At 37.6% G+C, this 72,089-nt stretch overlaps 2 protein-coding genes and 1 pseudogene across 2 annotated transcripts; all 3 read right to left on the bottom strand.

Moving 5' to 3' along the window:
• Positions 1–24,942: 24,942 nt before the first annotated feature.
• LOC145640278 (uncharacterized) lies at positions 24,943–25,404 on the bottom strand. The gene has a single exon (XM_081691578.1). It carries the CDS (start codon positions 25,402–25,404, stop codon positions 24,943–24,945), a length of 462 nt encoding a protein of 153 aa, XP_081547704.1.
• A 5,825-nt stretch (positions 25,405–31,229) lies between these two features.
• Positions 31,230–33,089, bottom strand: LOC145637890 (uncharacterized). Its single transcript, XM_081688894.1, has one exon. It carries the CDS (start codon positions 32,624–32,626, stop codon positions 31,295–31,297), a length of 1,332 nt encoding a protein of 443 aa, XP_081545020.1. The 5' UTR covers positions 32,627–33,089; the 3' UTR covers positions 31,230–31,294.
• Positions 33,090–45,673: 12,584 nt separating this feature from the next.
• LOC145640277 (heat shock 70 kDa protein 1 pseudogene) lies at positions 45,674–46,579 on the bottom strand (annotated as a pseudogene).
• Between the last annotated feature and the right edge of the window lie 25,510 nt (positions 46,580–72,089).

The following is a 72,089-nucleotide window of genomic DNA, read 5'->3' as shown; positions in this document are numbered from 1 at the left end:
CGATAACTGTACATGGCGGTTTATTTCTTTCCTTGGTATTTATTGGGTGTGCAGGCTCTTGTCTAATCACTTCATTGCTTTGCCCCAATTTCAATTTTCACCAGGTATTTTCTCTCTCTTCTCTGTTTCCTGTGTTTCTTTACTTCGTTGTTTTCTTTTTTGTTTTGTGATGGGTGATCATGTAAAAGTGATGTTTGCTGGGGTGGATGAGGGTGTGAAAAAGCCGTCTTTGGTGGCGCAGAACGTCTTCCCTGCTAAGGATGTTTATCCTTCCACCATAACGAAAGAGGAAGTTCAGAACATCGATGTTGTTGCGCGATTCCCTGATGGGGTTGTGGTGAAAATCCCGTCTTCTAGGGAGAGGGCTGACTGGACTGCCCCTGGTTGGGTGTGCTTCTTTGAGTATCCCATTGTAATTGGGCATACTTTCCCTTTTTCTTCTCTTGTTCGTCAATTTCTCTCTAGGGTTAGGGTTTCACCTTGTTAGTTATTGCCCTAAACTTGAAGGGTTTTGAGAATTTTGGATTTTCTGAGTGCGAAATTGGGTTTAGAACTTGATGTGAGGGATTTTTGTTATCCTTATACTATTAGGACCTGTGGTAAGGGTCGGGTTGGTCTTCGTTTGAAAGATGGTGTTGGTCCTTTGGTGACTGACTTGGAGAAGGCGTTTGACAAGAAGTGGTATCACAAGTTCTTCTTTGTGAGGATTGATTCGTTGGGTGGTGATTGTGACTTTTTTATTGACACTGTTAAGGTTGAAGGTATTTTGTTTTCTTATTTTCTTGTGTTTTGCTCTCCTTCTTTGTTGATTTGGGCTTATTTGCTTGATGGTTGCAGTGAGTAAATTGAAGCAGCGTTCTCAGTCTCCGTCCCTAATAGACAAGTTGTACGATTTGAGTGCAGACGAGAGATCTTTCATCAAATTAACGCAGTCAGAAGCGGTTATCCAGATCAAGTCCTTGGACGATTCTGATTCTGAGCAGAAAGTTGCCCCAACTATGTCTCAAGGTATGTTCTTCTCTTTTCTGATGTGCTTGCGATTTTTGTTGTGTCGTTCCTTGTAGATGTATCCTGTTGCAAGTCTGTTTCGCCCTTGTTAATGATTTACTTGGTTCTCAATTTGTTTGTCCTTTCTGAGGTGGCTATGTACCTTGCTGAATATGTTTGTTATGTTCCTTGTTGAGTATGTTTGTTATGTTCCTTGTTGAGTATGTTTGTTATGTTCCTTGTTGTATCCCCTATTGAATTCTGCCATGTTCCTTGTAGATACTTCAAGGTCACTAAGGTCTCATGACCTTCTTAGCTCGTCCTCTCTCTTAGGTCGCCTTAAACATCGCTTCTCTCCTCAAACTACTGAGATCGTTCCTCTCAAAACGGTTGCTCCAAAGAGCAGTCCTCCTCCATCTCCACCTCGCACTGGCTTTAAGAGGAAGTTGGAGGTACCTATTGATGTTGATGCTGCTGATTTCTCTTTTGATTCCTTGGCTCCGCACGTGGATACCCTACTGTTTTCGTCCTTCAAGGATCGTCATTCCTCGCAGAACTTTGCTGACCTTTCTCAAGAGGCTGCTGTGCAGTCTTTCCAGGTATGGTATACTCCCAAACAAAAAACAAAAATTTAATAAACATGGTTATATCGGATTGCGCATCTCTTACTTGATTCCGTATTCTGCAGAGCCTTCAGTCTTGTTTGGGCGTACTGGGCAAAGTGTCAGAGTTTACTCGAGTGTATGAGGCTATGAAGAAGGAGCGTGATGCTCTTTCTGACAAGTACAAGGCTGCTACTGATGCTCTGAAGACTGAACGTGCTAGGCATAGGGAATGCATTACTGAACGTGATGGGCTGAAGAGAACCTCGAAGGAGGCTGGAAACGAGGTTGTTGATGCTGCAGCGTATTACTTTGGGAAAGCTCCTCTTGAAATTATGGAGGAGTTTCAGCAAGGAAAGCATGAGGCCTAGGATTATGACGCTGATAAGGCTGCTTTTGAGGTTGCATTTCCTGCAGGGACTGCTGCTCCTGGAACATTGTTGCTGAGCTATGCTGATGAGGAAGTGAATTCTCCTCACAGCGCCGAGGTAAGGGATGTCCCGGAGAGTACGAAGCCTGTTGCTGAGGAAGTGGTCCCTGCTAATAACATGGATGAGAATTAGTTTCAATGGTGCTGTGTCACCTTAAAAAAAATTGTTAACTTTGAAGGATGTTTATTTTTACTGCCTTAGTGAAGTTGGATAATTTTTATTTTGACTTTGTGCTACAGTTTTGTAGCTGGATAATTTGTCTGTTTTGTTGCTTTGCAACTAAGTAATTCTGTCTCTTTTGCTATGTTGATCAGTATTTATGTTTCTTACTGTATCATTGTTGTCTTTCGGTCTGTAGACACCCATTTGTGTCTCCCCAAAACCAAACCCAGTGATGATTACCTTTCACGTTGAATCATAATCGAATGAAACGAAAGTGTGGAAAGGTCTAGTGTTGAGGAAAGTTTTAATTTCTTTTCTCTTCTTTCTGTTTTGAAAACTTTATTTTAAGAAAGCAGCCAATCCAGTTTGGTTGGTCCATGATATGGGTCCAATATTAGTGTATTTGGATGGGGCTTGCAAAGACCTTTCCAACGATATATTATAAGCCCAATTCCGATGAATATTGAGGAAATTATGGCCAAATTACCAAACTGGGCCCGGTTTGAGCTTTATGTACGGCCCAATGATCTTGGGGAGGGCCTAATATGATTTATCATTCCTAATGAAATTAGGAATGGTTTTAGTCTTCTAGAATCTTCTAGAAGGTTCTTTTCATTCCTAATTCAATTAGCATTGATAAGTTGAGTTTTTTACTTTTCAGAGTTTTAATCAAAATCAAATAGCATTTTCGAAGAAATTATATTATTTTATCCTCCAGTACGGTAAACTTATCGGATTTTCGAAAACGCGTTAAAATCAAGCTTGGCGTCCAACCCTAGGCCTTGGCGCCTGGAACCAGGCCTGGCGCTTGGCGCTAGCCATTGGCGCCTGGCGCTAAGGCTGGTGCCTGGCGCCAGCTCTGTTTCCTGAGCGTCAGACTCTGTTTTGTTAATTTATCTTTTTTGGCTGATTTTCTCTATAAATATCGTATTAAAAACTCCGTTTTCATTCACCAATCATCATCTACATCTATCATACACCATTCATTCACCAATTCTCCTCATTCACATGTTTTCCTCAACAATTAGTTTTAATTAGCATTCTTTCATTCATCTTTCCTCTAAACTTTGCTTTTTTAATACAAAATTCCGCATTCGCAAGATCTAGAAACGCCTAGCCATATTCGAAGTTGCCTTCGCCCTAGACGTGAAAGGTTTTAATTTCTGAGGGCTTGGTCCCAAATCTCTCTTTCAATTATTTAATTTGATTGTTGTTTTTATTATTTTCCTTGAAGTTACTAACGTGTGTATTTTGTTATTAGAAAGAGGTAAGAGGCATCAAAGTAAGTAATTTAATTGATTTTATTGATGTTATGATGTAGAAATCATGTTTACATTGTTATTATGATATTCCTAGTATCATGTCTAGGGTATTTTTAATATTAAATATGATTGTTACGATGCTTCCTATATTCTTCCTAATATTTATGATTGCTAGTATCATGTTAGGGCTAAAGATTTGATTTTTATTGCTTAGTGACATGCTAGGGTTTGTTATTAATCTTGTTAGTATCATGCCTAGGATCTTGCTATTATTATTATGCTTTAATATTAACATGAACATGATTATGATTATAATTGTTATAATTCATGATGATTATTATTCATTATTATTATTTTGATGATGATTATTTTATTGTTATGATTATAATTATTATTCATGATATTGATTATTTATTATGTTGCTTGATATTTATATTTATTGCTTGATCACGTCTTTTAGGCATGTTTAAAGGGAATTTGTACTTGTAATCACGCTTAATAAGATAATTAATAATCTTGTTAGGGTTAATGTGATTATATTTCAAGTGATCGCCAATAATAGTTTATTTGTGCATTAATATTCAACCAACATAGATTAAAAAGGTTTAGGGTTAATCCTATTGATTGCATGTTAATTAGAAAGCGCACATGAATACGATCAGAATAAAGTAGAGGCCTATTATTAGGGCAGGTTCAATCTCTTTTAGGTTGGATTTGTACCTTCATCCTCAAACCCTTATTTGGTTCTAGACCTTATGGAGTTGACGATCTCTTGGATCGTTAAGGGGTGTAACCTTCACCTCGTGAACGGTTTACAAGTTCCTAAAAAACTTGTTGGTGACTCTTTTTCTCTATCTTCTTCCCTTTTGGACGCCACCGTACTTTAGTGTATGATCACAGTGGGGTTCAATCTAGTGGGATTTTAAAGGCTTGAAATTATTCCCTACAGATTTTGGCGACTCCACTAGGGAGGATTTCTATTTTAATTCCTGAATTTGTTTCGGCAATGATTTAGAATGAGTGGATGAGACTCGAAAAGTTCTAAGTATTTCATGTGCGTAATTTTGATTAACATTATTGTCATATGCATAAAAAGGATCTCATTGGAAAGACCATCCGTAATGAGTCAAAAACAAAGAATTTTACACGTAGGAAATTTAAGGAATGTCTTTCACAACTAGGACTGAAATAACACCGCGCGAAACTGGAAAATTTTATCGAGCACAGAAAGCTGCTGAGGCATGTGGGAAGTAGCGTCAAGGGCCAGAGCTTGGCGCCACACCTTTAGCCGTAGCGCCAGATGCCAGTATTGGCGCCAGACGCTACAGTTAAAAGTTGGCGCCAGTCTCTGATTGCTGGCGCCAATTTCCCCCAATACCGAGCCAGAAATATGCGTTCTAATTTCGACCGGTTTTTCGTATTGTTTGCTCGATCCTACTTCCTGATTGAATTTTTTCTCACTTTTTTGAAACCCATATGTGTTCTACATATGGACATAACCCTCTGGGAATTCATGCTCCATCTACCCGATTGAACGCTCCGTGCAACAAAGGGTACATCCGAGATGTTGAATTCACCAAACCATGGAAGCGAGTTTTTTTCTAAAGCTCGCGGTGTCCCATCCACTCACGCCAACCCTTCACGGTTAGGCTTCCGCGCGGTGCATCTGGGCAATTAACCATGGACCCTCCTTGACTAAACCATATCCTGAACTTTAGAGAACTAGAGCCATGGTTAGGTTGCAAACTCATTGCATCATATTGTGCCTACTTGACTAATTGTGCATTATTTGTTGTGCATATATATTCTATGTTTCTCTTAACCGTTTGTTGACTTGTGTTGAAATTAAATAAATTAATGACTTAAAGAACTTTGCCTAATTAATTAATTAATTAATTATTTAATTTGAGTCAATAAAGTCTAATTTTTTCTTTAATCGAAATTGACCTAGTACGACTTTAGGCATACCCCAGTTGACTAATAACATCGAAAACAGTCCCAGACCGAAGCTCCACTATTGGCGCCAAGGTCTGAGCTGTAGCGCCACACTATGGTGTGTAGCGCTTGATGACAGCTATGTTGTCTGGCGCCAACCTCCACAATGTGACGCTAGTCCTGTCGCTTGGCCGACAGTTCGGATTAATTGTCGAGTCATCACCCAAGGTCTAATTAATCAATTTTCTGTTTAATTCGGTTAGTTTTGCTGTCAATAATGTTTATTTGAATCAATGATCGAGTTTAGGCACTAAGTCCCATGGTCTTACACAAGAGTCCAAGCATGTCACTTACACTCAATACACACACCAATACACATACTTTGACCATGTTTAAGAGAGTCTTGCGTGCGCGTTTTTTCGTCATTTTTTTTTAGGGGGGTAAGTCGGATATTAATCCTCCAACCTAAAAACATGCTCCAACCTAAAAACATGTACATTATTTTATATGCACCCTTTTTTTTTTTCCTTTTTTCCCTTAAAATAAACCATAAAGTCAAGTTGATTCGAGTCAAGTAATTAAAACGCAAAATCGTTTAATTTACAGCGCGTGGTCAAGAAAAGAAGGACGATTAATCAAAGATAACCTCTTCGTACAAGTCCAACTTTTCGACAAACCTATAGCTCTCAAGAGGAAAGCAAGGGTTATAATGGCAACTCAAGAAGAAGTCAATGATCTTAAGAACCAACTGGCTACTGTGACTGAGACACTAAAGCTTCTCGCACTTAGGATCGACGATCCCGTGAAACAACAACAAATGGACCTCATGCAAGAGAGCCTAAGCAAGTTGTCTAGTGACTACAAGTTTCAAGAGCATACATCACAAGGGGTCTCGGTGGACAAAGATCTTCTTCCGCAGAAGTTCAACGCCAACGACATCCCAAAATTTAGAGCAATTGACAACCCTTACTTCCATTTAAGAGCATTCGAAACAATAATGAGTATCAAGGGTATTGATAAGAAGGTCTTCCCTTCTCTTTTCTCACTATCTCTCGAGACCGTTTGCCAACAATGGTTCTATTCTCTCGAAAAAGAAAAGACCTCTACCTAGGAGTCTATAGCAAACGCTTTCGTCGATAGGTACAAGTGCAACATTCAAATCGAGACTGACCATAGAGAACTTGAAATCCTCAAACAGAAAGAGAATGAAGGCTTCACCTCTTTCTTCAACAAGTGGAGAGAAACCTCTGCTAAAATGATTGAGGTACCAAGCGAAAAAGAGTCTGTGAGACTGTTTATCAAGAATCTCCAAGAAAAATATTCCAAGCATCTTAAATATCAAAATAACCTCCATACCTTTAAGGCTGTTTATGACATTGGGATCAATATTGAAGATGACTTGGCTAAGTCAAAAGCTGCCAACAATAACTCCAACAGTGGCTGGAAAGGAAAGAAGAACGACAATCCTTCTTCTTCCAAAACCGCCCACTCAAATAATGTTAGCACCTTTAATTTAGGAGAAGTTCTCACCATGAACAACCAAGGACAGAAGAAACCATTTAGGAGGAACTTCACTCCTATTGGCATGAGTTATGACACCGCATTTGATCGATTAAATGCAAAAGGTCTTATAACTCCCATTGGACCATTTGGGGACCCACCAGTCGAGAAGAGGTCGGTTAACTGAAACCCCAATGCACACTGCAAGTATCACCAAGGTAGGGGCCATTCTATTGAAAGCTGTTGGAAGCTTAAGGAAGCTATCCAAGACCTAATTGACAATAACAAACTGCCGTTGCCCCCTGCCATTAAGAAGCCAAGCATCGACAATGCACCTCTAGCTCATACTCTGGCTATCTCCGATGAAGAAAACGAGGTTGATCCCTCATCTCTCATTAAACCTGTCGAAGAAATCAATACCATAGAAAAAGAAGAGGAGATTTTTTTTGATGTCAAAGATAGCCTTCCAGAACCGGCAAATAAGGAAGACATACAATTGCTCACACTGTCTATGAAGGAGGCATCACAACTACTACGTGAAGCTCTTAAGGTTATGAACGAACTCCATAAGAAATATGATGAGCTTCCATGTCCAAAGGAAGAACCTAAAAGAGAATTCACACCAGTGAGAACGACTTATGAGGCAAAGTATTTTCCCTTACAAGTCACTGAAAAACCCAAGAAGAGCAATAAAATCTACACTCCAATTGGGATCCCATATGCGCAAATGTTCGAAATGCTCTCCGAGAGTGGCGAGGTCAAACCTCTCGAACCGAGACCATTTGAGTCGTTAAAAAGGACAGATAGATATTACTATCAGTACCATCAATCAGGGGGGCACACTATAGAAAACTGTTTCAAGTTCAAGGATTTGGTACAGAAAATGATTGATGAAAAGAAATTAGTCCAAGTTCAACAAGAAGAGGATATAACCGTTAATGGAGTTTGGGACAGTGATGAAGAAGACGTCTACCTAAAGGATATAGTAGGACCTTCACCTTCTGTATCATACACCACAGATGACATTTGGGCTGAAGAAGATTCATCAATAGATGTCCTCACAAGATCTGGGAGAATGCAACCTCCCGTTTCAGCGCAACCTATGCCCACCATACAACAAGTTCCCATACCTATCATCGAAGACAATGATATTGTTAAACAGTTTAAGAAGACAAAAGTTGAGATGAATGTGTGGAAGCTCCTGGCAACATCTCGAGAGCATAGGTTGGCTGTAATTAATGCCTTGGGTAAAATCGGGATAGATTCTGACACTACTCCTGAGGGACTAGCTTCCTCACAAGTGATCTTCCTAGTCTGATTAACTTAATCACCTTCTCTGACAAAGATTTACCCCCTAAAGGTGACAGACATTACAAGGCATTAAATCTCACGGTAGTCTGCAAAAGGATGAATGTTCCCATGACTCTTGTAGACAATGGATCGGATATCAATGTCTGTCCACTTAGAACTGCGAGGATGCTCGACATAAGGGATGAAGACTTAACTCCGTCCACACAAGGAATAAGAGCCTACGATAATACTCCTCGTCAAGCTCTTGGAAAAATAACCCTAAATGTAACGGCAGGAGCAATAGAACATGATACTACTTTTCAAGTAGTAGACATCAAAGCCTCATTCAATTTGTTGTTGGACGCCCTTGGCTTCAAGATCTAAAGGCCGTCCCTTCATCTCTCCATCAACAAGTGAAAGCCATAGTTGGAGGAATCCCAATCACTATTGATGCTTCGCTTATGAGAATTAAATCCATAGAGAATCCAATCATCAATGTGGAGCACGACGAAGATGATGAAGACCTATGGGGCTTTAACGAAGAAGTATCCTTAATCCAGGAGGATGAAAGGACATCTCTTTGCCATGACCCCCATTCCAACATGATTGTCAACACCATGCTGAAGAAACAAGGACACTTCCCTAGGATGACCCTAGGAAAGAAGAAAGGGAAAGCAAAATCGCTGGAGTCACCTGGCCTTCCTAAGCTATATACTTTCGGACTTGGTTTCGAACCGACTCGAAAAGATCTCAAGCGAGCCCAGGAAAAGTTGAAGGCGCGTAGGGACGCTCGCATTCAAAAGAAAGCAATTCCAATGGATCAGTACCCTCTTACGCTTAATGGTCAGTTCATAAAAGAAGGAGAGGACTATCCATGCCATGAATTTCCCGAGCCATTTGTTGTAAACGGCATACAACAACCAGGATTCGAGATTTTCTTGGATTGCTACTTCACTGATGAAGTCCCAACTCCCGTCCACAAGGAGAAAGCACCCCCATGCTTTGACTTTAACGTCATGGGATTATTGTTTGGGAGAGAAAAGAATGAGCCAACTTACGAAGAAGATAACTCCTCGCTCATTCAAACAGTCCTACAAAGTGAAAGCTTCGACCCCTCGAAGCTAATTACTCCAGCCGAAGGATCACTACAAGGGTGGCGCAAGACTATCAAAGTGACTACTCCAAGCGGAAGGAAGATATCAATCACGACAGGGCAAGGACCGATGTTCGAAGAGTCGTCTGAGTCAGAGTCTGAGTCAGAGTCAGAGTCTTTCCCTTTAGAGTCTTTTAAGTCTTTAGTAGTAACACCTCCCCCTCCTATTTCTTCTCCTAGGATAGTTAGTGATCCAGTCCATGAGGACATATCACTCTTTGATGTAATGATCTCAGAGTATAATAATATTTCTCATTCTCCTTACTTCTTGTGTTCTTCCCTAACCCAAGATGACGAGCATTGCTTAGCTAACGATGAAAAAGACAAAGAAATTATTAAAGCAATGGAAACACTCGAAAAGAAAACACCGATAATTGAAGAAACTGAGACAGTTAACATTTCAAATGATTCAACTCATAAAAGAGAAGTTAAAATCGGACTAACATTGAATAAACAAGAAAGAACCGATTTAATTAACTTACTTAAAGAATTTATCGATGTATTTGCTTGGTCATATGAAGATATGCCAGGCATTAATAGAGAAATAGCTCAACACACTATACCACTAATTCCAGGAATGAAACCCATAAAACAAAAGTTGCGTCGAATGAAACCCGACGTAGCACTTAAAATAAAAGAAGAAGTTCAAAAACAAATAATTGCAGGTTTCATCAAGGTATCCAAATACCCCGAATGGGTCGCCAACGTCGTCCCAATTCCAAAGAAAGACGGAAGGGTAAGGATGTGTGTCGACTATCGAGATCTAAATAAGGCAAGTCCAAAGGACGACTTCCCTTTGCCACACATCGATATTCTGGTAGACAACACGGCAAATCACGCGCTTCTCTCATTCATGGATGGATACGCAGGGTACAATCAGATTCTCATGGCCGAAGAAGACATGGAGAAAACAACCTTTATAACACCATGGGGCAGTAACTGCTACACGATAATGCCATTTGGGTTGAAAAACGCGGGTGCTACTTACCAACGTGCAGCAACTGCCTTACTTCATGACATGATGCACAAAGAAGTCGAGGTATATGTCGACGACATGATTGTGAAATCAAAGGACCGTCCAGGCCATCAAGTAGCCTTAAGGAAATTTTTCGAAAGGCTAAGAAAATATAACATGAGGTTGAATCCATTGAAATGTGTTTTTGGAGTCACCTTAGGCAAGCTCTTGGGATACGTCATAAGCTCTAGAGGAATAGAGGTAGATCCAACCAAGATTAAAGCAATCATGTCAATGCCACTGCCCAAGACTGAGAAACAGATTCGAGGATTTATTGGCCGGTTGCAATACATAAGTAGGTTCATATCAAAACTGACAACGATATGTGAACCAATCTTCAAGAAGCTCAAGAAGAATGTACCAGTAATATGGGATGACGAGTGTCAAAAAGCCTTTGAAAAGATCAAAGCCTATCTCGCAAATCCTCCCGTATTAGCACCAGCGCTCCCCGGAATACCTCTTAGGTTATATTTGACGGTTACCAAAGAGACAATGGGAGCCATGCTAGCACAAGAGGTAGAAGGCAAAGAGAACGCAATTTATTACCTAAGTAAAAAGATGCTCGAATACGAAACACGCTATACACCGCTCGAGAAATTGTGCCTCGCCTTGGTGTGGGCCACAACTAAATTAAGACATTACATGTTGGTGCATACCGTTTTCGTAGTCTCCCGATTAGATCTACTCAAGTATCTGTTCGAGAAATCTACACTAAATGGACGTATTTCAAGATGGATAGTCAATCTAGCCCAGTTTGATGTACGGTTTATGCCTCAAAAAGCTATTAAAGGATCCGTGGTGTCAGACTTTCTAGCAGATTTTCCAATAGAGGACTCGACACCAATACAAGACAATGAATTTCCAGATGAAGACTTAATGGTCACTGAAGATGATACTTGGACCTTGTATTTCGACGGAGCCTCAAACCAAAAGGGATGTGGCGTCGGAGTGCTACTAGTATCACCTAAAGAAGAGCACGTTCCAATCTCAATAAAGCTTGATTTCGACGTTACCAACAATGCTACTGAATATGAAGCATGCGTGGTACGCCTTGAAACAGCCTTGGCATTGGGAGTAAAGAAGTTAAGGATATTCGGAGACTCTTCTTTGATCATCAATCAGATATCTAAAAGGTGGAAAGTAAGGAGCGAAAGCCTAGCCCCTTATCAAACTTATCTGGAAACTCTTACCGATCAGTTAGAGAAGGTAGAATACACATATCTACCTAGAGAAGAAAACCAATTTGCTGATGCCTTGGCAAGATTAGCCTCAATGGTTAGGATTCCCACGGAATTCGAGCAAATGCCTCTAACTATCGAAATAAGGCACAAACCAGCATATATCCAGGCTATAGAAGACGACGACTTAGTCCAAGGCAAAGAAGAAGAAGAAGAAGAACCGTGGTACACAGACATACTCAACTATGTCACCAATGGTGAATACCCTCCTCATGCTGACAAAAGAGCAAAGAGAGCCTTAAGGCTTTTGGCTTCTCAATATGTACTCATAGACAACGAGCTACATAAAAGGGTACCTAAAGGTCGAGCCCTCCTATGTGTAGGAAAAGTGGATGCACAAAGAGTAATGAGAATAGTTCACGAAGGAATCTGTGGCACTCATGTAAATGGCAAAATGCTAGTCCAGAAAATAATGCGAGAAGGATATTATTGGAATACAATGAATAGGGATTGCCATCAATATGTAAAAAGATGCCCTAAGTGCCAAATTTATGCCAATTTACAACATGTCCCTCCATCTTTGCTCTACACCTACACATCGCCATGGCCATTCTCTACATGGGGAATTGACATAATTGGCAAAATCACTCCCCCAGGAACAGGAGGCCACGAATTTATTCTAGTAGCAATCGATTACTTTACGAAGTGGGTCGAAGCGCAATCATACGCTAAACTCACTGCAAAACATGTAGCACTCTTTATCGAAAGAAATATTATTTGTCGATACGGAGTCCCACATGAAATGATAAGTGACAATGGAACTCACTTTCAAGCCGAATGTGAAGAATTGCTACAAAAATATGGCATCCAACATCATCATTCTTCCCCTTATAGACCTCAAGCAAACGGAGCAGTCGAGGCAGCCAATAAAAATTTAAAGACTATCATCCAGAAAATGACAGAAAATTATAAGGATTGGCCTGACAAGCTTCACTTCGCATTGTGGGGTTATCGCACGTCAATTCATACATCAACAGGAAATACGCCATTTTCCTTAGTATATGGAATGGATGCCGTACAACCTGTCGAACTAGAAATACCATCTCTACGCATTGCACTAGAGAGTAAACTCGATGAAGTTGAATGGACTAGGGCAAGATATGAAGAATTGATTCTACTCGACGAAAAACGACTAGAAGCTCTACATCACACTCAGTGTTACCAAACTCGTATGGCTAGGCATTTTAATAAGAAGGTCAAGACAAGAAATATCAAAGTAGGAGATTTGGTATTAAAAGCACTAAGGAAAAATGTTTTAGACCCAAGGGGAAAATTTAGACCTAACTGGTCTGGCCCCTACATTGTCAAAACAATCCAAAGAAAGTGCAGCAAAACTAACTGATATGGACGGCAATGAATTCTCAAACATGACCAATCTTGACCAACTTAAGAAATACTACCCATAATTACTTGAGTAGAATACTCAAGAGAGCTACGTTCGACCTGATTCCTTAAGAAAGGATACGTAGGCAACCCGTTACGGGTGCGACCACTTTATTTTTCGACATCTCCGCGATCCAGAATCAATTAAAAAGTCAATAGAAAATCGGCAAATTATTGGCGTCACAGAACAGATCCTAGCGCCAGCCATAAGTCATCAGCGCCAGCCGATGGAATTGGCGCCTGGCGCCAGACCTCAATAGCTAGCGCTAAACGCCAATTACTGGCGCCAATTTGGGAATAAAATCTGGGCGAATTTCGGTGTTTTTCGGAAAATTTTCGACTTCCGTACTCGAAGAATTTCTGGAAAATTAATTTTTTCGAATTTCATTGCTTTAATAAAATAAATTTAAAGTAAACAATTTAATTGAAAGCTAAAATTTCATTAATAAAATAAAATTACATTATTGATGGAATTTAAATAAGGCTGAAATAAATTAACTTTAAATAAAAATAACCGTCTAAGTCTAATAAATCTAAAGCTAAGCAATGTTTATAATCTTTCTTTTCCTTTCTAGCTCTTTTCCAATTCTTTTCTGCTTCCTCCTCTTCATCCATTACTTTAGCTAGGAGGCATCCTTTAGAGGACCTACATTCAATTTTGGAGTAGATGGTCTCCCCCTCAGCTAGCACTCCATGCTTCTTCTCCACCCAAACTTTTTTGTCTGTGGTGTTAGCTTTCCTTTTTCCTTTGTCTTTGGTAGTATTTTTCTTCCTAGGCATTGTAGGTGTTTTGAATTCAATTTTTGCACCTAAGCGTTCTTTGGCAGGAATCACCCTGTCACCTAGACGATTCTTCACATCGGTTCTACCCTTATCAATGGAAGATTTCTTCAGCAACCATTTCTTTACATCATTAGGCAAAGAAGGAGGAACCTTTTGGGTAATCACTTCCCATAAAGGTCTAGCGCTCCAATAAGCATCGAATCTATCTATTTCATGAGATACAGGGTACTCATAGGGAGGACGAAGATCCCCGGAAGGAATATTCTGAAGCAAGCCGTATTGTCTTTTCACCCTGCAGGGATAATAATAGGTTACACGAGACAAGCTTGGAAGACGGCAGAAAGGTTGCTTGTTAACACCAACCATCCTTTCTATTTTCCACCATGGGATGACCCACTTGATGGCAAAATCACGTGATTCAAATACTTTTCTCCACCCATGACGCCCAATTTTAGGGATGCGCTTCTTCCTTCTCACGAAGCAATTGGGAGTATACTTTTCAATGTCATCCGGAGGGCTAATTAATCCTAGCCTCTCCATTAGCCACATCTGTAAAAAAAATTGCAATGCAAATAAATTATTATTACAATACAAAAATATATTTTTTGATTTCTGTAATTAAAAATATTATTTTTCTACCTGTAATAAAATTGGAGAACCGCGAAGAGGCGCTTTTGGGTCCCTTTTCAAGTCATCTAGACTAATCATAGTCTCTCCAACTATTAATGGCATTGGATTCCTCCCTGATTCAATCTGTTCTAGTACAATGGTGATAATTGATTGACCCTCATTATTTTTACCATTACTAAGAAAAAATTGATTGAGCATGCAAAATAAGAACGCCCTTCTTCTATATATATGTAAAGATTCAAAAAGAGGTTTATCAAAATAATGGCGTGCGAATTCTTTCAAATTAACTATGTTGCCATCCACTATTTTTGATAAATCCCTTTCCTTCAAATTAAAGAAACGGTCAAAATCCTTATAGTAGTATGCGTCTACTCTAGGGATTACTACGAGGTCTATTTCAGGGAAGCCTAAGATAGCACCAAATTTCTCTGGCAAAGGGCTAATCTCATCATACCCTATTCTGAAACAATGCGTATCAACATTCCAAAATTCTAAAGCGGTATGTATGAAGTCTAGGTCTAGATCTACCCCTTTGATGCCATAAATTCCCCCCAAGTGAAATAAATCTAATTCTTTTCTGTCTCTAGCATTAAGAGATCGACACCATTCATGAGTGTATTGGGTGAAGGTTTTAGTGGCTAAAGACATAATTATTATTTTTTCTAAAGAAGAGAATAATTTTATTCGCTGGAATTATGAGAAGAATCGGCTGGGCAAGGGGCTATTTATGCACAAATTGCGAAGAGTTTTAATCAGAATGAAACACGGAGTCAGCGTCAATTGGCGTCAAACCCCCGAGCTTGGCGCCACACGCTAAGCTTAGCGTCTGGCGCCACGCGCCATATTGTGGCGCCAGCTGGCGCCAAGTCACCAAGATAGCCGCGCGTGCTCAGCTTGCGTTTTTAATATTAAACTCGAGTCGGTTAATGACTTTATGGCTCTGTTTAATTCTCATAAACATCTTTTTTTTTATCCTTTTCTTAATTACTTAAATATAGATATTATTTTTTTAATTTATATTATTCTTTTTGGACTTTATTCTAAATTCCAAACACCCGACATTCTATTTAATTTTTTCCTTTTTATTCTTTCTTTTTGGGGGAGAGAGTCGGATAATATCCTCCATCAATAATAAAAATGACGGAATTTTTGCGCAAAATTGTTGTCACACTTCTTTTGCACACACTAACATACACATAATCATAAATTTATGATAACATAAAAATACAAAATGTGTCTCTAAATCATGAGTCAAAGGCAAAGTTCTATAAAAAAAAAGTCAAAATAAAATATACACAGGAACGAACTACGGCGCCGGAGGACGTAGGCCTATCATGTCATAAAATTGCGTCGTACGAGGAGTCACCTCTCCACCGGCTCCAGCTGCAGCGCCAGCTCTAATCTTCGTGGGAGGAGGGAGACTCAAGAGAGGACCACTCCAGCCAGGATCAACCTGAGGCTGAGACCGCGGAGGCTGCTGCGATGACGAGCCAACCTCATACATCCTGCCACCTCTGAAAGCCGAGGTAGCCTCTCCTACCGGTGCAGCAGGAGCACCCTCAGAAGAAGATCCCGAGCCCTCAGCAACGTCGGCTCGAGCAGCCTCAGAGCGACCGCCTCTACCCCCTGACGAAGTGCGACGACGTCTCGAGTTAGACCTCGCCGGATCTCTCCGCCCCTCATGTCTCGTGCGGGTGTGAGAAGCGATAGGCTGGCCCTGCAAGAATAATTAAATCAGAAACAAGGTAAAATTGAAGCAGTAATGCAAAAATAATAAGTAAAGAAAGGTTACCTCTCGGACAACGTCATCCCGACAACAGGTGGCCACATTTCTCATCCGGATAAGCTGGCTCCGGAAGGCATCTATGCATCGTGCCATAGCCGAAACCACCTCGCGTTAAAACTGTCAGAAAAATAAGTCAGTAAAAAATGCATGATATATGAACACAAAATTCTGAAAAAAACTACGCTTACTCTAGTCTGGTGGCGAGGAATCGACCGCTCTACAAAGCGCTCACCCTCGAGAGCCGGAGAAATCATCTCCTCGATCGGCCCGTACATCCCCTGGTAGTGGATGGACATACGGGGTGGCACGAACTCAGCAGCACCGTCCTGATAAAACGGAAAAAATCAGTAAAGTATTACTTGGGGGCTACTTAGCGAAAAATAAAAAGCTAAAGAATCTTACCCTCACATCCTCAGCCGGTACAGGGGCTGGAGCTAACAAAGGTAGTAGCTCCTCAGAATAACACCGCCCGAAGATCGCATGGGACCGCCAAGGGGTACCAGCTCCCTCAGACATGCTCGACAACCGCGCCTCGTCGAGCATATGATGTGGTGGAGCGGCAGGAACGACGAAAACATCAGAAGAGTGTTGTCTAGTGACCCTCTCTCCTAAGTACGCGACCGCTCCATAGGTCCCCAGAAAGTAGCGACGCTCAGCAGAGTACTGTGCGGCTAATCCAGGGACTGTCCAACCGCCCCACGGTCGGTATACCACCTCAGGTCCCTATAAAAAGCATCAATCAGGCAGGAATATATCTAAGGCACCGCGGAACAGCAAGACAAACGATAAAAGTCGTACCGAGATGATCCAGCTCCGAACACATTCAGTAGGCATGTCCACATGGTGGCCGCCCCAAGAGGCGCTCACCGGAAATCCCTTCGGCGATGGTCTCGCCGGCGCAATGGAAGGAAAGTACTCGTAGAACCAGATCTACAAGGAGTTAAAAGTATGAATAAATGCTAACTAATATGTAGGGCTAAAACTTTATAGGGAATAATGTTTACCTCTACGACCTTCCAAAAAGCAGACAAAGCGACGTTTGTCCTAAAGGACCGGTGACGACACGAGTCCCTCAGTGCACGAACAAAGTCAGCATAGGCCAAGCTGGCCCAGTCATAAGTCCCGATCCGCTGAAGATCACGGACAGCAGGAAGGTAGTAAAGCAATGCCCTACTACCCTTGTCGGGAGAGAATGTCCCTGACAACAACATCAGCACAAAGATGCGCACCCGCTGCTCTCGGGAGGTCGCATCGTCATCAAGAGTCGCTGCCAGCGTCGAACGGCGAATCCCTCTAGCACTGAACTGAGTCGTCTCGACCTCAGCTCGGGCCCGAATAGCGATCGGCCCCAACAACTCCTCGACCTCTGAAGAAAAGACGTCAATCCCACCGTCAAACGGCAGTGGCACAGAAGTGAACTCCAGTCCTGTGATGAGACTGAAGTCCGTAGGGGTGACCATCATCTCGCCCCAAGGAAAATGAAAGGTGTTGGTGGTGTCCCAGAAGAACTCCACCAAAGCGCGCACTACGTGATGATCCCCGCTGGAGGCGACCATAGCCTCGGAGGTCTCAAACAGAGTAGCTAGCCCGCAAGACTCCCATAGGAGCCTCGTCTCAAGATCCCTAGCGATGTGCATCCTGTACAAATCGCCTAAACCGTCACAGCCAGAGCCGTGATGTCGTGTCCTCCCGGGCTCGGTACCGTGTCTCACCCTCTCGGAGATGTGGTGGACAGGGGCGAAGAACAGAGTCCGCTCGTCCCACTCCGGAAGTCGACTAAGCGAAGTGGACGACGTGGCGTCGTCCTCTACGGGCTCATGCTCCCGTCTAATGTTTCGGGACCGTGAACCCGAGCCTCGTTGTCTAGCCATGCTACATTGTGCGGAATCATAATAAATTAAGGTTCTATAGTATCTAAGGTTCGCCTAGCCGTATGATACTATGTTCGCAAAAACAGAGTACGTAGTACTAAAACAGAGCACAAATTCAAATTGAGCATAACAACATTTTTCAAGCAAACAAACAATTTCTTGCAACACTATAGTGATTATTGTGACAAATTGGACAAGAATTGCTAGCAAAAATGTCAAGAACGAGTCACATTGTTCTTCACGACCTTAAGTGGTCCAACAATGGAAAATTGCTTATTTCTTCACCAAATTGAGTCAAACAAGTCTCAAATTACTCCCAAGGCAATATACAAACATAATCAAGCAATTTCATGGCATAAAACTTGACAAACAAAGCAAATTGAGCATCATAAAATTCGAATTTTCATGAAATTCGTGAATATGCATGTCAAGAATTCATAAAAACTGATGTGGGTTTGAGGAAAACTTACATAGATCGGGAAAATAGATGAAAAGAGCTTTGATTTGCAACAAATTTGAGCGAATTCGGTTGAGAAACAAGCAAGCAATGAGCAATTGAAGCTTTCGGTTTCCTCGAGCAGTTTCGCGACGAACAGAGCAGCGAAATGAAGAGAAAATGGGAATTTAAAGAGATTCCCGTGCTGGCGCCAGTCCCTAGGCATTGGCGTCACAAGTTGGGCTTGGCACCTGGCGCCAACGTCAGCGCCTGGCGCTAACGTCTAATAGCTGGCGCTGATGGTCTTTCAGCAACGCCAAAGCATCTAGCCACCTGATGAGGTTGTGCTAACCTTCTGAAACATATTTTTGGGTTCCTTGGTACGCCAGTTAGCCCCTCTAAGCAATTTGACATGATTTAGTAATCGGCTTGATTACATAAAGTGATCGACCTGATAAGAGATCGTCTCACTTAGCTTAAAGCGCCTAAGCATTGGCTCATTAGAAAAAAAGGCACCGACATACAGGTTCAAAGCAACAAGAATGCCGACGTATAGGCATAGCGGAAGCAAAGTTCGGGCGAACTTTAAAAGATCGACAAACGTGGATCTTCGGTAATTTCCTTTGGAAAATTATCGCATCAAATGAGGATAACTTTAAGAGAGGATATCTTCGACAACGTTCCCTAGCTTGCGGATAGCTGTCACGAGCAACTGAGGATTATTTCAAGCGAAATAATCTTCGATGATATTCCCTAGGATGTGGAATATTTTCAATGCGATTGAGGATTATTTCAAGCGAAATAATCTTCGATGATATTCCCTAGGATGTGGAATATTGTCAATGCGACTGAGGATTATTTCAAGAGAAATAATCTTCGATAGTATTCCCTAGGATGTGGAATATTATCATTGCGGAGAGGATAGTTTCAGGCAAAGAAATCTTCTAATTTGGAAGCAGTTACGGGCATAGCAGTTTTCAAGCGAGATGGCATTCTCTAGCTTGCCGGAGGTCATCAAAACAATCGGTTACTTTCGAAGACGTGTGCTCGACGGTGCAAGATACGCGTTTCTTAACTCTTTTATTTGTTTAACTAATGCTAGTTTTGCAGGTATCGGCGTTACAAGATTTATTTAGGATCGCATAACGTTCTGAATCATTCTCCGTACCTATCGATACTTTGACTTTTGTTTTCGAAACTTGCGTTTCTCCAAACTCAGTCAAAGTGGGGGCTTCTGTAGACACCCATTTGTGTCTCCCCAAAACCAAACCCAGTGATGAGTACCTTTCACGTCGAATCATAATCGAATGAAACGAAAGTGTGGAAAGGTCTAGTGTTGCGGAAAGTTTTAATTTCTTTTCTCTTCTTTCTGTTTTTGAAAACTTTATTTTAAGAAAACAGCCAATCCGGTTTGGTTGGTCCATGATATGGGTCCAATAGTAGTGTAGTTGGATGGGCTTGCAAAGACCTTTCCAACGATATATTATAAGCTCAATTCCGATGAATATTGAGGAAATTATGGCCAAATTACCAAACTGGGCCCGGTTTGAGCTTTATGTACGGCCCAATGATCTTGGGGAGGGCCTAATATGATTTATCATTCCTAATGCAATTAGGAATGGTTTTAGTCTTCTAGAATCTTCTAGAAGGTTCTTTTCATTCCTAATTCAATTAGCATTGATAAGTTGACTTTGTTGACTTTTCAGAGTTTTAATCAAAATCAAATAACATTTTCGAAGAAATTATATTATTTTATCCTTCAGTACGGTAAACTTATCGAATTTTCGAAAACGCGTTAAAATCAAGCTTGGCGTCCAACCCCAGGCCTTGGCGCCTGGAACCAGGCCTGGCGCCTGGCGCTAGCCATTGGTGCCTGGCGCCAGCTAGCCAGGGTTGGCGCCAGCTCTGTTTCCTAAGCGTCAGACTCTGTTTTGTTAATTTATCTTTTTTGGCTGATTTTCTCTATAAATATCGTATTAAAAACTCCGTTTTCATTCACCAATCATCATCAATCATCATCTACATCTATCATTCACCATTCATTCACCAATTCTCCTCATTCACATGTTTTCCTCAACAATTAGTTCTAATTAGCATTCTTTCATTCATCTTTCTTCTAAACTTTGCTTTTTTAATACAAAATTCCGCATTCGCAAGATCTAGAAACACCTAGCCATATTCGAAGTTGCCTTCGCCCTAGACGTGAAAGGTTTTAATTTCTGAGGGTTTGGTCCCAAATCTCTCTTTCAATTATTTAATTTGATTGTTGTTTTTTGATGTGTTCGTTTTATATAGTATTTTACCCCCGTCCCTTGGTCATAATTAGTAGTGTTTTTGGCTCTTTAGAGCCACTTTTATTACTAATTGGTGTTTTCTAGTGTTTTCGTAGATTTGGTTGACTTTTGCAGGGATTTATGCTTTTGGAGTATTTTCCCGAGATATTTTGGAGCAATCACGAACATTGGAGAAGCACGACCAGAGTTTATAGCCCAGGGCCGGTTAGAGACATCGAACCGGTGATTAAGGGCTCGGTATAGGTGATACCGGGGCATTTGAACCGAGTATTCAAGACCCAAAGAGGAAACCCAGATTGGCCCGAAGAATTGGAGCCCAATCGAAGTCCAAATAGTGGCCCAAATGATCCGCCCGGCCAAAAAAGCTGGCGCCCGGAGGCGCGCCCGGCCGGGCGGGAGAAGCGCCCGGTGACGCGCCCGGCCGGGCGCGAGATTGCTATTAGAGATAAAAAAAGGCGCGCCCGATCGGGCGCGTGTATTTTTAGGGGACGATTAGCGTCGTTTTAATTTGTTTTAGTTTAGGATTTTTGTACGAAGTATAAATACTCCTCCGTAATACGTTTTTAGATCGTCTCTTCTTTTGGGGAGATCTTCTTCTCTCTTCTTCTTCTCTTCCTCTTCTCTTAACCTTTTCTCTTAGACTTTCTCTCTCTACTAGTTTTCTCTCTCTTAATCTCTCTCTAAACCTTTGTTCTTAATTCTTTCTTTAATTCCAGATTTATTTTGGTAACGATTTCTCTTCCCTTAATCTTAGTTATTTATTTTATTCCTTTCACCATGATTTATTTTATTGTTTTGATTAGTTTAGTTTTTAATATATGTGAGTAGTTTAATTTCTAGGGTTTATGGAGATCTAATAAATAATATGAAGGGGTAAATTATTGTTGTTAATTATCAATGCTAGATTAATTTCCTATTGATTGATTTAATGCTCTGTGACTAGATTAGGCCTATCTTTTATGCATGAGTTTGACAATATTGATTCAAGAGTCGAGAGATGAGAATTGATGTTTAGGTCTAATTTCAATAGGAAAGTTAATTTATAAATGGTTAAGTCAAGATTCGAGAGATGAGATTTAATACCGGTAAATTAATTGTGTGATTGTAATAAGTAGCGTGAGCCCTTTACAATCTGGTTAATTGATGCGTTGATGATTGACTATTATTGATTATTGGTATTGCATGATAATTTCTTATTGGATTGTTTTAATGTTTTACAATTGCGGCTTGTAAAAGTATAGCAATATTAAATTGATGAATCGAGCAGATGTTAATTTGATATTAAAGGCTATTTTCAATAAGAGCTTAGATCTAGTAAATTGCGAGAGCCTGTTAGATCTATGTTGATTAATAAATTGCGAGAGCCTATTAATCATGTTACTTATGCCATGTCAATGATTGATTACTATGTTTTACCCTGGAGTATTGTTTATTGGTGAACCTATGCCCTAGATTCCTTTATATAGTGTTTTCTCCCTACTCTTATTCTTTGTAGTTTAGTTCCATACTTAATTATAAATATTGGTTACTCAAATAATTTAGATTATAATAATTAATTAGGAGTAAAAAGACTTGTTTCCCTGTGGAGATCGACCCTACTTCCCTATCTACCTTAGCTAGTGATTTAGGTAATTATTTTTTATTAGGGGATACGACTTTACCCTGTCATTTTTATTATTTTCCTTGAAGTTACTAACGTGTGTATTTTGTTATTAGAAAGAGGTACGAGGCATCAAAGTAAGTACTTTAATTGATTTTATTGATATTATGATGTAGAAATCATGTTTACATTGTTATTATGATATTCCTAGTATCATGTCTAGGGTATTTTTAATATTAAATATGATTGTTACGATGCTTTCTATATTCTTCCTAATATTTTTGATTGCTAGTATCATGTTAGGGCTAAAGATTTGATTTTTATTGCTTAGTGACATGCTAGGGTTTGTTATTAATCTTGTTAGTATCATGCCTAGGATCTTGCTATTATTATTATGCTTTAATATTAACATGAACATGATTATGATTATAATTGTTATAATTCATGATGATTATGAATATTATTATTATTTTGATGATGATTATTTTATTGTTATGATTATAATTATTATTCATGATATTGATTATTTAGTATGTTGCTTGATATTTATATTTATTGCTTGATCACGTCTTTTATGCATGTTTAAAGGGAATTTGTACTTGTAATCACGCTTAATAAGATAATTAATAATCTTGTTAGGGTTAATGTGATTATATTTCAAGTGATCGCCAATAATAGTTTATTTGTGCATTAATATTCAACCAACATAGATTAAACAGGTTTACGATTAATCCTATTGATTGCATGTTAATTAGAAAGCGCACATGAATACGATCAGAATAAAGTAGAGGCCTATTATTAGGTCAGGTTCAATCTCTTTTAGGTTGGATTTGTACCTTCATCCCCGAACCCTTATTTGGTTCTAGACCTTATGGAGTTGACGATCTCTTGGATCGTTAAGGGGTGTAACCTTCACCTCGTGAACGGTTTACAAGTTCCTAAAAAAACTTGTTGGCGACTCTTTTGCTCTATCTTCTTCCCTTTTGGACGCCACCGTACTTTAGTGTATGATCACAGTGGGGTTCAAGCTAGTGGGATTTTAAAGGCTTGAAATTATTCCCTACACGGTCGTATTGCAGTTGTATTACAGTTGTATTACAGTTGTATTGCAGTTGTAATATGAATGTAGTGTTTCTTACATGTGTTTGTTTGTTCTGTGAGGACAGTTGGTTTGTTCCTTGCAAGGATGATTAACCCTAGCTCTGTGATGACCTGTTGTGCTCTTGCCTAGTAGTGTAGGTGTTGCTCCTTGCAAAACAGAATAATGTGAGGGGTGGCCGTGGGTTTCCCCAACGGCCCTCCGATGCCAAAGTCAGTGCTCGTAATGATCATAAATTGAATTGACAAAGTGTGAGTAGAGAGGAGTACCTTTCGTGCTTATTTTGGTTGTTGGAGATTTTTGTGCTTTTCTGTTTTCCTTCTTTTTTTTTTCTTTTTTTTGGTTTTTTGCTTGTTTTTCTGTTTTTTTTTTTTTTTTTTTTTTTAGTAAAAAGATAAGATCGAGGTGATAACTACGTACCTTCGCTCCTCAAAAATGATATAGCTTTAAGTGCGCTGCATTCCAGCTTCGCTGTACCTCTTTTCCTTCTGCATTTCTGAGTCTGTAGGCTCCATTGCCTACCACCTTAATGATCTCGTAAGGTCCTTCCCAGTTGGGTGCTAATTTCCCTGCGTTTACTTCCCTGGTATTTTCGTATACCTTTCTGAGAACCCAATCTCCCAGCTTGAAGACTCTTGTTCTGACATTCTTGTTGAAGGATCTTGCTACTTCCTGGTGATATGCTACCATTCTCATTTTTGCGTCTTCTCTTAGTTCTTCCACTGTGTCTAGGTTGTGAATTAATTCTGCATGATTCCTTTTTGTCATTAACCCGTATCTTGTTGTGGGGACCTCTACCTCTGTTGGGATCACTGCTTCATATCCGTACACCAACGAGAATGGGGTGTGCCCTGTAGCGCCTTTTGGAGTTGTTCTGTCTGCCCATAGTATGTTGGGTAGTTCGTCTTCCCATTTCCCTTTTTCTCCTTCCAGCCTTTTCTTCATGTTACCTATGAGGACTTTATTGCTTGACTGTGCCTGTCCGTTTTCTTGTGGGTACCTAGGTGTAGACGTGATGAGGGAGATGTTCCATTCCTTACAGAACTTTGTAGTCTTATTACTGATGAACTGGGATCCATTGTCTGTAATGATCTCTGCTGGTACCCCGAATCTGCTTAGGATGTTTCTTTTTATAAACGATATGACGTGCTTATCCTTGATTTCCTTGTAGGCTTCTGCTTCGATCCATTTTGAAAAGTAGTCAGTCATTGCTAAGAAGTATACTCTTTGTCCTGATGATGGAGGAAGTTTTACTATATCCATTCCCCACTTCATGAATGGCCAAGGTGTCAGTGTTGGATGTAGCTCTTCTGATGGCCTGTGTGTCAAGGGTGCGTGTTTCTGGCATGCTGGGCACCTCTTGGGGAATTCTGCTGCGTCCTTTCTCATGCTGTGCCAGTAGTATCCCATTCTAAGTGCTCTGTTGGCTAAATTCCTTCCTCCAGAATGATTTCCGCATTCTCCACTGTGTAAAGACTGTAAGACCTACTGTGCTTCCTTTTCTTCTAGGCATCGTAAGAAGGGGCCTGCTGCAGATTTCTTAAAGAGTACATTGCTGATTAGGCAGTACTTGGAGGCTTTTTGAGCAAGTGCTTGAGCTGCTACTTTCCCTGTTGGTTTCGTCATGTCCAAGAGGTACTCTTTAAGTGGTGTTGTCCAGCTGCTGCCTTCTTTCTCTGTAGGGTTTTCTTGAACTTTGTAGACGCTCACGGTCGATTCTTTCTCTATGGCTGGAGAGAGTACGTGCACTAGGGGGATAGCTCCAAATTCTTCTAGGTTGATGTTTGATCCCAAGTTTGCTAGTGCGTCTGCTTCAGTGTTCAAGTTTCTGGGTACCTGATCTATCTTGAATTCCTTGAATTCTTTAATGAGCTTCTTTGTGACTTCCAGGTAAGCTACCATCCTGGTATCCTTTGCTGCATATTCTCCGTTGACTTGATTTACCATGAGTAAGGAGTATGAAATTACCTCTAGATGTTGTATCTTCATGTCCTTTGCAATGGTTAATCCTGTGATTAGCGCTTCGTATTCAGCTTCATTATTGGTGGCTTTGAAGTTGCACCTTATTGCCTGTGCTATCTTGTCTCCTTGGGGTGATGTCAGTATTACTTCTAGGCCTACTCCGCGTATGTTCGCTGCGCCATCTGTGTGGAGTATCCACTTTTGTGTAGCTTTGGTTCCTATAGTGCCAATACTTCTTTTTGTGCTTCTTCCTCAAGAGTTGGGCTGAAGTCTGCTACGAAGTCTGCCAAGGCTTGTGATTTGATTGCAGTCCTGGGCTCGTACTATATATCGTACCTGCTCAGATGTAAGGCCCATTTCTCCATCCTTCCTGACATTTCGGGCTTTCTCATGATAGCTTTGATGGGTTAGTTGGTGCGTACTCGTATGGAGTGGCTTTCAAAGTATGGGCGTAACTTCACTGAAGCAGTAACTAAGGCTAAAATGATCTTCTCTAATGACGCATACCTCGTTTCCGCACTTAGTAGGGTTTTGCTTACGTAGTAGATTGGGAATTGCTCCTTGTCTTCTTCTCTTGTGAGGACTGCACTGATCGTCCCTTCAGACACTATGAGGTATAGCTGGAGCGGCTCTCCTTCCTTAGGCTTAGAGAGAATCAATGGGTTGGCCAAGTATTCTTTCAGGTTCTGAAATGCTTCGTCGTGCTCTTGTTCCCACTTGAATTCCTTATTCTTCTTCAATACTTCGTAAAAGGCTCTGTTCTTGTCCGAAGATTTTGAGATGAACCTATTCAACGCTGCAATTTTCCCTGTTAAGCTTTGTACATCCTTCTTCGACTTTGGTCGCTCTAGGTCTAGGATGGCTTTGACTTGGTCTGGGCTGGCTTCTATTCCTCTTTGCGTAACCATGTATCCTAATAACTTTCCTGACTATACTCCAAATGTGCATTTTGTGGGGTTAACTTCATGTCGTACTGCTTCAGGATGGAAAATGCTTCTCTAAGGTCTCTGACGTGATCTTCTGCCTTTTTGGACTTTACTACCATGTCGTCTATGTAGACCTCTATTGTATTCCCTATTTGCTCTTTGAACATCTTGTTCACCAACCTTTGATATGTTGCTCCTGCATTCTTCAATCCAAAAGGCATTACTTTGTAGCAGTATATTCCTTGACTGGTAATGAAAGCGGTTTTCTCTTGGTCATTCTTGTGCATGAGGATTTGATTGTAACCACTGTACGTGTACCGTCCATGAAGGATAGTAACTCATGTCCTGCTGTGGCGTCTACCATGGCATCAATATGAGGTAGAGGGAACGGGTCTTTTGGGCATGCCTTGTTGATATATGTGAATTCTATACAGATGCGCCATTTCCCGTTTTTCTTCCTGACTACTACTACATTAGCGACCCATTCCGGGTACTTTACTTCTCTGATCTTTCCAGTCTTCAATAGGTTCTGGATTTCCTCATTAATAATCTTGTTCCTTTATGGCGCAAATTTCCTTCTCTTCTGCTTTACTGGTGTATGTAGTGGATCTACATTCAGCTTGTGAGTAATTACGTCTGGAGGGATGCCTTTCATGTCTTCATGGGTCCAAGCGAATACATCTTTTTCCTCTTCTAGAAAGTCATATATTTGTTGTTTGAGTTCTGACTTCAATTCTGATCCTATTCTGACCTTTTGGTCTGGATGTTTGGGGTTCAACTAGACTTCTGTAGCTTCTTGTTCTTCTGCTATACTTAACTTTTCTTGGCCCAGCTGACCCTCTGATTGCTATGCTGAACTCTTTTCTGCAGATGCTGCTTTCAGTGCGATCTTGTAACATTCCTTGGCTTCTCTAGGATCTCCTCTGATTTCTTAAATACCCCACCTAGTAGGAAACTTAATGACTTGATGGTATGTAGAGGGGATGGTCTTCATCTCATGTATCCAAGGTCTGCCTAAGATCATATTGTACGAAGATAGAGTGTCAATCACTAGGAACTTGACATGTAGGTTGATTCCTTTTGCGTACGTGGCCAATGTAATCTCTCAACTTGTCTTCTTGGTTTCCCCACTGAATCCCACTAACATTGTTGACTTGTTGACGATGTTCTTTTCATTTATGTTCATATGTTTCAGAGTGTCAAGCATGATGATGTTTGCAGAGCTTCCATTGTCCACTAGGATTCGCTTGATCATGCAATTTCCAACTGGGAGTGAAATCACTAGGTCGTCATGATGGCCTTCTACTACATCTCTTTCTTCAAACATGATGGGAATGTCTATCTTGGATTTCTCCCTCTTGGCAGGTTGATCCTTATTACTCTCCTTTGCATGCCGCTTCGCTGCTGAATACGTTAAACCACATACTTCTGATCCTCCTGATATGAAACAGATGGTTTTGACAATGGAGGCGGAGGTGGAGGGCCTCCTTGCTTAGATTCTCTTTCCCTTCCTGAAGCTTTGGATTTATCTGACAGGAGTTCTTTGAGGTAGCCTTTTTTTAGCAGGTACGCAACTTCCTTTCTGAGCGCGACACATTCATCAGTAGTGTGACCGATATCTGAATGGAAATCACACCATCTGGACGGATCTTTCTTCTCTCCAGGCCTGTCACTCTTCGTGGGCCATTACACAGTATCTCCCATCTTATTTAAGGTCCTAATTACTCTTGCAGGGTTAACATTGAAGCAATACTCATGTAACTTAGGTGGGAGTTCAGGATCTTCCCTCCAGTCAGAAAATTCTTCTTCGACGGCATTGACTGATCCCTCCTCAAAGCGGGAACGCTGATACGGCTTGAATCAATGATCCCTTCTAGGAAAATTGTTGCTCCTTCTTGACTGGCGATCTAGCTCGGGAGTCTTTCTTGCATACGCATCTTCCTCAAATCTGACTTGAGCCATAGCTTTGGCTTGCACATCTTCAAAGGTTGTACAGGGATATTTGGTCAACTCCTTGTAGAGCTCACTATGATCTAGCAATCCTCTTCTGAATGCTTCGATTGTTGTGGGAGCATCACACTTATGTATTCCAATCTTCTCCCTATTGAACCTGTTAAGATAATCTCTCAGGGATTCACCATGTCTCTGCACGACACGGTACAGATCTGAAGACTGCTTTTCGATTTTTCTACTGCTAGCAAACTGGACCTTGAATAGGTTCACCATTCCTGCAAAAGATCGAATTGTCCCGTTATCTAAATTAATGAACCAAGTTAGAGTTGGACCTGATAGCGTGGCTCCAAAGCCTTTGCACATGATAGCCTCTTTGATGTCTGTATGGATTGAGCTTGTCATCATCTTCTGCTTGTAAAGGGATACATGCTCATCAGGGTCCGTTGTTCCATCATACATGGTCATATTGGGCGTGCTGAACCTCTTTGGCACCTCTACCATGGCGATCTCTTCTGAGAAGGGGGATTCTATATAGCCATCTGTTGCCTCTTCTTCCATGGGTTTCGGCATTTTAGGAATTTTGGCGATTTTGGCCTCGATTGTCTTGAGGTATTCCTTGACCATCCTTTCTACTTTCCCCTCTTCGGCTCCTTCCTGATTGTCCTTCTTGGGGGTCCCTGCATCCAAAAAGTCTAGATCCAGGGTTGTTTCCCTGTTGTTAGATCCTTTTTCCCCGTTAGGGGTGTGAAAGGTTCCGGACATGTCGAGCTGCATGGCTATACTTTCAGTGCTCTTTCTGTGTTAACGGTTTTAGATGCAACTGATTGTATTTGGCTGCGAAGGGCTTCATTTTGTTTGGTAAGGCTGGTGAGTTTGGCTTCAGTTTGGACTTTTTGAGCCAGTAGAGTTTCAATTTGGCTTTTCTACTGGTCTAAAGTTTGGCGGAATGCGTTCATTCCTTCATTAATTTCGGCGATAGTGAAGGGTACTGGTTGCCCAGTCATGGTGGTTGTCTTGGTTTTTTGGCGAATTGGTAGGTTAATTGATTATCAGCTCCACGGTGGGCGCCAAATTGTTTAGGCAAATCTCAATAAGGGCATCTAAGAATTTGCTAGGTTTGAGGGGTAATAACAATCATTCTACCAACAGCATATAAAATAACTAAGAACGATAATAAATCAATAAGTAATCAATAAGTAAGCAGTAAATACTCAATTATGTAAAGAAGATGAGTTTAGAGATACAATACTGAGTAAGGATAGGCCTCCTTGTTCAGTAGGGATGCAATTCCGTAGATAAAAGTAGAGCATATTGTTTATATTTAAGTATATGCGAACGTACATGAGTGTTAAAATGTCTAATTCTTCTTATTTATACCTAGGGATCTCTAGGGTTTACAAATATATTCAGAATCTCTTTGAAATGTATAAGATCTTCTTGATTTATCTTGTTTCCTGCTCTGTAGGTGTATTTTTGGCAAGTATCTCCTTGATTGATACGCTTGATGCTGCTTTCCTTGTTTATTTCAATCAAGTCGTTTTGCTTATTCTTGCTGATTTATTGGCCTTGGATTGGTGCCCTAAGTACAACAGGTCGTGTGATAATACGGGCCCAACATTCCTTTATTCCTAACCTTTTGATTAAGGCCCAAAAATATATTTTATACTCAATATCAAAAACATTCTAAATTATCAGTTTCATATATTGAATACACTCATCATGTGTAGGCTACATTCTTTCATTTTGCAAGATAAATACCGATCATAAACCAAATTAAATTATTGGTAACTTTAATTATTTAATCACGAGCAAGTATTTGTCTTTTGGTGTTTGAACACTAATTTAATTGGTAATGAAGTAACTAACTGAAAATTTGGGTGGTCCCATCAAAGAAAACTACAAATTTAACAAATATGGAGCATCTGTATCTATAACCAAATTTCTTTTTTTTTTTTTTTTGTTTGTACCTTTTCTAATTTAAATAATTGAAATCATATGTTGCTTACTTGCGTACCATAACATTTGTATTCATTTCAACTAATTCTTATTAATTCAAAAGGATGATTTTTTTATTTTTTTTATTTATTTATTATTTTTTTTATATTTTTTCATATAAATAGCACTGAGTCATGATTTTAAGTCATTTTCAGTTGTGGTAATGACAATTTTGAGCGGACATTTTCTTGCACCGCCACTTCATCCCTCACACTTACCTCATTCTTATCACTATTTCAAGTGTAACACACTTTCATTCTACTAACTTATGCACTGTAAGAATCTGTGCTTTATCGACTGTAATTTAACGACATTATAAGACCAATCTACGTAACTTGTTTTTATCCGTAAGTTAAAGTAACATAATATTTCGAAATATATTACTCCGTATATGTTTACGCCTTACGGGTTTAATTTACATTTTTATTTTTATTAATACGGTAATTAATTTTTGGAGAAATGGAGTATACGATGACATAAAATAGAGGAACAATTAAAAGATAGTGCTTCTTCATCCAGTTATAGGTGCAGAATTTGTGAGCTGATACATGCATTCTAACTTAGAATGATCCAACATTATTAGTAAATAATTACACATTTTCATCCAAATAATATGATCTTTTAATTTCAAAATGTATACAAAGTCTTGAAAATATGTAAACATCTATAGATCAAATTGGATAAGAAATGGAATAAAAAAAAAATTATATAAGGCCCTACAATAAGCTAGCCATGTCCAAAATAATGATCTCTAATTGTGATCATGTATAATAATTTTTAACAAAGAATTGAAATCTAAATTAATACATATCATCCTTTGATGATGATTATAATCCATTCTGAATAAATTAAAATATTTTTTGAAAAAATATCAACATTTAAAATAATGCTGACTTGTTTTTTGTGCACTTATAAGAATTTCAATTAGACAAATAATTACCATTAATAAGAAATTGAATTAAATTGTTTTTTTTTTTTTAATAATGAACCAAACCTTCACATCAGTAGTGGCAATCCACTAAAGCAGGCGAAGAGAAAACAAGCTGCTGCTGCTGCTGTTTCTGTTGTTGTTGTGGTGGTGGTGGTGGTGGCGAAGGTAGCTGTGATTGCTCATCATTAGGGAGATGTTTCGACTCGAAAACAAACTTTGATTCCCTTTGATGATCACCTGTATTATCCTCTGCTGGTGCAGGAAGGTTAAGATCCAAGTCAAGTGACAAAAGACTTGTACTGGTATTTCTGACAGGTGGTATCTTCATCGCTGTAGTAATCATCATTTCCTCAGACATTTCTGTGGCAGCAGCAGCAGGCGCCTGCTCGACGGATAAAGGTACTGCTCGTATAACTGGAGCAGCTGCAGCTCCCACAGCTGCAGACACGGGGCCTCGATGACGCCTCATGTGACCACCTAAGGCCTGTCCTGATGAAAACTCTGCCCCACAAATCGAACACTCGTGTACTCTGCCCTTGTTGTTGCTGTGATTGCTGGTTATGCCGTTGTTGTACAATGCTCGATTTGTCAGTTGAAGTGACAGCGAGGTGGAAGAAGTCACATTGTTATTGTTGTTATGTCTCGCGGCTTTAAATGGTGGTTCTTCATCATCTGACGAAAGCAGCAGATTGCTGTTATTGTTCCTGTTATTATTGTTAGTTGAAGTTATGACACTGGAAAAAATATTATTCGCTCTGCTTTTGTTGCTGTAATCTTCGTCTTTGTTCTTAGGCTTCTTATGGCTAGCACGGTGACCTCCAAGTGCTTGAAACGACGAAAACGTTTTCGCACACGTTTTGCACTCGTATACATAATAACCAGACTTCCCTGTTGTAGAAGGAGTCTCCATGAATTTCCGGCTAACAAATTTACTACTCCCATTGGCAGAACCAATGTTGTGATTATTGTTCGTTCTATACATTGGATGATCATCTACCAAAGAAAGTAGTGGCGGATGTTGTGGTGTAAGGTCACGAGAGTGGCCTTGCGCCAACAGGATAAGACAATTCGCCATGTCTTCCTCTTCCTCTGTAGTACTGGCTGCGGTTCCACTTCCACCCCCGTTAAAGTAGATATCATCGTCGTCTGAGGCGATGGTGGTGGTAGTGCCTGTTGTCATCTCCTCAGCGACGTTGTTGTTGCTACAAATATCGCTCCCTTCGTCGCTTTTATACGAAGTGTTTGTTGTGGTGGTGATCATGCGGAAAGGAATGGGAGATTGTGGCCTTTGCCTTTTAGTCCTCTTCCCTTTCACAATCGATTGCCCCGTCCCTACGTTGTTGTTGTTGTTATTATTATTGTTATTGTTATTGTTGTTGATTACTTCGTCCTGGCCATCCATATCTTGTATGTTGTTGGTGTCGGACCAATCGACGACACCACCTTCACCCAAACCACCACCGTACGTACCACCACTTAAGGTAGAATATAAAGGGAGAATTAATTAATTAATGAGAGTTAAGTATAAAAATGAAAAATTAAATAAAATGATGAAGAATAAAATGGGAAAAAAAGAGAGATATATCTAGTGAGAGAGGGTGGGAGAGATTGTTGGAGGATATAACAAAGTGATAGATTGATGGTGGTGGAGAAAGGTGTGGAGAAGGTGTGATTTATATATAGATAATTAAATGAGAATTTTTTGGAAAATATGAGAGGAGGAGGAGTGGGCTAAGGAGTCAAATTAGACACCTTATTTGGTAGCTAAGAGACAGTAAAAAAATAGCAATTTTTTATTTAATTATTTTTTTATAAAAAAAGAAAAAGCAAAGAAAAAAATAAAGAAAGAATGTGAATTAGTCCGCAAATCTATGAAAGTGGATTTGTTTCATGTTTTTAGCAAAAATTTAGAGGCTAAGTAAGAAGCGAATTAAGTAAAAGAGCAAAAATAAAGAGAGGTTAAGAACGAATTAATAAATTAAACTAAAAAGAACAAGATATTATGTGAGAATAAGCATAATTAAGACATAATTAGGTACGGTTTTGATTAGAGGAGGAGAGATATGAGTGCAACAAACACCCCCATTACTTCTCCTTGATGTTTTTTTTTTCTTCTTTGTTGTTGTTGGATTAATATTTGCTACAAATGATTGGAGTGCAAGCCTGGAACCCACGGAATCTGCGGTGCCCCACTGGCCTTTTTCCTCTACTATTCTTTCTGTTTTCCTATTGAGCAGATTTTGTTACCTATGTTGTACACATACTTGTGTAAGAATGTTGGATGACACTATTTATCTTTCTAGTTAGCGTGTCAAAAATGACTCATTAGTTAAATGGTTTAATATAATTTTGATTTAGAGTAAAGTTTTACCATTTAAAATTCAGTTTAATCATAACATGAGAAACTCGTAAACTAACAGATTAAAGATATTAATTGCGGAGAACTGTTCAGGCCAGCTGGTGTACAGAAAGAAGTGTGTTACGAGTAGAAAATAAATCAGAATCAACATAAAAACGAGAGGAGACAATTGGGGAAAAAGTGGAGGAATTTATGAAGTTCTATCCATATCATGCAAAATTGTCACTTCTCTTCCCTTTTTACTTGGCTTCATGTCTTCGGTTTCCTTACTCAAGAAAGTTTTTTTTTCAGATCTTTGCCTTATGTATCATGATTTTAGTTAAATGCACCGTGTGTCAAAAATATGCTTAAGTATTAAGCCTGACCGAACACGCTACAGGACAACTTTGTACTTCTTAAACCGCTTTGTCTTGATTCAATAAGTTGTATGAGACACCCCTAGAAAAACACGATGCATGTTCACAATTAATCTGTTTTATTTTTGTGTTACTAATGTTATCTAATCCATCATTTAAAATGGCATAATGGATGTTCGAAAAAAAAAACATTCATATCAACTAGAAATTGTTATATATACCCGGGTGCATGGTGCACCCAAGGTGTGCACAATATGATGCACCCAAATTAAATAACCTTAGGTGCACCCTAACAAGATGCATGTTCACAAATAATATTACAAAAAAGAGTCTTGGGACCTCAAACTATACATGCATTCACTAAACAATATACCCCTAAGGTGTTCGCTTTTCCAAGTTGTGCCCCTCCCTTTGAAAAGTTCCACGATGTAACCTCAAGGTCCCACAAGTGATTACGTTGTAACACTACTTTCATCCCTCCGTTACAACTTTCCGTTAGTTTAATTTTTCCATTGATGTAAGTTGGACGGGTTAAGTTTGGAGGAAATTTTAGCGGAAGGCCACAAGCACAGTATTCCACCCTCCTCCTTAAATAACCCTTCTTCTTCTTTTCTGTTTTCGAATTTCTTCAGCTATGGTTCGATTTTTTTTTCGAATTTCTCCACCTAGCAGTTTTTCTCACGCATGCACCATGTCAAGTTCTCGATCTTCTTTTCAATCCAAATCGAGTTGTGCGCTTCAATTTTCGCCTCCACGTTGTTGTTGCAATTCTCCTAAATTAGCGAAGATCAAGATATCAACAACCAATCGCAACCCAGGGAAAGCTTTCTTTAAGTCCAATGGCTTTGGTTTCTTCAAATGGTTGGATGAAGGTGATATTCAAGGGTTGGGCAGTATGTAGACCGGTGATGTTGCACATGTTGTTGACAAATTAGTTGATTTGATTAGTTACTTTAAAGATATAGTTAAAATAGGGGTTTTATGTATATCATGTTGTTGGTGATTATCTTGATTAAAGTTGGGTAAATTGATAGGATTGGTGTAGTAGAAAAAAAAAATAGCTTTATCATGTAACAACATTTGATCCTGTATGAAGTTTATTGTTGTTGTCTAAGAAATATTTGGGCTTGATTCTCAAATAATGTTCATCATTTATATTATACGATCCAATTAAGATATGAAAATTGAAGGAGAACTATTTCATAGCTTAAGATAATATCAGTTTCATCACCATTTGTTACACCCAAAAAATTATCACTCGAACATAATTACATAATAATCAATTCCAAAAAAATTAACCCCTTCCTACTTAATTAAATGTTAATTAACCCAAAATGTAAACTCTATCACAGTAGAATTTGTTAAACACAAAAAATCCAATTTAATTTTATGCAAAAGATCATAAGATTTTTGATAAAATCAGAGCATGGGAAGCCTCTTCAATATTTTCCTTATTTTTATTGGGCTGATGTAGCCTTCCTCATTGTTTGTTGCTGCTGTAGTGGTTGGTTCAGGTTGACTGAAAGCTTCTGCAAGGAATGTTGCTTTTCTGCTTTCGGTTCTTGAATTGGTAGTTGAATGCACAGGTTGGCTTGAGTAGCCTCTGGGAACATGTTGTAGGGAAAATGCTTGACTGACCATCATTTAAATCAATTAGGTTCCCATTATCTGCATGTTGTAAGTTGTGTTGCCTTAAGCTCTTTCTTGCCTTGGTTGCTTATTTGGTCTTGAACAAACCTGATTTCTCTTGCATATTCTTCTTAGTAGGTCCACCTTTGCAAGTCAAGGTGCTATGTCCAAACTACCTACAGTTCCCACATTGGACAATTGAGCTCCTCTCTCATTCTGTTCCTAGAAGGTATGTCTACAATTCTTTTCATAGGTAGGGGGGATCAATTTAGGAACATTTAGGTCAGGCCAATGTTGTGGATCGGGTATGGGCAAGATATTGCCTTTGTAATCTGCCTTGTACCTAGAAACAGAGTACCATTCACTAACAAAATCCAAAGGGTCTTTCCCAGCATAAAGTATAGCTCTTACTCCATGCCTGCATGGAATTCCACAAATTTTCCACCTACCACAAACACAACTCTTAGTGTTTAGAGAAACAGGTAGCATGCTTCTCCCATATGATATCCCATAGTCTCTCCTCCCTGATGGATATGCATGACAAAGTCTTGACTCTCTTCTTAGAACTCTAACTCTGATCTTTCCCTAATGTTTGGACACACTTCCTCATCTTTCCATTGCTCTGACAGTTGATGTCTTGTGGCATGTCTGACCATAGCAATTCTTCTAACACCTGCACATACATAGAAACACTACTTGAACATGACAAATTGTAAACCACAATGCATTAAGTTAAAGTTAGTGGTATTTTTGTACCTTCTAGTAAAGTTAAAATAGGGTATGTACATGCACATAATAGCTTGAAATTGTAGGCCAGTAGACTACCAAGCCATAATTTGAATCAAGCTTACACAATAATTCCATCTCCAAATAATTCATTAAGGTTATATTTAATTTATACATTGTTAAATTGTTAATTAAAAGTAAGAAATTATTCAAGAAATTTCAAATAACATTATATTTTGGGATGAATTTACATACTTGTACATAGTATTACTTTTATTTCTACAAAATAATTTATGTGATACGAGAAAAAAAAAAAAAAAAAAATTGGAAGAAGGGATACATTTTCAGATACCCAATAATTTTTTTATAGGGCTTGAGTCACCCACCTTGTTAGGCCACATGTACACTCCATTTCACATTTGTATGATTTTGTCTGATTTAGGCTTAGCCCACACAAATTTGATTTTGGACACCTTCGTAAAGAGCCTCATATAAATTGAAGTGTGTTTTTACTTAAAACAAAATCTTCTCTTTCTTATTCTTTTCATATGTGACTTGGGACTGCATACCTTAACAATATTTTGAAGGATGTATTTCTTCGTCGTGTGCAATTACTAGATGTATAAATGAACCAAATTATGGAGATAATTAAGTTTGTACATTTGGGTCGTCGTTATATCATAGCTAGAGGTATTAACGATCTTTGGGTTAGTAAAATAGGCCAAAGCCCAATTGGAAGAATCCTATAAGGTCACACAAAGGGCCTAGATTTAGCACGAGATGATGAGGCCCAAGATGGGCCTCATCACCTAGTATGGCCGGCCATATGGAGGAATAAGGAGGGTTTTGGGCCTCGTGACTTAGTCTAATTATAATGTGATTATATAGACTAAGTGCCTAGGGTTTTCATGCATTGCAATTCAGTGATCATTTTATTAAACCCTAATTAGCAAACACGAGCCCAACCCCTCTCAAACTCCCTCTCTCTCACGGCTCTCTCCTCCTTCCTCCGCGCCAGTGTGGTGGTTCGTGGTGGTCTATTCAGTCCATTAAAGGTGGTGATCGTTGTTTTCCTCTTACATTCGACCAATCTAGTATTGGTGAATGGCTCGTTCGAAGCTCGTGGACTAAGTAGAGGAGCAACACTTAGGGCTGTATTCTTTCCCTGATTTGCCAGTCAATTTGTTTAGTGTAATTCACGCTTCAGAGGTAAGATTATGTGTCTTGTGTGTTATGCATACGATGCATATGATCTTGGGATTAGGTGCTTTATGAATATGATTCATGTTTTTGCTTTATATTACCTATAAACTCCTACAAATTTACCTTCCAAGTTTGTATGTAGTTGGGAATCCATTTAGAACACTTTGAGGGTCTGGATCCGGGCAAAAAAAAAATCGTGATATTTGAGATCCAAGCTAGATTATTCTTTGATCTCCGCGATCTCTTACCTTAAAATATAATAATAGCATCATCCAACTTACTTAACTCACTATAGCTAGTTACCACACCACCACTCTCCCCTCCCCCGACCCTAAGACCAGAGTGATCCGCTATACACCAACATCCGACCACCGCCGTTGCAGTACTAAGGACTACATGCTATAGCTAGTGAGAGCATCAACACTCGTTGTATAATTTTATACCACGGTGTAAGTATTCATCCAAAATATGATAATTTTTACTACAATGGTGGTGTAAAAGTATACCATGGAATGGTATATACCATCCCATGGTGAACATTTGCTTTGGTCCCTGTGTAACATAAACCAACCAGGTCACGCCATGTGGCCTGGTTATCATGCATCTTTTATATTTTTTTTCAATTGCAGTTTAAGAAAAAATTATAAAGTAAATAATTATGAAAAAATTACCATTGTTCATAATTTTTCAAGACCTACACATAGACACCCATATTGATATGGTTTTATATATTTTTTCAAATTCGCTTTTTACTACCTAAACTAGTGTTTAAGCCCGGGCGATGCCCCGAGTCGATACGTTAAATATTAATGTATTATAGTTTTTGTGTATTATATTTTATGTCGTAGATGCATTTTACTTTTTTATATATTTTATGTCCATAATAATGTAAAAACCTTTTATTTTAGATTTAATCTAAGAAAAAAAAAAAGTCATGTAAAATTACAAATAGAAACACTCTCGTGGTCTACATTAACTATATTTAAGAAGAATAAATTAACTATATTATCAGATAGCAAAGTAGGTATGACTTCTTATGCATTTTCTTATGGACCCATTTCCGATTCTTGATAAAAACAATCAACGCCTTTTAATAGATAGATAGTACATAGATTTTATATCCCTATAAGTCTAATTGTTTCACTCATTTGATGTATAAAATTAAAACTAGTGTGTAGCCCGGGCGACTGGGCGTGGCACCGGGTTACCAACTTTTAAATATATATAATGACATAATGTTGGTAAAAAAAAGACTTAACATTGTCTTGATTTTTTGAATCTATTCGGTTTTATTAATTTTTTTCTACGTTATATAATAATTTTTTTTTTATCCTCTTTATGTGTTTACTTAAACATATATTAATTTATGTGTGTATAAATGACATGAGTTACTATTGGCTAAGATGGTAAGAATGTGATCTCATATACATATACATGAGGTCACATGTTTGAATAATCTTGATAGTGATATGAAGAGAGAGAAAGTGTGGTGGTAAAAAAATTTTATACCATGGGTGGAGTGATTTTTAGAAAAAGTATATTGTATTGTGGTATAAATGAGGTGGAGGAGTGAGAAAGTGCTAGAGAGAGAGGTATGGTATAAATTTATATACCATGAGTGATGATGGTCTGACTCACTACCAACGGTGTGAAGGCTAGTGACATGTTTAACATACATAGGCACATAGCTATAGAGGAATTTTAAAGGGAGGAATGTTAGGTATTTAGAGCACTCTCACTCATGGGCATTTTTTTGCCCATGAGGAGAATTTAATGAAAAAAAATAAAATTTTGGCTTCCCACTCATGAGCATTAGAAAAAATGCCCATGAGGAAATCCTCAAATGCCCATAGCAATATAATGGCAAAAATTCATTGCTACAGTAGTGTGGGCCATGGTACCAAATCAGAAAAAAAAAAAAAGCTACACATATTAAAAATAATGTAATGATAGTAATATTTTAGGAGAGAGAAAAAATAGGAGAGAGAGTGGTGTGGGTTTTTTTATTAGCCCATGAATGTCTGAGAAGTTTTAGAAAAAAAATGCCCATGAAAAAAAGTGGAAAAGAGGAGTGAGAAAGTGGGTAGAGAGATAATGTCATTTTTTTTTATTTGCCCATGAATGAGAGTGGTCTTAGAAATGCATAACAAAGAGTATTCATGTAATTATGCATATGTACAAACGAATAAATATTCTGATATCATTGGATGATCAAATGGTACCATTGAATATACAGTGATACTATATGTGCACATAATGGTATTATATATGCATTCAGTTGTACTAAATTTATGCGTAAATAGTACCACCGGGGATTCAATGGTACTATATAAACTTTCAGTGGAACAATCAGCATGTGGTCCCCCATCACGTGATACAATCCGATCAAAAAATAGGTGTGGTCCACCTACATGCCTCTCTCTTCCTATCTCTCTCCTCTTTTCTCTCTCTACCATGTGTTTTTATAATATTTTAATCAATGTTATGCATTAGTAAATGCATAACTTTTCTTCATTTCTAGTTTCTCCATAGCTATATGCATGGTGCGTTTATTATTTCCATAAAAAGAATAATTTTTTTTTTTTTTTTGAAAAACATAAAAAGAATAATATTGATCACATTTTTTTTTCTCAAGGAGTCGTAAAAGTCAAATTGGTAAAAATAATTTGTGATGGAGAAAGTATAAGGATTGTCTAAATCGATACAACAATCTTAAAGTTGTCTGCTTTGCCTATTGCAAATCTTTATATACACTCAAAAAGTGTCTAATGGGAATGTATAAGAATATTCATCAGATTGTTATATTATGATATTTATGAATGCTACGGCTAAGGCACTACTCTATTGCAACTGTAATGTCTCTATGATCATTCATGGGTCACCAAGTGTGGAGTGCAAGTCTACAATCAATCTCGCAATGCTTATTTATTTATTTTATTTTATTTATATATTTAATTAAGAAAAATGAAATATTAGAGAACTCTCATCACAAGGGGAAATCCTAATTAATGCAATGAAAAAAAAAAATAGAAACTACACTAGATTTCAAGGAACAATACTTTTCAAACTAAGGCTTTGTTTAATTCACCTTATTTTTACTTATTTTAGAAAAAAAATAAGTACAGATCATATCAGAAAAAATGAGTTCAGATCAGATCATCATTTTATCTGCAGTTTTTTATCGCTAAATATCTATAATTTCGTAATGAAAAAAATTATGAAAATCACATATTAATAAAATGCACATTTTTACGAATCTAGCAAGACCCCCACTAGCTAGATATATTTTTCCGTATAGATTATCGTATATATAAGGTCAAAGTTTGATCAAGTCTGACATTCAGAGCAGATCAATCTAGACCAGATCAGATAAACAAAAAATAAGGTGAACTAAACAAGCCCTAAGTGATTGCCAACTTTTGCTATCTAATCTACTGCAATGATGTCGCAACATTAGTTGTTTCAAATTTTCATGTTTTCGATGAATTGAAGAGGAAATTAAACTTTTTATATATGTACACATTATTTATCATTAAAATTTAGACTTTTTTTATAATTACAATTGGTAAATTGAAATCTTCATTTATTTTTTTTTTGGATTGAAGTAGAATAACTTAATAATGGTCTTAACCAAACTTGTGAATTAATCAAATTTGTCTTTTCTGTTATTTGTTGACTTGTGTTAGTTGTGTATTATTCATCTCATCCTGTATTCTTGTCAACTTACAATAGGGGCTAGCTAGTAGCTACAAGTATATACTGTTCTATATCCCATAAACAAATAGATTAAACATGCAACAAGACAGCGTTACTTCATGATACTCAACCCGTCAACTGCATCATTCCTCATGTACCAAAGACAAACTAATTAAGGTACGTAGTGTTTCTAAACTTGAATTTTAATTATCCGAACGTACCTTTTTTTTTTTTAATTCATTTATATTCTATCATATATTAAGTGAAAACTGACAAATGGGATAACATTCAATCAAATGAAAAAGTTACTTTGTAAAGACTATGTTTTACTAGATTATTTTTGTGGATATAACGATCGAATAATTAAGAATACTAATTATAATTTCCTTTTTGCATTGTGGCATGAAGCATGTAATGCACCAATCATATTTAGCCATATGCTAGAATTCTACTAGCTAAAACTTCTTATATGTATGACTTTAATAATTATGACCTTAAATTAAGCATTTCTTATTACAAAGTTTTTTTTTTTTTTAACAAAATAATTTCTTCCAGTAATACAAATAATAATTATCACTCATTATATTCACAAATGAAAAAAATGAAAAAAGAAAGATGGAGTAGTACTTAGTAGTAACTGGCCTGGGACCACGAACCATGTCAAACATATTGCCATATAACGTGGGAACCGATATAATTGGTCCCTCAATTATGCCATAAAAATTATTTTATATAAATTTATACAAAAAAAGAAAAAAAAAAAAAAGGTAGTGTGATTGAGTTGCTGATCGAATTAGGCAACTTAGTGGAGAACTACGTACTCAGTACAAGTCCAAGCTAAGCTAAGTAGTGCAATTGCGCACTCTTGCTTAATTGCCTGATTCTTCTCTACTTAGCTTAGCTGTTCAGTACACTTGTCTTGTACTCTCTCCATACATGACATTTTCAACAATATACACTGCCCTAATTAAATGTATTTATGGGTTGATAAAAATAATGCACTAAGATACTTGTATAGTGGATTGCATTTCTGTTTATTTTGATTCCATTCAACCATATTTCTAATTCATTTGGATATTAACTTAATCAAGACAATTTATATGTATGCATGCATGTCTTCTAACCAACTACAAGGGTCGTCTCATCTTCACGTACTCTACCAAGGTGTGATATATAGTGAATAATTAGGGTGAAAGTGAAAATGACTTACCTATTTTGTGAGTTGGTACTTCAATATGTCACATTTTGAAATTGTAAATTGAAATATTCTTTTTTTTTTAAGCCGCATCTCATATATAATCTTGATTGACTATGCACATAAGTTAGACTGTTAGTACAATCACGATAAGCTAATATTTATAACTGGCATGTAGTTAGATTGGACAATGTATTCTAGTTAATAAATTATACTCCGTAGTTATTAATTGATATTTCAAACCAAGATAATATGGAATATTTGATACTTGATCTGTCTAGAATCAATCAATATAGCGCAGCCTTCACACTTTCCTTTTAAAATTATATTGAATAAATTTTTTTTTTTTTTTTTTTTTGGAGCAAGAGTAAATAAATTTCATATAATGAAAAATTTAGTAAGAGACTAAAACTGAACATCTTAATTAGTAAAGTTGAGTGTTATGGAGAGTAGTAATACCAAAAAGTACTTCTATGTAATTAGAAAATTTGCTCTTGGAAAGCCGGCCAATGAATTATTTGAAAATTTTCTATAGATTTTGGATCTCATTATCAACTACAATAATGATGAGTGAAATAGTTGGGTTGACCAAATGGTGTAATAGTTCTATTGGCATGCATGTACTCATGAAGTAATACTATACTCTAAGAACTTGAAACTTTTTGGCAAGTCAATTATAAGTAGAAAATGATTGGATAGAATAAAAGTTGTGTAAGCCATGTATTAATTTAAATATGATCATCTTATATTATTTATAAAATTAAAATATGATCAAATAATTAACAAGAACGTAGCTTAGGGGGGCAAAGAGGAACATCTCAATCGTGGGTCCCCCATCTTACTGTCCCATCTTCTTTCTCAACTTATAGAAAATTTCCACCTGTCTATCTATGTCAGCAAATAAATAGTAAAATAAATAAATAAATTAGATTATTACAACTAGTTAAGATGAACAAGTAGTGGGGCAACTAGTAGAGTGATCTTGAAAGCGATTTGTGAGAGCAAGTACGAGCAAGTAAGTGGCATGAGTGTCCACTGAATCTAATTAACCTAATTAATATTCCCTTAATTATTATTAGTATTATTTTAGCAATTTGCCCTTTTTCCTTCTTAAGTCACCATTACAAGAAATTATGAATTGATAATTTATATTCAGGGGCCGTTTGGTTCGCACGAGGGAATCGGAATGGAATGAACAAAGGGAAAGAAGAAGAATGGAATGAAAATACCCTTTTTTTTGCTTTGTTGTTTGTTTTTAAAACAAGGGAATCAATCCCACCACCACACCACCACAGCCACCACCACCACAGCCACCACACCACCACACAATTCATATGGTTTTCATCATTCCCAGCCACGAAACCCCTCGCCGGCCCTCCCTCTCCCCTCGTCGGCTCTCCCCCTCCCCTCGCCGCCCTTCGCAAACTCTCCCCCACCACTCGCTGGGCCCAAAACGATGAATCTCACCCTCGAAAAACCTCCCTTAGGGTTTTCGGAGGTTTTTCGAGGTAGGGGAGGGGTTTTTGGGCGGCGAGGGGAGGGGGTTTTGAGCGGCGCGCGTTTATCGGTGGGCGGCGAGGGGAGGGGAAGGGGTGGCTAGGGTTTTGCGGGTGGTGGGAGAGAGATCGGGGCTAGGGGTTTTGCGGGGCTAGGGGTGGTTTTTGCGTGGGAGGGGAGGGCGGCGAGGCTTGGGGGAGGGGTGGCGGTGGTCGGGGTAGTGGCGGCGGTGGTCGGGGTAGGGGCGGCGGTGGTCGGGCTGGTTTTCCGATGGTGTTGGTAGGTGTGAAGGTGGTGATGGGGTGGTGTGAAGGTGGGTAGGGAAAGGGAATGGGAAAGTCTAGGGGGGGTGGGGAATGGAGTTGGAAGGAATTGGGGTAATGGGGAGGGTAATGGGAATGATTAAAAGTGCTAAACAAACATCAACAAAGGGAATGGGGCCAGTTGATTCCCATTCCCTTTCCTGATTACCCCCAACCAAACGGCCCCTCAATAGTTTGGAGATTGTATGAAGAGTTGAGTAATTAATACATACTGTAATACTCTGTAATGAAATTTATAAAATTGTTACAAAGATTTTTAGCTAATAGTCTTCAACTTTAATTAGCTTATTTTAAAACAACATGCTTTAACCCTTAATCTTGTATAACTTCATGTAGAATAATTTCAAAGAAAATCAAGTTAACTAAATAAAGCCATAATACGGAGTATTATGCCACCACATGTTTTTAAGCACCCAAAAATAAATAAAAATCGAAAGATTCTCCAAACAAATTAAAAACTTTGTCGAACCGGTGTGTGGCCGGCTCAGATCAACTTGTTCGGTTGTCACAAGCCCCGATCGACCTCTAATCCCCGAATCCACTCTATCATCAATAGATAAGAGTACACATAGGTTTTGTTCTCTCGCTTGTGTTGCTATTTGCTCACAAGCCCTTTCTACACTTGCTTGGCTAGCACCCTTGTAAACGCGAGCTCACCGCATGCATTTGGTGTCATGCATTTGGTGTCAAAACTCTCATGCTGAGAGTTATAATTCACAGTAACATGAAATCAAATTCTAAGCAAAATTAGTACACAACATTGATTATTTTGAGGGTTTTTTTTTTATCAACTTATCTTGGTAGACCCAGTCTTGGTCTCTGTTAGACGACTTAGACCCAAACGGCCAAACCCTAGTCCCCTGAGCACAAAAACCTAGATCTATTGGGTCTCCAGACTCTAAATAATGAATCAGAGTAAGTGAGTAACCACTAACCAGTCTAGTTCAAGTTTTTTTCTTGGGCCAATTGACATCTCTAAATTTTTTATTTTTTTAAAAAATAAAAAATAAAAATTGACATCCCTAATCTAGAGGAAAATATTAGTACTAAATTGCGTAGATGCATACCCAACTTATGTGCCATTTAATCACCCCAATTTTTAGGCCAAAAAGAATAAGTGGAGATGAGCTTTTTGAGACAGAAACTGGATTTTATAGCTTTGTCTTCTTTCAAATTTTCAGTTTCAGACTTTCAGGTGTAACAAAATAACAAGCTAACAGCTATGTCAGCAAAAAAACAATCTCCAAGTCATGGGTTCATGGTGCAATTAACCTGAAAAATGAGCAAACATCATATTATAGCAAAGCAAAGGATACACAACACCAGCAAGTATACAGGTGATAACTAACTGTACATGCGCTACCTAATAAATTTACATCAATATTCATATCTGCCTAATGGAATTCACTAGTACTAAAAGACTAATGACAAAATGTTGTAGTCAGGTTCACTAATTGATTAAAGCTTAATCAAGTTCTATAATATCGATCTTGGAGCAACCACTGCTAGCCTTAGCAGAACCATCCTCCTGATGGTGCATCTGTGTGATCAAAGGCTCGCATATGCTTTTAAACTTTTCTATTTTCTCTTCGAACTTAACAGCTTCAGCAAGCAAATAGTTCCACTCCAGCCACTGGGTTATTTTCTCAATGGCGTTAACTAATTTTCTTTTATCCTTGTTATTCATCTTCTTTCCACTACTGCTTAAGGTTCCCTTTACCTCGTATACATAATTTTCCAATTTGTTCTTAAGTAAGGCTGCCTTCTTACGCTCCTCATCCTCAACCTTGTACTTTTGGGCAGTCTTCTTCATCTTGTCAATCGACTCCTTTGATAACCTCCCACTATGATTGGTAATGGTGATTTGGTTCTTGTTGTTAGTGCCAACAAGCTCTGCAGACACTGTTAAGATGCCATCAATATCGATGTTAAACCAGACATCAATCTGAGGGACGCCTTGAGGTGCTGGAGGAATGTTATGCAGGGAAAATACATGTGGGTCTCTCACCCTTCAAATATCGGAAAATCTACCATTAAGTGGTTGTCAAACGCAGTAGTAACTTTGCCGATCATCTTTGTTGGGACAGGTGTATTCCGGGGAATTATTACTTGCATTTCACCAGAGTATAATTGAATACCAAGGGACAAAGGTGTAACATCCATAAGCACAGGGTTCTAAATTTAAATTTATACCAACCAAGATTGCAGCATGGAATGCAGCTCCACATGCCACGGCCTCATCCGGGTTAATACTTTTACAAAGCTCCTTTCCATCAAAAAAACTCTTGCAATAGTTGCTGAATCTTTGGTATTCGAGTTGATCCACCCACAAGAACAACATCATGAATTTCACTCTTTTCCATCTTGGCATCTCTCAAACACATTTGAACAGGTAACATACAATCTTGGAACAATTCCTTGTTCATCTTTTCAAATCGTGCACGAGTTATGCTACAAGAGAAATCTACTGCCTCAAAAAGGCAATCAACCTCAATAGTAGTCTCAGTAGTTGAAGAGAGGAGTCACTAAGACTTCTCACAAGCAGCTCTTAGCCTTCCAACAGCCCTGCGATTGGCACTTATATCTTTGTTGTGTTTCCTCTCAAACTCGGCAATGAAATGACTCAATAATCTATTGTCAAAATCTCTTCCACCAAGGTGGGTATCACCACTTACTTCGAAAACACCCTTCTTGATTGAGACCAAAGAGACATCAAAAGTTCCACCACCAAGGTCAAAAACCAAAATATTCTTTGTTGCATCATTGCTAGTACCTTGCCTATCAAGAACATAAGCAATGGCAGCTGCTGTTGGCTCGTTAATAATCCTCATAACATTCAGGCCAGCAATAACACCAGCATCTTTAGTTGCTTGTCGTTGGGCATCATTAAAGTAGGCAGGAACGGTAACAACAACATTCTTAACTTCTGAACCAAGATATGTCTCTAATATCTGTTTCATCTTGATGAGAAGCATTGACGATATCTCCTCTAGAGCAAATTGCTTCTCTTCACCCTTGTAAGTAACTACAATTACAATCTTCTTGAAATTATCTCCATCAGCAGTAGGAATCGCTTTAAATGGCCAGAGCTTCATGTCTTTCTGTACCATTTCATCATTGAATCTTCAACCTATAAGCCTCTTTGCATCTAAGACATGAAAAAAGAAAGGTTTTCATTATCATCTCCAAAATCAATCAAATCCCATCATTGTATTCCAATAGTATGCAATTATGATACCAACTGAAAGATATCATCACAAAACTACTAATACAAGTAGCTACGACTTCATAAGGAAAGCATGTTCCCTCTTCACATGTAAGATGCAAACAACACCGAAAAATGTTCAAAATGAGTTTACAGATTTTACATGACACTTGCAAATTATGATTACATATCGCTAACTCAGAAACAAAAATCTGATCACATCTTATATTCAAAAGTTTGGTTTTAAGTAATTCATGACCAAAAGCCAAAGAAGACAACTACTTTAACACTGACTAGAACAAGACAATTTCTTGAAAACCGGGTAATTCTTTACGGTTTTTGCTAATATAAATGCATTGCCCTGAACATTTAAGTGAGACAATCAACACTACAGTAATAAAATTTCAATATTATACTCACACAACAAGACACTAGCTTCCTAATAAAACTTTTTGTTGTCCCTTAATAAAACTTTGACGAAAATGGTTCCATTTTGTAATGATATTACAAAAGAAATACTTCTAAAGTGTTTCCCAAACAATCATTTAAAGTGGAGCAAATAATAACAAGCCAACCTCATTTCACTAATACATTATAGAGTTTTCTATTTCAAAAAACAAGAAATTTATTTTCCGAACATCTCAAAATAGGCTATCTCCATTACTTTTGGACAGAGGGAATAATGATCCTAAACAAGATTCTCAACATATTGTTTGTGCTTGTGCTTATTTCTTAAAATCCGTATTGACCAATTAAAATCAAATCAACCAAATACATTGTTGTTCTGTATGTTAAAATTATACACAATGACAAGTTAATTTTATTTTTTAAGTTAAAAAATTTTACTAGCTGTATGATATAGGGTATAAAGAATTGTCACAACTCGTCTATAACTTGACATTATTTAATTTTTTCTATTATGGATGTCGTATTACAACATTTCATAAATTAAGTTAATTCAAAGAATTTATATAAACACTAACGCATTTACAACCACAAAACAACAAGGGTTTCCATTCAAAATAAAAGGAATAACATACAATCTCAAAACGTAAAAGCATAGAAGAGAGAGAAAAAGAGAAAAAACGAAAATGGTGTTGGTGGGATTATTTCCGGCCTGGTTGGTGGCAGCCTCGCCAATGAAACGCTGCGTTTCGTTAAACGCCACCCAAGACTATTGAAGATGGTGATGATGATCAACAATCTTGAGCAATTACAGATTGCCAGCGTGTCTTCCAGCTCAGCTTTGCAATAACAGAATTATGTTATTATTTGCTTTCCCCTGTAACAAACTTCTTCTAGTATTTTCTACTGTAATAGATGCAATATATAGCTTGTATCTCTTCATTCATTTTCAGTTGGATAATCAATGAATGAAACTCTTCTTTCTCTCTCTAAATTTCTCTCTCAAAATTTCTTTTGTTCTTCAAATTTTATCATGGTATCAGAGCAGAGATTCTGCAATTTTTTGATTTCCGCATAATTGTTTGTATTGTTCTTCATTTGATTACTGGAATTTCTGCAAATTTCTTTCAAATTCTCAAATCTCTTACAATTTTTCCTCATTAAAATCTGCTTTAATGGCTTCATTACCACTTACTCAAGATCCATCTAGTGTGTATTTTCTTCATCCATAAGAGAATCCTGTTGTTCCTATTGTTTCGGAGAAATTTTTTGGTGATTCTTACAATGAATGGCGACGGAGTATGATGATTGCATTAGCAGCGAAGAATAAGATCGCCTTCATTGATGGATCATTACCTAAACCGGCCATTACAGATCCTGCTTCTCAAGATTGGGAGAGATGTAATGCGATGATCATCTCCTATATTTTGCAATCACTTGATTCTACTTTAGCTCGAAGTGTGATCTATTTTACTACTGCGAGAGAGATCTGGAAAGATCTGGAAGATCGATATTCTCAGAGTTCTGGACCTCAGCTGTATTCGATTCAACAATCATTGTCTGATCTGCAGCAAGGAAATTCTAGTGTAGCAGAATTTTTCACTCGAATTAAAGGATTTTGGGATGAAATCAGTGGAATTAATCCTGTTCCAGTTTGTAATTGTGGTGGTTGTACGTGCAATTTTTCTCAAAAATTTTATCAACAACAGCAGGAAGAGAGGCTAATTCAATTATTGATGAAGTTGGATCGAAAATATGCTAATGTCAGAACAAACATTATGATGATGCAGCCATTACCTGGTGTTTCTACAGCCTACAAGTTGCTTGTTCAAGAAGAAAAGCAAAGAGATACTAGCACACTATCTGATTCTATGTCTTCTATGGCTTTCTCTGCTGGAAATAGAATTTTTCAGAATGCTAATGCTGCTTACAGGCCTCCTATTCCTAGTTCTTGGCAACAAAGGAATTCTGGTGTTTCTTTTGGTAATGGAGCTGGTAGAGGTGCTATTTTTCCTAAGAGACAATCTAACTTCTTCTGTGATCACTGCAAATTATCTGGTCACACTATAGACAGGTGTTTCAAAATTCATGGATATCCGAATTCACAGCCTGGATACAAAGGGAAGGGCAAGAGAGTTGCAGCAATAGTCTATACTGATGATCCTTTGGATGATGACAGCAGTTCCGAGCCAGTCCATCTCTCAGCTGCAGAATACAGCAAGATGATGCAGCAAATGTCTTTCACTGAGACTGAGAGTGCACAGAATCTTGTGCATTCTGCTAACAGCTCAGCCAATGTGGCAGGTACATGCTTATTATCCTGTTTGAATTCCAAATGGATAGTTGATAGTGGAGCTACTGATCATATTTGTTCAGATATTGATTTATTTCATAGTTTTGAGAAGTATTCTAAAGTGCCTAGTACTATTACAGTAGCAGATGGAAAACATGTGAAAGTTGAACATATTGGGACAGTTAAGTTTGATAATGGCATTGAATTAAAAAATGTATTGCATGTGCCTGGGATGTCTTTCAATTTGATCAGCACTCATAGATTGTGTATGGATCTTGACTGTGATATTACCTTCACACATGACACCTGTTTAATTCAGGGACATTCTCAGAAAGGTTCCCTAGTTCTTGGTAAACTGGAATCTGGATTATATGCTTTGGATGGAGGTAATAAAGACAGTATGGATAGTAGTGTTGCTGAGAGTATTTCACAGTCTGCTTTAGCTGCAAGTACAGAGGAGGCAAAGCTTTGGCATCTTAGATTGGGGCATCTACCCTTTAATAAAATTCATCATGTTCAGCATAGAGTGTCTAACAATTCAGGGTCAGATTTTATTTGTCAAGTTTGCCCTCAAGCTAGGCAAACTAGACTTTCTTTTCTTACTAGTTTTTCTAGTACCAATCACTGTTTTGAATTGCTTCATATAGACACTTGGGGACCTTATAGAGTGCCCACTCATGATGGATGTACTTACTTTCTGACTATTGTTGATGACTTTAGCAGACATACATGGACTTTCTTAATGAAAAATAAAAATGATGCTGTTTCTATTGTGAAATATTTTTCTGCTATGGTTCATACTCAGTTTAATACACATATTAAGTGTATAAGGTCTGATAATGCCAAAGAGCTATGTGAGGGTTCTATGTTACAATTTTATCTTCAATCTGGCATTATGCATCAAAGAAGCTGCACATACACTCCACAACAGAATGGTGTTGTGGAGAGAAAACACAGACACCTTCTTGAAACAGCAAGGGCCTTATTCTTTCAGTCAAATGTCCCTATTTCTTTCTGGGGTGAATGCTTGCTGTGTGCTACACATTTGATTAACAGGATGCCTCTGAGTGTTCTGGGTTTTATCACTCCTTTTGAGAAACTTTTTGGGAAGAAACCTGATATAAATCATCTCAAGGTGTTTAGGTGTTTGTGCTATGTCTCTACTCTTAAAGGGAATAGAGGAAAATTTGACACTAGAGCTGAGCAATGTGTATTTCTGGGATATCCATCAGATCAGAAGGCTTACAAGGTCATGAATATAGTCACTAAGAAAGTTTACACTTCCAGGGATGTTCAATTTTTTTAAAAACACCTACCATTTCTGAATCCTTCTTCCATTTCTTCACCTAAACCTATTTTTGTCCCTATAAACACACCATTTGATTTTCATATTTTTCCTAACATACCTGAACCTTTCATTTTGGACACAGACCTACCAACACCACACACAAATTCCCCAAACCAGATTTCTGATCCTACTTTGTCTCATACACAAACCACAAATTCAAACTCACCACCCTTATCTTCTGAATCACCACCACCAGTTTCTGAACCTTCTCCTACACCTAAACAATCAACCAGACCACATAAACAACCTGCTTGGATGAAGGATTATGTCACAGTTCCTTATATCTCTCAGCATTGGTGTAATGTTGTCCTGTTCCAGGATATTCCTAGTTCAGAACAACACAAAATTGCTTGTACTACAGGTATGCATGAACCTAGTAGTTTTCTGGAGGCATCACAAGATCAAGGGTGGGTTGATGCTATGCAAAAAGAGATTTCAGCCTTAGAGCAAAATGGCACCTGGATTCTTGTTCCTCTGCCTAAAGGGAAAAAGGCTATAGGGTGCAAGTGGATTTTTAAAGTCAAATTGAAAGCTGATGGATCTATTGAAAGACTGAAAGCTAGGCTTGTTGCTAAAGGATACACACAGGTTTATGGGATAGATTATGATGAAACTTTCTCACCAGTGATTAAAATGGCAACTGTGAGAAGTTTACTTGCTGTGGCTGCTGGTCATGGTTGGGTTCTGCACCAACTAGACATCAATAATGCTTTTCTGCATGGAAAGTTAACTGAGGAAGTATACATGAAAATGCCAGAAGGTATTCCTAACCCAAATAACCTTGTCTGTAAACTGCAAAGAAGTTTATATAGCTTAAAACAAGCCTCTAGGCAATGGTTTGCCAGGTTGACTGAGGAATTGAATAAAAAGGGATTTATTCAGTCTGCAAATGATACTTCCTTGTTCATACTGCACAATCTTTCAATGTTAGTGTTTGTTGCAGTGTATGTGGACGACATCATTCTTACTGGGAATGACCATACAGTTATACAGGATCTGAAAGCTCACCTGCACACTGTGTTTAGTATCAAAGATTTGGGGAAACTTAATTTCTTTCTGGGAATTGAAGTGTCCTATGTTCATCATGGTGTTATCCTCACTCAGAAGAAGTTTACCAGGGATTTGTTACAAGATTGTGGTTTTAATCTTTCAAAATCTGCAAAAACTCCCTTACCTATGCATTTGAAGCTGGATTCTGAACAAGGGGATCATTTTCATGATCCTGCACTTTACAGATGCCTGGTAGGGAAGTTAAACTTCCTCACTCACACCAGACCAGATCTGTCCTATGCAGTCCAAACATTAAGCCAGTTCATGAGTCAACCTAGAGTCCCACATTCTCAGGCTCTAATTCATGTTCTTAAATATATTGCTGGCACAGTTGGTCAAGGCCTTCTCCTACAAGGGTCAACTCAATTAACTCTTCAAGCCTATTCAGACTCTGACTGGGGTTCATGTGTTGAGACCAGAAGATCTATTACAGGCTATGTAATGCTTCTTGGAAAATCTTTTGTTTCTTGGAAATCTAAGAAGCAGTGTACTGTGTCAAAGTCATCTTCTGAGGCAGAGTACAGGGCAATGGCAGCAGCATCTGCAGAAATTGCTTGGCTAGTTCGTTTACTGCAAGATTTAAGAGTGAGTGGTCTGCAGCCTGTGAAGCTTTGTTGTGATAACTTGTCTGCTATTTAGATAGGTAAGAATCCTGTTATGCATGAACGGACCAAGCATATAGAAATCGATTGCCATTTCACTAGGGAAAAAGTGCTGGAGGGTCTTTTGGAGTTGGTTTATACTCCCTCTCATGAACAACTTGCTGATTTGTTTACAAAAGCCCTTCCTTCCCATCAGCATTCCTATTTGAGCTCCAAGCTAGGATTGATTGATACTCAATCCATGCCTAGCTTGAGGGGGGCTATTGAAGATGATGATGATGATCAACAATCTTGAGCAATTACAGATTGCCAACGTGTCTTCCAGCTCAGCTTTGCAATAACAGAATTCTGTTATTATTTGCTTTCCCCTGTAACAAACTTCTTCTAGTATTTTCTACTGTAATAGATGCCATATATAGCTTGTATCTCTTCATTCATTTTCAGTTGGATAATCAATGAATGAAACTCTTCTTTCTCTCTCTAAATTTCTCTCTCTAAATTTCTTTTGTTCTTCAAATTTTATCAAGACGGCGTCGTACGGTTGCCTAATTCATTGGTGATTATCTCAACGCGGTCTTGCAATGGGGACCATGCTCCCACGCATGTGTAAGTGGTTCCGAGATCGATTCCTATTGTCGGTCATAATTTTGCCTTTCTTCCTCCGTTCATCGTCTACTACTCTACTCAAACTCTCAAAGTACACTACTTTTTTTTCCAGGGCTTTTACCCAACTTCTGTTTGAAATAGTGGGACAATGAGTTTTCCTCGAAAATAAAGTGGGAAAATGAGAATATCTAGTATCTTTGTGTTTGAAATTGTAATTAACTTTTCCTAAAAAAAAAATTGTAATTAACTAGTATTGCACCCGTGTAATGCACGGTTTACTAAAAATCATTATTTTTATCTCGCATAAAACCTTAAATTAATAGAATATAATTTTTTTAACGGGTAAATTAATTGAATATTAGAATAACAATTAATTTGTATAAATTAGTAAATTAATCATAAATTATCTTCAATGTTAATCATAATAAATCAAGATACAAACCTCTTAGAAGGATAAAATTAAATGATGTATGGACAATACTTATTAAAACAATTTTTAACTCTTATGTTTAAAGGATTCAAATTAAATGCAACAACTTAAACTTACAATGTTTTTTTAGGTGTGGTCAGCCACACTGTGTGACAAGCTGACACACACTAAAACACTGACCGAGTAACCCTTGACCGATCGAATAACCCTTGACCAACTTAGTACCCCCTGACCAACCGATCGAGTAATCCTTGAATGACCAAGTAGCCCATGACCAAGTTACGCCTAACTGGCTAAATAATCCCTAACCAAGTTACGTCTAATTGACCGAGTAGCCCAAACCAAAAAAAACCCGTGTGGTGAACCACATATAAAAATGTGTGTTTAACTTAATATCTAGTAAAATAGTTTTGTCCTAATTCACCAAGGTATCTATACCCAGTTATACACAATCGCCCGCGTATCACCTATATTATTATGCCTGTACAATCCTTGTCCTTGCAATTTATATCCAAGATATTTATATCTACTTATAATACATGCAATGTCTCATCACCTCCTTAGTCCATATTTGATCAATAACTTTTGAATTGAAAATATAATTTTTCAAAATCTTTCAATTTTTTATATATAAAAAAATAATACATTAACACAAAATAATAGTTATTAGTACCCTTAAAAAAACAGCTCAGTTTGTTAAAGTTTCTCTCCTATTTTTAGGGGATCCTATGATCAATTTTCATCACATGTCCTTGTGATTATCTAAACAACAAAAATTACATAATAGTAAAAATGTAATAAATTTTTTTAAAAAATACTACAATATAACTATGGACTTCAATTTTAATATCAATCTATCTATTTACTTTGTGATCGATTATTGTTTAATGCAATTTCATATATTGAAAACTAACATTACCATCAAATACATACTTAAACAATCTATGTAAAAGCCTTGAGAACTAAACGAATAAAAATAACAAAAATTACTTGAGAACAATTTAATTATGTGTAATTTTTTTTTTTCCAAAAAGGGAATGTGTTGTATGTAAATAATAAAATTTAATATTGTACTCTCAAATAAATTGTATAAACAAATCACAAATATGTATATTAGTTAACTTTATAAACTATCAGTTATGGGTAGTCAAATACTAAGAAAAGTTTCCTAAAAAAAATACTAAGAAAAGAAATTATAATTTAGTAAAAAGTTTGAGATCTTTTTCTCATTATTATTATTATTATTATTATTATATATATATATATATATATATATATATATATATATATATATATATATATATATATATATATATATATATATATATATACATATTTTCTAACATGTTTCCATGAGCACACATTAAAAAAGAATTCCTAATAAATATTTGATAATAAAGAATATTTGGAAGTTTAAAAAAAGAAAGGTCTAATATATCATATGAAAAATAATAAAGTCTTCATTATTTCCTCTATTACAAGATTTGCCACTTTTTTCCAAATATTTCTCTATTTATTTTATTGAACTTCTTAATATTTTATTAAACTTCATTCCTAATATAAAAAATTCCTTAAAATTAATTTAAATCATCCAACCACCTAAAATATGCAACACATTATATAAAGTGGAAAGCTCATTTGCTTAAAAAAATCGTGTAGTATGCATATTGTGGCTTATTACGTTATTTATTTTTTTTCTTTTAAAAATAAAGATTGATAGGGAAAAAATAATATATAATATAAATTCCAATAATATACGTTTTCTTTTAATAAGCCACAATGACTACACAAATTACAACCGGCGAATGAAGGAGTTCAAGCCTATGATAATATTGTAAATCACTAAGCCAAGACATCTTTGATAAAGTCAAACAACATGTGAAATTCTCAAGTACTACACGCATTAAAGCATATCACCTTGTATAGTCATTATTATTAGATCAGATCAAATTAATACAAGTTAGATTATTGATTAAATATGAACATGCAATGGGATTAGAAAATAAATTACCACCAAAATAACATCTAAAACAAAGTAAGATTAGCTAGCGATGATAGAGTTCATGATTAGTGTCTTGAGATTGCGCTGATATTGCTTAGTTTAAATGATAAAATATTTTGCGTCATTTTTTTTTTTGTGCAAGAAGAAAGGATGGGATAATGCATATGCTTTGATTAGGACAATGATTTAAGCAAGAAAATTATTTTCATGTCATTTTCTGTAAAAAAAAAATTAGGAGACGTATATATAGTATTTGATATGACAGTACATTCTTCTGTGAAAGCTAAGCGACAAACGGTGTATCTTTTTTAATAAAAAAAAATCATCAGAAGTATTGTTTTAATAAATTGAGAGATACTTGGGGAAAAAATGTGGTAATTTAAATCTTTTTTTTTTTTTAGGGAAAACGTTAGCAGGATTTTATTATAGATCCAGAGCCGCAAGAGTCAAAAGACTTTGCGGTATGTCACCAATACAAATAAATTCATCACTATTTCGAGTATCCCATCTAGCCATGAGATGAGCTACCGAATTTCCTGCTCTACGAATATGAGAAATACTAAAAACATGAAAAGACTTGGTTAGACGATTAACATCATCATAGATTAACCAAGTAAGAGAAAAGCCCATCTTTGCTTGCCTCACATTAATAACAACCTTCTTAGCATCACTTTCAATCCAAATTCTTGAACATCCAAGGCGAAGAGCAACTTGACACCCATAACGGACAGCAGCAGCTTCGGCAATTTCCACCCCCATATCAGCAGGAATCTGGGCAGCAGCCCACAAGATGCATCCATTAACGTCCCTTGCTACTGCCCCAAGACCACCAGCGTTTCCAGATCCAACATGTGCATCAACATTTATCTTTACCATTTCATTTGGGGGGCGAATCCATCTGGTTACAGTAGCGGTAACACGGCTTGCAGTAGGAGCTATGAACACCTTCTTAGCGTAGCCAATATAATCATTGACCATACGGAGAAAACCTGCAGCCACATAATCAACAGCCAAGGGTGTGTCGGTATACACCCTTTTATTTCTACAAAACCAAACAGCCCACGCAATTGAGAGTACCCTCCTAAGCGTCACTTTGTCCACTTTTTCGTTCATCCATAGCAGCCAATCGGAGAAAGGAGCATGTCTAGGAGAGTCATTAATAATAGCATCAAGCTCAAAAATACCCCAAACATGCTGAATCTCCTTGCAATCGAACAAAGCATGGGTAATAGTCTCGGCTTCTTCATTACACGCACCACACAGCCCATTAGCTCTGCCACACGCAAGTCAGGATCAAAGTTCGTCCCATGAGCAGGAATAATGTTCCCAGGAATCCAAGAATCAAGCCACAACCTGGTATTTATCCCATTCCCAATCCGCCATTTTAGCCCATCTAAAAGGAGAGACTTAGCACCCCACAAGCTCCTCCAAGAGTAGCTCGGGTCATAACCTCTATATGCCTCTAATATCGAGCTATTTTTGAAATACCGGGCTTTGAGAATGGCATGAAGGAGAGGGTTAGGATTATTGTATAGTCTCCACATTTGTTTTCCAAGCAAGGCTTGATTAAACACCTTAAGATCACGAAAACCAAGACCCCCTTGTGACTTCGGTTTGCTCATAGAATCCCAACTATGCTAATGCATTTTCCTTGAGTTGTCAGACGAACCCCACCAAAACCGGGCTAAGAGTGCATGAATCTTATCAATCAAGCTGTCCGAAATCTTAAAAATACTCATCATGTATGTCGGAATTGCTTGAGCGACGGCTTTGATCAATATCTCCTTCCCGGGCCTAGATAATAACTTCTCCTTCCACCCTTGAATTTTCCACCAAATTCTTTCTTTTAGGCTAGCAAAGATTGCTTTTTTAGACTTTCTGATAATTGTCGGCAAGCCTAAATATTTTTCATGTCTCTCTACTTCTCTTACCCCTAAAATATCAGTAATTTCCAATCGACGAGAATCACTCACATTTTTGCTAAAAACAACATCTGTTTTTGTCAGATTAACACTTTGACCAGATGCTCTTTCATATTTGCTGATAATGTCAGCTATCACCGAGCACTCACTAACAGTAGCTTTAGCAAAAAGAAGGCTATCATCTGCAAAAAATAAATGTGACACTCTGGGGGCACCTCTACAAATTCTCGCTCCATGAATTAAGTTGTCAGTCGGCGCCTTTGAAAGTAGAGTCGAGAATGCATCAGCCACAATGAGGAATAAATAGGGAGAGATTGGGTCTCCTTGTCTAAGACCCCTATAAAGCACAACCGATCCCGAAATCTTCCCATTTATTTTAAAAGCAAAGGAGACACTTGATAAACAATCCAGAATTCTACGAACCCAACTATCACAGAATCCCATTTTATACATAACTCTTTTCCAGAAAACCCCATTCCACCCTGTCATAAGCCTTGCTCATATCAAGTTTCAGAGCAATTGTACCCTCTCTACCTTCACCCCCTCTCTTCATAGCATGGAAAATCTCAAAAGCTACAAGTGCATTATCAGTAATTAACCTTTTCGGAACAAAAGCACTCTGATTGATAGAAATAATTTGCTCCAGAAAAGGTTTCATTTTGTTCGACATAACTTTTGAGATTATTTTGTATACCACATTACAACAACTTATGGGTCTGAATTCTGAAATACGCTTAGGATCTTTACACTTCGGAATTAAAACCACACAAGTCTTATTAACCGCATTCAAGCTCATTTCTCCACGCCACCAACTTTTCACAAAACCAACAATATCATTCCCAACAATATGCCAAAATTTCTGAAAAAATAAAGCATGCATACCATCGGGTCCCGGGGATTTGTTTGGATGCATCTGAAAGAAAGCATTTCTGATTTCCTCTGTTGTCGGCTCATCACAAAGCTGTGCATTCATATCCTCAGACACCACCTGGTCAATCCCCACTAATGCTGGATCAAAATCTGTCGGGTTGGAAGTACAGAACAAGTTTGAAAAATAGGCTTCGATAGTTCCTTCAAGCTCTTCCTTCTGATCCCTCTACACGCCATCATCGTCGTATAGGCCCCTAATATTATTTATGCGGCGTCGGTCACTGGCTTTTTGATGAAAATACGAGGTATTTTGTACCCGTCTTTAAGGTTATTAGCTCTAGCCCGGGCAAACCAGTACGACTCATGCATTCGATGAAGCTCATCAAGCTGACTAGAGAGAGTTTTGCAGCGCTCCAACATCTCTGCATCAGGTTCTCTTTCTTGGGCCTCCTTGAGTTTCCCTTCTGTCTTCCTTATCTTCTTCTGTATATCACCAAAACAGCGCCTAGCCCACGATTTCAGACTATCCGCACAACTTGCAATGCGGTCAGCAGTTTGCAGCCCCACCCCACACACCCACGCATCCTCAATGACCTTACTTCACTCCTCATTAGCCATCCACCACGCTTCAAATTTGAAAGCTCGCTCCTCCCTTCCACGCTCATAGTAATTGATGGTATCAAGTAGGATAGGTGCGTGGTCTGATCTGTAAATTGGAAAGTGTCGCACCTCAAAGAATGGGAACAAATTACACCAATTATTATCCGCCAAAAACCGATCAAGTCTCTCTCTTTTTAACGTGGCAAGAGTGTTCCCTTTCTTCCAAGTAAAAATACTTCCTTTGTAACCCAAGTCTCTCATCTCACAATCGTCTATGGCATTTTGAAAAGCATCCATTAGACTCTCACTTCTAGGCACACCCCCCTCTTTTTCTTCATGGCTCAATATTTCGTTGAAATCACCAAACATCACACAAGGGAGGGTAATTTAAATCTTGTAATAGAGGAAATAATAAATGCTTTGCTATTTTCCAAATGATATTTAAGACCTTCCTTTTTCAAGCTTGTAAATATTCCTCATTATCAAATATTTATTAGAAAAATCGAAAAAAAAACCAATATTATATACAAATTAAATCGTTTATATAAATCAGATCATATAAATTAATCATAGAGATTCTTATAAAACAAAGTAATGCTTTTCATCACTTTATAACTCTTTGTTAAAAATATTATATTTATTTGACAAAATTTTTATACATGCATGTTTAGAGTTGACCAAGATTATATATGGATTTCCTTACAACTAAGTACTTTAGTAAAATAAGATTTTATAGGATTTTATGAGAAATATTCTATAATATGCGATATATAACATATATGAATAAAATTTTGACAAATATACACCGAAATATTTTTTTAACCAAAGAAAAAAACAAAAAAAAAACTAGACTAAACTAAATTAGGGATGCGTGTCAGTCATAGAGCTAGTGCACTCCTAATATTTTAGCTAGTGATGGTAGAGTGTATGATTAATGTCTTGAGATTGCGCTGCTATTGCTTAGTTCAAGTAATAATAAAATATTTTTGCATTATTTTTTTTGTGTAAGAAGAAAGGATGGGATATTGCATATGCTTTTATTAGGAAGATGATATAAGCAAGCAAATTATCTTCATGTCATTTTCTGTAAAAAAAAAAATTAGGAGACTTATAATAGTATTTGATATGACATTCTTCCGTGAAAGCTAAGCGGCAAGTGGTGTATTTTTTTAATTAAATCAAAAGTAATGTTTTAATAAATTGAGAGACATTTTGGGGAAAAAAGTAGTAAATCTTGTAATAGAAGAAATAATAAAGGCTTTGTTGTTTTTCAAATTATATATTATACCTTCCTTTTTCAAGCTTGTAAATATTCCTCATTATCAAATATTTATTCGAAAAATCGAAAAAAAAACCAATATTATATATAAATTAAATCATTCATATAGATCAGATCAAATAAATTGATCATAGAGATTCTTTATAAAACAAAGTAATGCTTTTCACTTTATAACTTTTTGTTAAAAATATTATATTTATTTGACAAAATTTTTATACATGTTTAGAGTTGACCAAGATTATATAGAACTCCTTACAACTACGTACTTTAGTAAAATAAGATTTAATAGTTATGAGAAGTACTCTATAATATGAGATAATATATATGAATAAAAATTTTGACAAATATACATCGAAATATTTTTTAGCCAAAAAAAAATATAAAAATAGAAAAAAAAACTAAACTTAACTAAATCAGGGACACATGTCAGCCATGGAGCTAGTGCATGCTTAATATTTTAGCTAGTATGGTAGATTGCATGATTAATGTCTTGAGATTGCACTGTTATTGTTTAGTTCAAGTAATAAAATATTTTGCATTATATTTTTTATGCAAGATGAAAGGATGGGATAATGCATATGCTTTGATTAGGAAGATGATATAAGCAAGCAAATTATTTTCATGTCATTTTCTGTAAAAATTAGGAGACATAGTATATAATATGACATTCTTTCGTGAAGCTAAGCCGCAAGTGATGCATTTTTTTCATTAAAAAAATCTTCAAAAGTATTGTTTTAATAAAATGAGAGATATTTGGGAAAAAATGTGGTAAATCTTGTAATACAGGAAATAGTAAAGGCTTTGTTATTTTCCAAATGATATATTAGACCTTCCTTTTTCAAGTTTGTAAATATTATTCATTATCAAAATTTATTCGAAAAACTGAAAAAAAAAAAAAAAAAAAAAAAAAAAAACCAAAATTATAACAAATTAAATCATTCATATAGATCAGATCATATAAATTGATCATAGAGATTCTTTATAAAAGTAATGCTTTTCACTTTATAGCTTTTTGCTAAAAATACTATATTTATTTGACAAAAAATTTATACATGTTTAGAGTTGACCAAGATTATGACCCTGTTGTTTCGTGGTAGTGTTTGACGTAGCGGTTAACGTTTTGACCAGTCAAAACACTACTAGAAAAAAATTGAGAGTGTTTGGCAAGGTAGCGGTTCTAGTAACGGTTAGTGATAAAGGTAGCGTTTAGGTAGCTTATTTCAAACGTTAAAAATAATAGCGTTTAGAAGTAGCGGGTAGCGTTTGGCAAATATTTATTACTTTTTAAACAATTTTTATATGAATTTGATATATTTTAATATTGCAGCCATTGCTTTTGCCAAACATTCATACTATCAATCGTTACTTCGACAGCTAACCTTTACCCACTACTAATTGACCGCTACTCACTACTTAAACAGCTACCCGCTACTCAATCGCTAAAAGCTACCCGCTATCGTTACTTTTGCCAAACAAGACCTATATAGAATTCTTTAATAACTAAGTACTCCTTCCATCCCTTAATTACATTCTTATTTGGGAACCAAGGAACTTGGAGTAACCTCCCATGATTAGAAAGTATAATGGAAATTACAAGACATTTGTTGTTGTCTTTGAATAAAACAATGGTAGGAATGTAATTTTGAAACACCTAAAAAGGAAAGCATGAATGTAATTAAGGGACAGAGGGAGTAATTTAGTAAAAATAAGATTTTATAGGATTTTATAGTTATGAGAAATATTCTATAATATGCATGCAGTAATATATATGAATAGATTTTTGACAAATATACACCGAAATAGTTTTTAACCAAAAAAAAAAAAAAACAATCTAAATTAAACTAAAATAGGGACACGTGTCAGCCATGGAGCTAATGTACCCTATTTTAGTATAGTATATAGATAGATAGATTTCTTCTCTTGGAGCTTTAAAAAAAAATAGATGTCAAAAACAAAAAAAATAAAAAAAAATGTATTTAATTTGTTTTTGGTGTTTAGAGAGTTAAAAAATAAAAAAATAAAAAAATAAAAAATGAATGCGGAATTTTCATATTTGAGAAAAGCTAGTTTAGAAAAGAGAGAGATCAGAGAGAGAGTAATCAAGAGAATCTTGATGAGAGTTGGTGAATCATAGAGAGAATGAAAGAGAATTGATTAAAACTGGTTATCGAAAACGGAGTTTTGAGCACGTTATTTATAAAGAAAATCAGCCAAAAAGATAAAATATCAAAACAGAGTTTTGGCGCACGTATAACTGAATTAGCGCCAACGTTAGCGCCAGGCGCTACAGCTGGCGTTTGGCGCTGACTCATAAATTCACGCGTTTTCTTAAAATCAGATAGAAATTTCCGTACAGGAGGATAAAATCGTATTTTTCCTCAAAATGCTCTTTGATTTTAATTAGAACTCTGAAAAGTCAACAAAAGTCAATTTATCAATGCTAATTGAATTAGCAATGAAAAGAACCTTCTAGAAGAATCTAGAAGACTAAAACCATTCCTAATTGAATTAGGAACGATAAATCCATATTAGGCCCTCCTCTAGATCATAAGGCCGCACATAAGGCTCAAACCGGGCCCAGTTTAGTAATTTGGCCATAACTTCCTCAATATTCATCGGAATTAGGCTTATAATATATCGTTGGAAAGCTTTTGTCAAGCCCCATCCAACTAAACTACTATTGGACCCATATCATAGACCAACCAAACTAGATTGGCTATTTTCTTAAAATAAGTTTTCAAAAACAGAGAGGAGAGAAAAGAAATTAAAACTATCCGCAACACTAAACTTTCCACACTTTCACTTCATTCGATTATGATTCGACGCAAAAGGTACTCATCACCGGGTTTTGTTTTGGAGAGACACAAATGGGTGTCTACAGAAGCCCCCACTTTGACTGAGTTTGGAGAAACGCGAGTTTCGAAAACAAAAGTCAAAGTATCGATAGGGACGGAGAATGATTCAGAACGTTCTACGATCCTAAACCACTCTTGTAACGTCGATATCTGCAAAACGAGCGTTAGTTAAACAGATAAATGAGTTAAGAAACGCGTATCTTGCACCGTCGAGCACACGTCTCTGAAAGTAATCGATTTGCTGCCGCTTTACTATTTTGATGACCTCCTGCCAAAAGAATGACATCCCGCTTGAAAACCACTATGCTAGTAACTGCTTCCAATTTAAAAGACTGCTTCTCTTGAAACGATCTTCTCCCGCATTGATAATATATATTCCACGTCCTAGGGAATACTATCAAAGATTGCTTTGCTTGAAACAATCCTCATCCGCATTGATAATATTCCACGTCCAAGGGAATACTATCGAAGATTGCTTTGCTTGAAACAATCTTCATCCGCATTGATAATATTCCACGTCCAAGGGAATACTATCGAAGATTGCTTCACTTGAAACAATCTTCTTCCGCTTTGATAATACTCCACGTCCAAGGGAATACTATCCTACTGTTTCGATGTTCACTCGTCTCTGAACAAAGAGCTTATCTTTATTGGATATGTTCTTCTGAATGATGATAATATTCCGAAGAAGAATTTCCGAAGACCAACGCTTGCCGATCTCTAAAGCTTGCCTAAACTTTGCTTCTATTATGCCAGTACGTCGACGGTTTGCTGCTTGTGAACCATTATGTCCATGCTTTTGCTGTGATGACAATCCTCTTTTATTTGGGAATAGTTGCCAACACAACTCTTGTATGATGTATGACAATCCGATTTAGGGAAAATTATCAATGCTTCGTAACAATCCATCCTTGGAAATGTTGCCACGATGAAGAGACAATCCGTATCTCGGAAAATTTGCCAAAATCCAGTCTTTGGGAAAAGTTGCCAATGCTTTGTAACAATCTGTCATAAGAATCTTGCTACGATTGACAATCCACATCTTGGAATATAACTCTTGAAAGCAATCCACCTTGGAAATTTGCCAACGCTATGCGACAATCCTTTTAGGAAAATATTGCCACAATTGACAATCCGCGTCTTGGAACATTTGCAAAAAAGAGTCGACCGACAATCCACTTCGGGAAAATTTGCCACTTACTGAAATGAATGACAATCCACATTGAGGAACCTTTGCCGATTTTTATGATGAATAGAGTCCTACAACAATCCTTTGGGAAATTTTGCCATAGGGAACTGGGTGTATGACAATCCAATCTCGGAAAACTTGCCAATGAGTCGATGAATGTATGACAATCCGAACTTGGAAAAACTTGCCAAACAAAGAAGGAGCACGACAATCCATGCTTGGAAACCTTGCCAGAGATGACAATCCAATCTTGGAAAAATTGTCGTTGAAAAAGATGCACGACAATCCATTTTTGGAAATATTGTCAGTTGGGGATGACAATCCAATTTTTGGAAAAATTTGTTGTTTAATAAGAATGCGCGACAATCTATATTTGGAAATATTTTCGTTTAAGTGCTTGCTTTTAAACCGATACGTTGGTGCTTGTAATGATCCAGTGTTTTAGGCGTTTAAGCTAAGTGAGAGGATTTTCTTGTCAGGTCAATCACTTACCACGGTTGTAATCGAGGCGACTACTAATCATGTAAAATTGCTTATAGGGGCTAACTGGCGTACCAAGGAACCCGAAATTGTTGTATGAGGTCGAAATCACTCTTCTGAGAGGCTTCGAGCTCTGTCGCTGCTGAAATATCTCTGGCGCCAAGAATTGACTCTGCCGCTAGACGGTGAGATCTAGCGCCAAGCGCTAAAATTTGTTTCCATACACTAGATGTTGTCGTCTGGCGCTGGAGTAGGGTCTATTCTTCTGCACCTGTATTTATTTTTTACTATAGAACTTTGCTAATTTCTTTAATTATCGTAGGGTTGACCTAAGGTTTAGCGTTGCTTGACTCATTGACTTGACACGACTCAAGGTATGAACTTGACTCGCTGTGATTGACTCGAGGTTGACTCGACTCAAAGTGTTTGACACATGTAACTCATGACCCGTGTGTGCATAGTGTTGATTGTGCGACTCGAAAATGCAAAAAAACAAAAATTTTCCGTCATTTTTGTGGAGGGTACCGACTTTCTCCCGAAAAAGAAAGACACGAAAAAGAATCGAAGTGTTTGTTGGTGCATGTTGAATGAGCTTAGTCAAATGTTGTTTGATACTATCTCTCAAGGTGCAAGGATTAATCCATCCTAGGCTATCTCAATGGTTGACTCAATGATGAAAGTATTTGGGTAACTTAGGCACGGAGGCTAAGCACTTCATACTTCATGATGCAATGACAATTATGATTGATGAGCGATTTTGACATGACAATACATGCTTCAGCGTTATGTTAAGATTTCATGACAAAGGGTTCCTAAGGGAAAGACTATTTGGTCATGTATCTGTGCGGCGTGTGAAAGTGACACTAAAGTTAGGCCGCAAGGGCTAAGTGTGTGGAAATATTGTTTTTAAAGGAGTCAAATGGTGGTGACTCTTAGGCTAGGTAAGCTAATAACGTAGGGATCAAGCCCCCAAGTCTAGCTCTAAGTAAATAGGGATGAGCATAGGAGATCCCTTGATAAGATCATGATGTGTGAATGTGAATGTGAATGCATTTTTATTACGACCGCACCTCGATGTGAGGTTGCCTACGTATCCGCTAGGAATCAAGCCAAACTTAGCTCTAGCCGAACCTCGCACAAGTGTATGTACACCTCAAAAAGGTCTTTTTAAGGGTTGTAACGTGGTTAGGCTAAAGGTTATAGAAGAAAGGGATAAAGGCTCAAGACCCTAGATAAGCCCCCAAGATGTGCAACCTTGCTTTTGAATCTTTATATTTTTATGTTTGAGTTTCTACTCTTTTTTTAGCTCTTTCTTTTGCTTTAGCATTTATTTCATTTTTATAAGTGTGGACAATCCCGATCATGCAGTCTATCACTCACTTGGCATAGATGTTTCTCAGGCACGGTACCGAGCACCCGATAAGAGACGCAATCTGAGACATGTTCTTATCAAAGACATGTTTATGTCAATGACATTGGAACACTTGCCCTTTTGTACACTTTTATTTATTTTTTTCTTTTTGCTTATTATTATTATTTTTATTTTGATCTTTTGAAATCACTCAAGCTTTTGAGATTGCATAAGTTACACGCCATCCCATCCCAAGGTTAGGTAGATGTGGGTTAAAAAATGAAGGGTCTATCGTTAGACGAGGCTCAAAGTGGTTTATCAAGAAAAGATTGTAAATTAGAAAGGTGAAAGGCAATATGATGTGGCTACAAAGGGTACCTTAAATCATCGGTATACCTTGTGCTTAATTCGATATGGATTTTTTTTTATGCAATAATGCAATGCGATGATCATATGCAAGGAAATAAATGCTCATTTTATTAAAAAAAAGGGAAAAGAAAGAATCTACAAAATTAATCTAAGGGAAAAGAAAGGTGCCTATGCTAGACTTATTGGGGAAAGGGTAAATAAAGAGAAAGAAAAAATGATGTCATGAGATCTCGTCGCTGAAGCTCGCCTCTTGTCTTGTGTTGTTCGCTTTATCATCACTCGGTCTTCTCGCTAGCTAGAGGCAATAGGATCTTGTTTGCCTCTATGAGATCTTGAATGAGATTTTGAAACTTGTAGCATTCGTCAGTAGTATGACCGTTTCCTCGATGGTACTTGCAATAAGAGTTGGGATTCCATCTCGAAGATCGATTTTCTGGCGTTGGATCCTCGGAAGGGCCAATAGGTTTGATTAATCCTCGATCATAGAGACGATCGAAAGCAGCATCGTAGGTCATTCCAATGGGTGTGAAATCTCTCTGGGTTTCTTTTTAGATCCTTGATTGTCCATGGCTAAGACACCATTATAGTCAAAGGTACTAACATTATTACTAGAGTGGGCGTTTTCGGAAGAAGAAGGATTGTCGTTCTTCTTTCCTTTCCAGCCACTGTGGTTACTATTGTTAGTAGCTTTTTGTTTTGCGAGGTCATCTTTGATTTCAATTCCGATGTCATAAACGGCCTTGAAAGTATTCAGATTGTGTTGATATTTTAAATGCTTCGAAAACTTCTCTTGGAGATTCTTGATAAACGCCCTCACAGATTCTTTTTCAGTGGGAACTTCAATCATCTTAGCGGAATTTTCTCTCCACTTATTGAAGAAAGAAGTAAAGCCTTCATTTTCTTTTTGTCTTAGCATCTCAAGTTGTCTATAGTCGGTTTCAACTTGAATATTGCACTTGTACCTATCAATGAAAGCGTTTACTATCGATTCCCATGTAGAGGTTTTCTCTTTGTCAAGGGAGAAGAACCATTGTTGGCAAACGGTTTCAAGAGATAGAGAGAACAAAGAGGGGAAAACCTTCTTATAGATACCCTTAATGTTCATTATAGTTTCGAAAGCTCTTAGATGGAAGTAAGGGTTATCTGTTGCCTTGAATTTAGGGATTTCAGTGGCGTTGAACTTATGCGGAAGAAATTCCTTGTCCAGCGAGACCCCTTGTGAACTCATGCCTTGAAATTTATAGTCACTAGATAGCTTTCTCAAGCTTTCTTGCATAAGGTTCATTTGTTGTTCCTTTACAAGGTCATCAATTTTGAAGGTTAAAGCCTTGAACACCTCAGTCACGTCATTCAATTGATTCCTAAGTTCATTGACTTCCTCTTGACTTGCCATTATCTTTTTAGCCTTCCTCTTTTGACGAATTGGTTTATCAAAAAGTGAAACTTGAATAAAGAGGTTGTCCTTGATTAATCGCCCTTCTCTCCTCGACCAAGTACTGTGGAAAGGAATTTGGGGATATTCATTGTTAATTGTTTAACTCAAACTCTATTCAACATGCAATGGATGGAGGAAGTGAAGAAAGATGTAATAGAATGTGAAGAAAAATGATGTAGATGGAGGGATATGAAGAATTAGGAATAGAATGTACCCCCAACATAAATGACGGAAAAAACCGACTCATGCATGAACCTAAGACATGGTCATGGTGATATGTGTACTCAAAGTGTGTGCTAAGATTAGTAAGTGTAGGTGACATATTGAGACTCGTGTCATGACCATGTGGCTAGACTATGTGACTAGACTCAAATTAATGACTCGACCAATAATCCGAACTGTCGGCAAAACGACAGGACTGGCGCCGCACTGTGTAGTGTAGCGCCAGACGACAGAGCTGTCGCCAGGCGCCACACTCCAAAGAGTGGCGCTACAGTCCAGACTTTGGCGCCAATGCCGGAGCTTCAATCTGGGACTGTTTTCGGTGTTATTAATCAACAGGGGTATGCCTAAAGTCGTACTAGGTCAATTCTGATTAAAATATTAGACTTTATTGACTCAAATTAATTAATTAATTAGGCAAAGTTCTTTAAGTCATTAATTTATTAAATCTCAATACAAGTCAAACAAACGGTTAAGAAAACATATATATGCACAACAAATAATGCACAATTAGTCAAGTAGGCACAATATATGCAATGAGTTTGCAACCTAACCATGGCTCTAGTTATCTAAAGTTCGGGATATGGTTTAGTCAATAGAGGGTCCATGGTTAATTGTCTAGATGCACCGCGCGGAAGCCTAATCGTGAAGGGTTGGCGCGAGTGGATGGGACACCGCGAGTTTTAGAACAACTCGCTTCCATGGTTTGGTGAATTCAACATTCTCGGATGTACCCTTTGTTGCTCAGAGCATTCAATCAGGTAGATGGAGCATGAATCCCCAGAGGGTTATGTCCATATGTAGAACACATATGGGTTTCAGAAAAGTGAGAAAAAATTCAATCAGGAAGTAGGATCGAGCAAACAATACGAAAAATTAGTCGAAATTAGAACGCATATTTCTGGATCGGTATTGGAAGAATTTAACGCCAGCAAACAGAGCTTGGCGCCAAGTTTTAGCTGTAGCGCCTGGCGCCAATGCTGGCGTCTGGCGCTATAGTTAAAATTATGGCGCCAATGCTCTGTTTGCAGACGCTAATTCCTACATGCCTCAGAAGCTTTCTGTGCTCGATAAAATTTTCCAGTTTCGCGCAGTGTTATTTTGGTCCTAGTTGTGAAAGATATTTCTCAAATTTCCTACTTGTGAAATCCTATGTTTTTAACTCATTACGAATGGTCTTTTCAATGAGATCTTTTTTATGCATATGACAATAATGTTAATCAAAATTACGCACATGAAATACTTAGAACGTTTCGAGTCTCAACCACTCATTCTAAATCATTGTCGAAACAAATTCAGGAATTAAAATAGAAATCCTCCCTAGTGGAGTCGCCAAAAACTGTAGGGAATAATTTCAAGCGTTAATCCCCTAGCTTGAACCCCACTGTGATCATACACTAAAGTATGGTGGCGTCCAAAGGGAAAGAAGATAGAGCAAAAGAGTTGCCAACAAGTTTTAGGAACTTGTAAACCGTTCACAGGGTGAAGGTTACACCCCTTAACGATCCAAGAGATCGTCAACTCCATAAGGTCTTGAACCAAATAGAGTTTGGGAATGAAGGTACAAATCCAACCTAAAAGAGATTGAACCTGCCCTAATAATAGGCCTCTACTTTATTCTGATCGTATTCATGTGCGCTTTTTGACTAACATGCAATCGATAGGTTTACCCTAAACCTGTTTATCTATGTTGGTTGAATATTAATCCACAAATAAATCTATTATTGGCGATCACTTGAATTATAATCAAATTAACCCTAAATAAGATTATTAATTATCTTATTAAGCATGATTACAAGTACAAATTTCCTTTAAACATGCATAAAAAGGTGATCAAGCAATAAATATCATCAAGCAACATAATATATAATCATAATAACAATAATAATAATAATCATAAATCATGTTAAAGCATATTATAGCAAGATCCTAGGCATGATACTAACAAGATTAATAACAAACCCTAGCATGTCACTAAGCAATAAAAATAAAAGCTTTAGCCCTAACATGATACTAACATGCTATTAGGAAAGAAAATAAAAGGCATCGCGGGAATCATGATTGATATAAGCAAATCACCCTAAATATCATACTAAAGAAAGCATCCTAACATGATACTAGAAACATCCTAAACATGATTTCTTTATCATAATATCAATAAATCAATTAAAGCACTTACTTGGATGCCTCGTACCTCTTTCTAATAACAAAATATAAACGTTAGTAACTTCAAGGAAAATAATAAACAAACAATTAAATTAAATAATTGAAATAGAGGTTTGGGACCAAACCCTCAGAAATTAAACCTTTCACGTTTAGGGCGAAGGCAACTTCGAATATGGCTAAGTGTATCTAGATCTAATGAATGCGGAATTTTATATTTGAGAAAAGCTAGTTTAGAAAAGAGAGAGAGAGAGTAATCAAGAGAATCTTGATGAGAGTTGGTGAATCATAGAGAGAATGAGAGAGAATTGATTAAAACTGGTTATCGAAAATGGAGTTTTGAGCACGTTATTTATAAAGAAAATCAGCCAAAAAGATAAAATATCAAAACAGAGTTTTGGCGCACGTAAAACTGAATTAGCGCCAACGCTGGCTATTGGCGCCAGGCGCCAACGTTAGAGCCAGGCGCCAAGCGCCAAGCGTAGCGCCAGGCGCTACAGCTAGCGTTTGGCGCTGACTCAGAAATTCGCGCGTTTTCTTAAAATCAGATAGAAATTGTCGTACAGGAGGATAAAATCCTTTTTTTCCTCAAAATGCTCTTTGATTTTAATTAAAACTCTGAAAAGTCAACAAAAGTCAATTTATCAATGCTAATTAATTAGGAATGAAAAGAACCTTCTAGAAGAATCTAGAAGACTAAAACCATTCCTAATTGAATTAGGAACGATAAATCCATATTAGGCCCTCCTCTAGATCATTGGGCCGCACATAAGGCTCAAATCGGGCCCAGTTTAGTAATTTGGCCATAACTTCCTCAATATTCATCGGAATTGGGCTTATAATATATCGTTGGAAAGTTCTTGTCAAGCCCCATCCAACTACACTACTATTGGACCCATATCATGGACCAACCAAACTGGATTGGTTGTTTTCTTAAAATAAGTTTTTAAAAACATAGAGGAGAGAAAAGAAATTAAAACTATCCGCAACACTAAACTTTCCACACTTTCACTTCATTCGATTATGATTCTACGCGAAAGGTACTCATCACCGGGTTTGGTTTTGGGGAGACACAAATGGGTGTCTACACCAGGATACTTTTTTAGGGGTTTCTTATTCAGGGGTTACTCGATCAGACAGGGGTTACGTGATCAAGGACTACTTTGTCATGGATTACTTGGTCAGATATTACTCGGTTGGTGAGG

This window comes from Chenopodium album, chromosome 7, assembly GCF_948465745.1.
Source record: "Chenopodium album chromosome 7, dcCheAlbu1.1, whole genome shotgun sequence".
NCBI lineage: Eukaryota > Viridiplantae > Streptophyta > Magnoliopsida > Caryophyllales > Amaranthaceae > Chenopodium > Chenopodium album.
Note: the sequence above shows the minus strand (reverse complement) of the source record. Positions and strands in the feature narration are given on the sequence as shown.

Bases quoted from the DNA above. Each gene is read 5' to 3' on its own strand.
- LOC145640278 (XM_081691578.1), bottom strand. From the start codon at position 25,404: ATGGTAAATCAAGTCAACGGAGAATATGCAGCAAAGGATACCAGGATG.
- LOC145637890 (XM_081688894.1), bottom strand. From the start codon at position 32,626: ATGGATGGCCAGGACGAAGTAATCAACAACAATAACAATAACAATAAT.